General features: G+C 32.5%; 4 protein-coding genes across 8 annotated transcripts; 3 read left to right on the plus strand and 1 right to left on the minus strand.

Annotated features, from left to right (window-relative positions):
- Positions 1 to 10,119: 10,119 nt before the first annotated feature.
- LOC109809510 (DC1 domain-containing protein) lies at positions 10,120 to 13,164 on the plus strand. The gene is made up of 4 exons (XM_020372844.2): positions 10,120 to 10,277; positions 11,115 to 11,600; positions 11,725 to 12,204; positions 12,337 to 13,164. Exons 1-4 carry the CDS (start codon positions 10,188 to 10,190, stop codon positions 12,985 to 12,987), a joined length of 1,707 nt encoding a protein of 568 aa, XP_020228433.1. The 5' UTR covers positions 10,120 to 10,187; the 3' UTR covers positions 12,988 to 13,164.
- Positions 13,165 to 31,124: 17,960 nt separating this feature from the next.
- Positions 31,125 to 32,576, plus strand: LOC145957844 (uncharacterized). Its single transcript, XM_083074256.1, has 3 exons — positions 31,125 to 31,580; positions 32,366 to 32,454; positions 32,564 to 32,576. The coding sequence occupies exons 1-3, from the start codon at positions 31,125 to 31,127 to the stop codon at positions 32,574 to 32,576; spliced, it is 558 nt and encodes a 185-aa protein (XP_082930382.1).
- Positions 32,143 to 35,309, plus strand: LOC109808015 (uncharacterized). Of its 3 annotated transcripts, none has more exons than XM_020370812.3 (6): positions 32,143 to 32,291; positions 32,883 to 33,014; positions 33,107 to 33,241; positions 33,725 to 33,847; positions 34,082 to 34,225; positions 34,663 to 35,309. In XM_020370812.3, exons 2-6 carry the CDS (start codon positions 32,889 to 32,891, stop codon positions 35,113 to 35,115), a joined length of 981 nt encoding a protein of 326 aa, XP_020226401.1. In that variant the 5' UTR covers positions 32,143 to 32,291; positions 32,883 to 32,888; the 3' UTR covers positions 35,116 to 35,309. The 3 variants fall into 3 exon arrangements, with proteins under 3 accessions (XP_020226401.1, XP_020226399.1, XP_020226400.1); XM_020370810.3 differs by having other exon boundaries at positions 32,144 to 32,291; positions 33,089 to 33,241; XM_020370811.3 differs by lacking the exon at positions 32,143 to 32,291 and adding an exon at positions 32,306 to 32,454 and having other exon boundaries at positions 33,089 to 33,241.
- A 188-nt stretch (positions 35,310 to 35,497) lies between these two features.
- On the minus strand, positions 35,498 to 48,973 carry PANK1 (pantothenate kinase 1). Of its 3 annotated transcripts, XR_014433890.1 has the most exons (11): positions 48,672 to 48,973; positions 45,986 to 46,195; positions 45,343 to 45,389; positions 44,852 to 44,968; positions 43,015 to 43,134; positions 42,832 to 42,926; positions 42,654 to 42,747; positions 42,355 to 42,486; positions 40,447 to 40,559; positions 36,059 to 36,169; positions 35,812 to 35,977 (listed from the first exon to the last, which is right to left on the minus strand). XR_014433890.1 is itself a non-coding variant. In XM_020370809.3 (10 exons), the coding sequence occupies exons 1-10, from the start codon at positions 48,754 to 48,756 to the stop codon at positions 35,761 to 35,763; spliced, it is 1,230 nt and encodes a 409-aa protein (XP_020226398.1). In that variant the 5' UTR covers positions 48,757 to 48,966; the 3' UTR covers positions 35,498 to 35,760. The 3 variants fall into 3 exon arrangements, 1 of the variants encoding a protein (XP_020226398.1); XM_020370809.3 differs by lacking the exon at positions 36,059 to 36,169 and having other exon boundaries at positions 35,498 to 35,977; positions 48,672 to 48,966; XR_014433891.1 differs by lacking the exon at positions 36,059 to 36,169 and having other exon boundaries at positions 40,317 to 40,559; positions 48,672 to 48,971.
- Positions 48,974 to 64,489: the final 15,516 nt, after the last annotated feature.

Consider the following 64,489-nt stretch of genomic DNA (forward strand, 5'->3'; position numbering starts at 1 on the left):
ATTATTTACTATTATGTCAAAGTTTATATTTGTAATATAAACAAATATGTTTAAATAAAACAAAATCTAAAATTATTAAATACTAATAAAAAATTATAAAATAAATTATTTAATAAAATATTATTTTTTTAAAAATTTGCTATTTCACCCATGAGGAACTTGCTGAGGTGCTTCATGGTAGAAGTTGTAACACAATGCATGAGGAGAAAGCATGTTCTTTTGTGAAACTTGAAAGTGTGTGTGGTTCTTAATTAGAATACATTCATCTTCTTTTCCTTTTTCTTCTTTTAACTCTTCGAGAATCCTTGAGTGGTGGTGCTAGTGATTAGTTACTAGTACAAACCTTTGGAGATGAGAATTAGTAGTGTGAACTTGGAAACTTGGAAACACTCTCTTTTTCCTTCTTCCTCTTCTTTATTTTTGGCGGGCTTAGAATCGAGGTAAGAGAAACTAGGTTTAATTGTGAATGAGATGATTTAATTTCATGTTGTTGGTTCTGATTATGTATGAGCGTATGGTTGGTAATTTTCAAAATGGCATGACAGATGGATGGGTTTTGGTTGTTGTCAAGGTGGCTGAAATGGTTTTGATGATCTGGATTGTATATATTGTTGCATGTTAGGATTATTGTGCACAATGAATTTTTGAGAATGTAAATGTATGAATTGTGGAGTTGCATGCATGTATTGTGGTATGAGTTGATCAAATTTTCAATGGTTAAGATGGTTATTAGGTTGTTGTTTTTTAGCTTTGAATATGCAGGTTTCTAGCCTTACTCACGCAAAGCACCCATAGGAGTTGTTCAAAGCAAGAAAGTGCGACCATTTTAGGAAAAGTCTCTAACTTGGATTATTTTGAGCAAATTATGATTGCTCAAAGTGATTTCTTAAGGCTCAAAGCGTGAACCTACTCACTTAGAGCAAGTGAAGGTGGAAGTCCAAGGATAGTCCCCGACTTTGCTTACTTAGAGCAAATTGTTGAGCATTTTGAGTGAGTTTTGTTGCTTAGAGTAAGGATGACGTCGCTTCAGGTGACAAAACCAAGGCTTCTAGGGGTGCCCTCTGTCTTGGCTTGCTCCAAGTGAGTTTTCGTGATGCTCAGAGCAAATATGCATTGCTTAGAGCAAGACTTGTGGGTGTTTAAAGCACTTGGTTCCTTCTTTGTTGTACAAATTGGATGTGTTTTTGAAGATTGGAGGTTAATTTAATACTTGTATGGTGATTATACATTGATCTAAGATAATGCATGTTGATGATTTAATCATTGATGATTAAATGTTTATGGGGAACATGAATAGAAAAATGCTTGAGTCTACTTCATGTTGTATGATGTAGGATGAATTGTTAAGCATTGATATTCTATGTATGAAAAATATACTATAAATTGCATGGTTGGAGTGTTGAGTATGCATTTGTATGTTATTATTGAATAAGTTGTTGAGCATTGGTATGCTACTTTGAAAGAGTTGTTTGGTATTGGTATGATATGTATGATTGGTGTGATTTGATCTCTATATGCATTAACTTAGGGTAATGTATATAGAAAATACATGAGAATGTTGCAAGGATTAAAACATGTTGATTGACATAAGACTAGAAGAGAGAATGTTGTTTAGAAAGTTGAAGATCCAATTTAGGGAATCTTGTTTTGGCGCTCTAAGTGGCCAATTGTTGAAAACCCTTCTTGAGTAGGTCTGAAACTCTTTGAATGGATTTTGTTGAGTCTTTTCTAGATCCTTAATCAATGTGAAGTAAAATATGAAGTCGAGGGTTATCATTCTTAAGTGATTACTGGAATGGTTGTGTGGTTCCTTGTAGATAGTTAGTGGACTAACTTTATAAGTGACTTGGTAATGCATATTAAGGTTGTGATACACCTATATCCAGCTAAATCTTGACGGTGGAATCAGACTTTTCTAGTGTAAGTGACGATACTCAAGAAATCAAATGAGGGATTTGTATCTCATTTTAGTTGTGGATCCGGCAAGCGTGTATGACATGAAACCAATTAGGGTTGATTCGGTAGGGTTAAGCCACTTAAACTACTCAAGTGTATTAGGAGACTTACGTAGGTAAATGTGTGACGACACATTAGTTGATGTGTACACATATGATGTGTTATTGATTGATGTGTTCATATGCAGTGGATGATTGATTTATTGGATGATATGACTTGGTATGAGTTTGATTGCTTAGTGTGTAGCTTTCAAATAGGTTGATGTTTAGCATGGTCGTGGCTAAGGTAGCCTTTGAGGCCATTACCTTAGGCCTCCAGTCTTAGTTTTTTTTATTTATTTAATTTTTTAATTTTTTAAAAAATAAATAATTTTAATATAAATAATTAAATAATATGTTTTATTATATTATAATTAATTAGTTAATGTATAAGATCATATAATTATTTAAAATTGATATATGCACACATAAATATTATAATAAGATTATTAATTTGTGAAATTTTATCCCCTAAAAAAAATTTGTGAAATTTTATTATAATTTAAAAGTTATTTTACATTTATTTTAAATTTCAATAAAAAAAAATGGTATCGAAATGAATATAAGGTTTAATTTCTATAAAAATAGTATGACTTATATACATATAAAAAAAATTAACGAAAATGATAGTGATAAGATCGTAAGAACATTATGTTAATTTGGTTATTCTAATTTTTATAGTTTTAATTATTTTATTATATTCACTCTATATTATAAAAGATTTTAAAATATAAAATCAATTTAAGAAAATTATTTAAATTTCAATAATAAGATTTTTGAAAATAAAATATTGTCTTAATTTTATATTAGTGGTCATGAATTTTTTTCTCTAATTTGAAAATGTTAAAAATTACTAAAAAAAATAAATTAGTGTTCCATTAGAAGTATTGAATATATTAAAAAATTAATTTATTAAATTTTGCAATAAGTGTTTATAAAATATATTACAATGTAGTAATTGAATTAGTTACCGTTAGATGTTAAAATTTTTTAATTATTAATATTTACTTAACAATTTTATTAATTAAAAATAAAAGTAAAAATTATTTAATTAAATGAGAATAAAAAAAATAAAAAAATTTGTCTTAAGCCCAAAATTTGTTAGACACAGTCTTGATTGTTTAGTAAATGGTTGTATGAGGTGAATTATGAATGATTTATTTATTGATGAGTAGTATAGATTCATTTTTCTATACTTGTATATTTTTTAAATTTAGTAATTCTTGTATGTTTTTCATGACTTGAACTGCGATAATCATGATTTTTAAAAAAATAGCACAAAGTTAACTAGAGCAAACTTTTGAAAGATGTTGTAAGGTCATGTTAATGATGTAATCGATGACTACTCATTTTGTTGGTCTTAACATTTGACTAACAACTTAAATTTTATATTATATTTTACTAAATAACTATACATATTATATTATATATATATATATATATATATATATATATATATATATTTATTTATTTATTTTAAAGCTTGCAGAAGAAGGTATTTAGGAGACGAGAAAGAAAGTGGAAGAAAAGAAAATCAGAGTATGTATGTTTGATGAAAGTGACATAATTGGGTTTGGTAGGTGATAGATCATAAAAGTGGTGTTCCAGATTTTATTTTATTTCGTATATGATAGCGTCTTGTGTTTGGGGTGAAGCCTACGTAGTCCCAATAAGAAAGCCAAGTGAGAGAATTTTGTGACAGAATTTTTATTTATTTTTTAATTAACGAATGCGATATATCATCCATATGATGGTGGCAAATTAAATTCCATAGTTAAAATCCTGTCCACATCCAAATTATACTAATACTTTGGAATTTGGTTTAACTTTCTGTCAATTGAGTTTTGACTAACTAATAGGTATATAATAATGTTTGATTTGATGCTTTTTAATATATCATTAATTTTCTGTTAAGTAATTTTGGAGAAGTCATTTCATATTTATTATTTAAAAAAAAGGATAATAAACCTAACTACTCACATATTTGAATAGTTTTATTAATTAAAAGAGTTGCACATATACCATGAGTATAATATATTATAAGTTTAAGTATGTTTTAATTTTTTAAATTTAGGATAAATTTATTTTTAATTTTTCAAATTTAAGATTAATATTTTTAATTTTTATAATTTTTAAAAAAATGTATTTTGATCTCTAAAAAATTAGTAGATAAATTTTATATGACAATATTTAATAATTTTAAAAATAAAATTCATGTATAAGAATTAAAATATTTTTTAAAAATTATATAAACTAAATAAACTAATTTTAAATTAATATATTTAAGTATATTTATTTATAATATAATTTAAACATTGAAAATAGTTTTTTTTTTTTAATTTTATTAATATAAAAATAAATTTTTATCATTTTCAATGTATACTTGAAATACTAAATTATATATATATATATATATATATATATATTATTTCCACAGCCTAAATTTTTGGGATCATGAACTTATATAAAGTGTAACGTAGTTAGTAGATTGGAACGGGACGTTCCCAAATTGGAACAGGCCGTTTCAAACTACTAAAACAATGGTGATTTAGTAGTCCAAAACGGGTCATTCCCAAACTGGAACGGGTCGTTCCAAACTACTAAATAAGCCTATAAATCCTAGTTGAGAACGGGTCGTTCCAAACATGACCTTTATGGGTTAAAATGCAACCCTAGAACGGGCCGTTCTGGTTTGAGAACGGGTCATTCTGGATGTGAATTTTACACATGACAAATGAGTGCAGAACGAGCCATTCCAGATTCGAAAAGGGTCGTTCTGGCCACTCCAGACTTTTATAAATAGGTCACATGCATGCAGTTGAGGAGAAGAGAAAAAAGTGGACTTAGAGAGAAGTTTTAGAGAGAAGGAATCTAGGTCTGTGAGCTCCTTTCTCTCCCGAATTTCTTTGTATGATTCTTCTTCTCCTCTAGATCACTAATCTCTTCTGTCTTCTCTTGGAATTCAGGCTAGGAAGCTTGCTTTTGGAGGATTGAAGTTTTGGGTTGAGCTTCAGAAGGAAATTCTACTTCTTCTTCATTTTTGGCTATTTTGAGCCAATTTTCAGGTGAGGGAAGTTGCATGTGATTTTAGTGACTCAATTGATGCACGAAAGTCGAGGATCCATGGCTGGATCGAAGAATTCGCTCATTTTTCAGGGTTTTGGGAAAAATGGGGTTTTTGGGGATTTTGATGCATCGGATGGGTGCATGTTGAAATTGATATTGTTTTTGAGTTGTATGGAGTCCATGCATTGTATTTCTTGGTTTGCATATGGTTGGTTTTGCTGATTTTCAAGTGTTGGAAGAAATTTTCGAAGTGTTGGAGGCTGCTATTTGAGTTTGCGCTAGGCACAGTTCTTGGCACCGGGCGTGCTTTCATTAGAGGCACCCATTTCTCGATCATGCCGGGGGCGAGGTTATTCGCGCCGGGCATGATTGTAAATGGGGGGTGTCACGCTGGACGTGAGAAAAACCACGTCGGGTGCGATATTAGATAGTGAACCTATTTGTGTTTTTTTTACTGGCGTGGCGCCGGGCGCAAGGTTGATGCGCCTGGCACGGAGACCTCTGAAGGTCTCTATGTGGACGATGCTGGGCTCAGGTGAGCGCGCCGAGCGTGGAGAGACTCTTGATGGTCTTTATTTGGAGCACGTCGGGCGCATGGTGGGTGCGCCGGGCATGGAGACTCTTAGGAGTCTCTGTCTTAAGGACGTCGGGCGCGAGTTGAACGCGTCGGGCGTGGATGAGTTTTAGGACTCTCGGGTTGGGATTAGGTTGGGCGCGCTCAGGCTGCGCCGAGCGTGAACATGTTTATGAATGAAATGATGCTAATGCATGTTAAGTTGAAGTTTTGGATCATGTATGTATGATATATGATGTATGGTGAGGTGTGATTCATATGTATGCTTGGTAATGATATATGTGAATGTTTAAATATGATATGACATGAGTATATGTTCATATGAGTATGATTATTGATCCTGATGGTGGATTGACCATGTATGATGAATGATGTATTATTGCATGTGATGCCTTATGGCATGAGTATGATTATTAATCATGATGGTAGATTGATCATGTATGATGTATGATGCATTATTGCATGTGATGCCTTATGACATGAGTATGATTATTGATCATGATGGTGGATTGACCATGAATGATGTATGATGCATTATTACATGTGATGCCTTATGGCATGTGTCTAGCCTAGAACTTGAGGAGAGGGAAATATTTTTGAACTAGAAGAGCTCACATAGAGTCTCTTGAGAGTGGTGCTTTGATAGGCCACTGATTATGAGAGTGGTGCTCAGGTAGGGCACTAGTTTGAGTGAGTCTCCTCTAAGTCCTTAGCTAGTGTTGGAGCAGAGTATGAGGTCGAGGGTTATTCCCTTAACCAAGTATTGGGGAAGGTGCGTGGTTCCTTGCGGATAGTCGGTGGGCGAACTCCACAAGTGACTTGGTAATGCATGCCAATGTCGTGGTAAGCCTGTACCCAGCTGTGCTATACCTGACGGTGGAACCGGACTTCCAATTGTGTAAGTGATATCATCCGAGTAAACTCGAGGGAGGATTTATATCCTGTTTAGCTGTGATCAAGCAAACGCATTTGGTGTGAAAATGGTTGGGTTGGTTTCATTAGGATTGGGATGTCACTTACACTACTCTGTTGTTAGGGAGATCTCCTAGGTGTATGCGTGACGACGTATTAGATGATTGATATGCATTGATATCTGTCATGAGTTGCATGTATTGCATGATTGTTATGATGATGAAGTGTATGGTGTTTGACTTCATGTTTGATGAATGAATGATTGATTGAGATGGAAGTTTCTTTGGGACTTGATTTAGATATATGTGTAGTATAGATTTTATTCAGTACTTGTATGATTATTTTTTGAACTCTAACTTACCCTTCTGTTTCCATGTTGATGGACTGCGATGATCATACTTGGTATGGGAGCAGGTCAGGGATAGCTTGGAGTTGATGTGACCATTACGAGACGGAGAGTTCGGTCCTCATGTTAGAGTTACCATTTTGGGTAATAGTTTTATTTGTGCTTGACCGACACTAGGACGATATTATTTTTGGGATGATTGTACATATATGGTGTTCTATTTTGTATATAGAAACTTAGTTATCTTATTCTTATCTATACCTCTATGCATGAGTTATCTAACTTAATATTTCTCTTAGTTCACTAGTAGTAGTGTGATTTTACTAAGTGTAGAGATCAAGACGAGTCATAAAGTGGCACCGAAACTAACATAAAATCTCTTCTATGTGAATTAAAAAGTATATGGTATATTTCTTAATTAATAGTGTTAAAAGTTATCGAAATTCAAATAATTTATAATCAAACAATTAGATCATTACAAGAAATGTTAAATATAATAATATTTAAAATAATATTATTATAAATGTAATAAACATAGGTATAAATTTATTTGATATATATTTATACAAATTTAGTATTAACTTTGAATAAAATTCAATAATATATTTTAAATATATTTAACACTATAATTTATAGTTTTACACCTACACATTTTAACAATATATTAATATATATTATTATAACTATATAACAAGTAATTTTTTTTGTAGTAAAAATTATATTTATCTAAAAAATTAAATAACAACAAATAATAATAAATCTTCAAGTAGAACATTTCTTGTCAAATTTGATGTTTACACTATTGATATCAAAATTTATAATATTTATATTTATAGGTTGCATTTGCATTTGTATTTGTCTATCATTCTGTATAACTTTTCTTAAATCATTGAATAAATTATATTTTTAGTCCTTATTTAATTTGAGAATTCAATTTAGTTTCATTATTTTTAAAAAGTTAATTTAATTTAATCCATTAACTTTTAAAAAAATGTTTAATATTACTCTTACATTGAAATTGACATTCATGATTGACATTCATGATGTTAATGAAATAATATGAATGGATATCATTATATATTCTTTTTGAAAATTAGAAGACTAAATTAAACATTTATAAAAAAAATAGAATCAAATTGAATATTTTAAATTATTCAATTTGATCATCTAATTATCCTTTGATTGGATTTTATTAACATTATTAATGTCACTTTTGAATAAAAGATAACATTAAATATTTTTTAAAAATAAAAATAAATTAAATTAAATTTTAAAAATAAAAAAAAAAATTTCAAGATATTGATAAATAATTGAAAAACTTGTGAAAATTGAGAGGAAAAGTTAGGTGTATTCTTGTGAGGGAAGTTATTCGGATGGAAGGTGGGGGATAAGAGGGAGTGAAAGTTGGTCGTATTTTATTGGCACTTGCAGTGTGAATATGAAATCGTCGCTTGTCGTTTTCATGTTTTCCCTATTCTTTTCTCCTATTTTCCCACGCCTTGCTAGTTGCTTCCTTCTTCTCCTTCTCCATTAATGCTTTACCCCTCCAACGTTTTGCCTCCTCTCACCTTGCATTACCATTATCACATTACACTCACTCATACATTTTTAACCAATTCTTTATAGAATTAATCACCTATACACTATTAGCATAAAACTTTACACTAGTAATCAATTATATCTTTTAATTATGTTATACCACTGTAAACACATTTACTTTTAACAGTGACATAACACAATTTAAAAATATAATTGGTTGTTAGTGTAAAAAAAATTTAGACTGACAGTATATAAATGATTAACTCTTATTTATGAGTTTTTTTTTTATCATAAATAAAATATATTAAGAAAGTTTATTTCAGTTAGATAAACTTGCATTATTATAAACTTGATAATATCAATTTTGATTCCAATTCTCTCACCTCGAAACTCCAACACCCATTTTTCTCTGCCACTCACATCTTCCCCAATCTTCATCTCAAACCTAAAATTTGTACTTTTTCTTACTTTGCTTCATTTTTCCATGTTAAATTTCAACCTCCTCAATTTTCTTTGGTCTCGACCCTCATTTTTTTTAACCTCCCTCCTCTGTCCCAACTCCAATATTTTACTTTTAATTTAATTAAAATAACATGATGTGATGTGGGTGTAAATTACTAGTTTTAATCAACCTTGAGAATAAAATCCTGAATATAATTTATGACTCCCACAAATTGTTGAATTTGCTTGACAGTGAGATTTGCCTCATTCCATTTTCAATTTATAATGTAAGAGAATAGATTGTTTTATGGATTTTATTTTGATATATTATCAATTAATTATTATTTTTTACATTCTTAATCTATAGATATATTTTAATAATCATTCTTTTAATTTTTTCTTTTAGTAGATTATTATATTTTTTAAATATAAAAAGAAATTAATTTATATTTTTTTTAAATAACTTTCCATAACTTTAATATTTATTTATGTTTAATTATTAAAAATATGAAGTGGTTTGGTCTATCTAATAAATTATAACTCACTTTATATACCGTTATAATTTTAATGATTACAAAGTTAGTAATATTACTGTATATCATATTATATTTTATTACTGGGAAAGCATGTGAAGAATTTGTTTACAAATAAATTTTAATTAATTCATCGCATAAAATTTTGCAATACTTTGTTAAAGTCACGATCAGTCAAATGATATGGATAAATCGCGATGCAGAGTGCAATCATGAATAGTCAAGATGTGTTTTTGGTCAACGTGGATTTAATAAAGAGTAAAATTAGTTTGAAAGAAATGTATCTATTTAATTACTAGGAGAAAATAAAGTCCTCTGTTCAATAAAAAATAGGAATTGAAGTGAGGGTTAAAATTTCAGTTATAATATAAGAGTGCGATCAGTTACTTCATATAATAAAAGATCGTAAAAATGTCTTAAATGGGTGCTAAAAGAAATCCACAAGCTTCATATATCGTTCTAAATAACTATTTCTATATAAAAAAAAAATTGAATAAAGAAGGATAAAAAGAAAATAAAAAGGTATAAGAAAAAATATTAACGTTATTAAGAAAAATAAAAAAAATACTTACTACTGTAAAAATTTATCTTTAGCGTGCAGAACCTCATGTGAATATTCTTTTCTTAGTCCCCAAGCCAAGAAGATCGAGAAAGATTTTGCAAATTTTTAATTATTTATAAATATATTTGTTTTTGTCTGAGGCCTATAAATACTCCTGTCTAGTATTGGTATCGTCTACGTTATTTCTGTTGTGTCTTGTGACATTGTTTGTGTGCTTAGTATGGCAGATTTTGCTGATGTTACCCACGATGTTGTGTCCCTCCTCTCTTCTCCCCAAAGGGACTTTCTTCTCAGAAACAACGGCGATCAGGTACCACTTTCAAAACTCTTTTTCAAAATTTTTCCTTTTTGTTTTCTCAGCAAAGTGTCAGACATAAGGGGTCACTAACTTTTCTGTCTTTGTTTAAATGTTTCTGGTTTTATTATGGTATTTGGGAAACCCATTTTATCCAAAGTTTCACTAGATTCTGTTTTTATCGATCTTCCATGATCGATATGGCGTTTCTTTCTAGGTGGTGGTGATGAAGGGTAATGGATGTTTGATAGATTTTATGTGATATTTTGGCCTGAAATGGGTGACAGGTTTTGTAGTTTTTTGTTTTTGGGCATCTGTTGTTGACTCTACATGTTTTGTTTCTGCTGATACGAAAATTGTAATTGTTATGTATGATCAATTTATGTTCATGGCATGTGTGATGAAGAGCTAATGCTGAATCAAGCCAAAATGTGATTTTGGGTTAAGTTGAATTAAATCCTGTCTATTGTGTAGGGGTTGAAATGTGCTTATTTGATTAAAAAAAATATATATGAGGACTAATTTGAATGGAACTGTAATTGGTCATTCCATCCCTGATCAGAGGAAATATGATAAGGAATGGTGATTCCATTTTGTTTGAATTGGAGGTCATTCCAATGAACTCAGTGTGAGCTGAGTTTACCTATGGTTGGATGTAGTGTTTTATTGAAGGACAAAATTTAGCTATTATCTAATTAGAATCAGAGTTTTACTTCATTAATAAGTTGTCTTTTGTTGAATACTATAGCTCTAGTCAACTTTTTGAAGAGGTAGCTTTATTGATGAAGAAAAATCTTGTTCGTACAAACCGTTGGAAAATTGTGGTTTCATTTGTTATGTTGAAATTCACAGATTAAAATTGACAGCTTGAAGGGAAAGCAACTTGGTTTATATTTTTCGGCATCCTGGTGTGGTCCATGTCGAAGGTTCAGTCCAACTTTGGTGGAGGTGTACAATGAGGTTGCACCAAAAGGTGACTTTGAGGTCATTTTTGTCACAGCTGATGAAGATGATGAATCCTTTAGCAGTTACTTTTCCAAGATGCCATGGCTTGCAATCCCATTTTCTGATTCAGAGACTCGCAGTCGCCTTGAGGAATTGTTTCATGTGAGGGGGATTCCTCATCTTGCATTACTTGATGGCACTGGGAAAGTTGTCACTGAAGATGGAGTTGACATCATAAGCGAATTTGGTGTTGAAGGGTACCCCTTTACATCAACAAGGATCCAAGAGCTGAGAGATCAAGAAGAGGAATCTAGGAGGAACCAGTCTGTGAGAACTCTCTTGGTCTCTCGCTCTCCATCTCGTGACTTTGTTATATCACCCGATGGGAAAAAAGTAAGCTTGTAACTTCACTCTGTTTGTAGGAGATAGCAGTTTCCTTTAGTTAATGCTTGGTTTGTTTACCTCAAAATGTATTTCTTCGTATCTGAATTTGACTTTTCATTTCATTTACACACAGATACTTGTCTCTGAGCTTGAGGGCAAGACAGTTGGTCTGTATTTCTGTATGAATTTATACGGATCATGTAGTGACTTCACTCCACGGCTCGTGGAGGTTTATAACAAGCTTAAGGCCAAGGGGGAGAACTTTGAGGTTGTGTTGATTTCCCTAGAGGAAGATGAAGAATCATTCAAGGAAGGATTTGAAAGTGCACCTTGGTTATCCTTGCCTTTCAAGGACAAAATCTGTGGGAAGCTGGCTCGGTTCTTTGAGCTTTCAACCCTCCCCACATTGGTTATTATTGGTCCAGATGGGAAAACCCTTCATCCTAATGTTGCTGAAGCTATTGAGGATCATGGTATTGATGCATACCCATTCACTCCTGAAAAGTTTGCTGAGCTTGATGGAATAATGAAGGCCAAGGAGGCATCTCAAACCCTTGAGTCAATTTTGGTGTCTGGGGATCAAGATTATGTCATTGGGAAAGATGGGGTGAAGGTAAAAACTTTTATCAACCAAGTGCATTCACCATTTCCCTTCTTCATATGTAGCATTCCATCATCCATTTTTCTTTCATTCCTTTGTCTCTTTGTTGTGATATTAATAAGTTAGTACTCGTTCTCATTTCAGATTCCAGTGTCAGAATTGAAGGGGAAGGTCGTCCTCCTCTACTTCTCAGCTCACTGGTGTCCACCATGCCGCGCATTTCTTCCAAAACTTATTGATGCATACCATAAGATCAAGGCAAAGCAGAATGCATTAGAAGTGGTTTTCATCTCAAGCGACAAAGATCAAGCCTCCTTTGATGCATTCTTTGCAGGAATGCCATGGTTGGCACTTCCCTTCGGCGACTCGAGGAAGAAATTCCTGAGCCGCAAATTCAGGGTATCTGGCATCCCCATGCTTGTGGCCATTGGATCAAGTGGCCAGACTCTCACGAAAGAAGCTCGGGATCTGGTTTCGCTCTATGGCGCAGATGCTTATCCTTTCACTGAGGAGAGAATAAAAGAAATTGAGGCAGAACAAGAAGAGACTGTAAAAGGGTGGCCTGAGAAGGTGACAAATGAAACACATGAGCATGAGCTTGCGTTGACACGCCGCAGGATCTATTTCTGCGATGGTTGCAACAAAGAGGGGCATGCATGGTCGTACTACTGTGGAGAGTGTGACTTTGATCTGCATCCAAAATGTGCATTGGAGGACAAAGATGATGCCAAGGAAGAAGACAAGTCCAAAGATGGATGGGTTTGTGATGGAGAAGTATGCACTAAAAAAGCCTGAAAGCTGCATGTGATGGCAGTTACAAGTTGTTTTCTAATGTTGCATACTTGTGAATTGTGATGGCCCTTCCTAATGTATGTTTTGTGAGTTGTTCAGAATAATTTGAACATTTGGATGTTGTATTGTGTGATGTTAATTATGGTGGTATTTAATATATGGTATTATGGTTTACTCTTATTTCTTCTTTTGCTTTACACTTCCTCTACTTCCTGTCTTTTAAATGGATTTCCCTTTCTGATCTTGGCTTTTGCTTCTAAATGATTCAAACCTTCAATAAAGTGTTGTTGTGCATCAACAGCTTTAGGATATCATCATATAAACGCATTAACGGATGTATGGCTTTACTACAAATATTACGATGGAGGCAGTAGCCTAAATTGTGATATTGTTCATATCTGTTAACTCCCTGATTTGGAGAAATAATCAAAGACATTTCAATGCCACGAATTGCTTTGCCTTTGAATGGAAAAAGCTTCAGAGAGTATTTTCATTACTTTGATGTTGATCCTTTGAATGACCAAATCCTTGGTATAAATATCATGCCAAAAGCCTATGATATGTGTACATGATACATGTGTATAAAAATTTATCAAATGTAATAAATATGTAATATATAATTACAATCCTATAAATTAAAATTAAGAACCACATTATTAGAAAACTTTACCAATCATTGTCATCATAAATCACTTTCTATTTCCATAAAGGATGCATATGATTTATATAAAAAAATCGTAAAAAAAAACGTATAATTCTTATTCTTAAAATTACCTATTATTTTCTTAAAATTACTTATAAAGAAGAGAGTTTTCAATTTTTATTTATTACTAAATAATGCTTTTATGTTTTATATCATACATGTTTTTTTTTATCTCATCATATTTAATTGTCTTAAATTTTTATAATTTTTTTGTCCATTTGTCAAGTTTCTTTGTTTCTATTAGTTAGGAGTTGTGAATAAATTCAATTTTCATTGTGTTTTATATCTTTTTCTATCGACTTATATTAGTGATGGATAAATGATATGTAATTTTAACGAAAATTTTCATAGAAATTGGTGGTTGACTTGTATAAGATCATATTTTATATCCTTCTTCTCTTTTTCTTCTCAATCCTTTTCTAAGTGGTGGTGTTGTGATTCAAGTAGTGGAAACCATGAATCAACCCGTTAATTTCGTTGCGGAGTCGATCGTTCTTTTTCTACCTTAGAGCAAACTTACCTGAGGTAAGGGAAACTAGATTTTTGTCCTAGAATGGGGTTGCTGAATGATGAACAAAGTATGAGTTATTTGTTGTATGCATTATTGTGAAATTCGTGGCTATGTGTCCTACAAATTCAAGTGGGTTGGTGAAAGTTGGGGTTTTGGGTTCCTTGTGAAGAATGAGATTAATTGAGTTAATTTGTAGTTGTATGTTGTGTTTGTGTACATTTTTAAGTTGGTTGTGATGCATATGTTTTTTGTTTGGTGTTGCATGTGTTGGATTTTGGTTGCATTGCAGGTTTTGGGCTTAAAATCAGATTCTGCATATGCAACACTCTAATACCTTGTCGAGCGCACCTTCAATGCGTCGGGTGTTGTTCTAGTATAAGGCTTTCTATCTCAATCATGTCGAACATAAGATTGGTGATGTTGGGCGTGAGGAAAGAGACTCATCTCGAGTTGGAATTGTGCTGAGAGTAGTTAAGCAACACTAGGTGTGGGAGTCACAAGAGTTCTATGACTTGGTAACAATAGGTCCAAAGTTGTGAGGCATCCAACATGGCTAAACTAGAGCTCTCTATTTGGATTTTGTCGGGCGTCGAGGTGGTGACACCAGGTGAGACTCAGGTAGAGACTCTTTACATGAGATGAGGTTGGGTGTGGTGTTTTACCCCATAAAGCATGAGGTCCTAGGGGATTTTGTCTTAGCCACATTGGTTTGGGTTGTGTAATGCTAGGCATGGATGAGGTAGAGAACTCTTTGCCTGGATCACACTGAGCGTAAGGTGAGTAGCATTGGGTGTGAATTATTGAAGAAAAATGTGATGATATGGTTGATGAAAAGTTGTTTTCTTGATGATTTAAGTTGTTATATGATAATATGATGAATGAGTTGTAGTGATAATGTAGTAAATGATGATTTAGATGTGAATTGTTAGTTGAGAAGTAAATGAGTTATAGGGTCCTAAGGGTCTCTACCTTAGCCATGTTGAGCCTAGGTTGTGTAGTGTTAGACATGGGCGAGGTAGAGAACTCTCTACTTGGATCATACTAGGCATAAGGTGAGTAACACTGGATATGAATTATTGAAGAAAAATATGATAATATGGTTGATGAAAAGTTGTTTTCTTGATGATTTAAGTTGTTATATTATAACATGATGAATGAGTTATAGTGATAACGTAGTAAATGATGATTTATATGTGAATTGTTAGTTGAGAAGTAAATGAGTTGTAAGGTGTGTTGACCTTATTGTATGTTGACCAAGTTGTGTGTTGACCATGTAGTTATGTTGAAAGTAGGATGTGTTGTTGAAATGCATGTGATTAAAAAGTTGAAAATGAGTTGTGTGACACCCTTACTACCCCAACACATATATTGTAATAATGAAAACTTAATAATAATTTTTTTTTTCAATTTCGGTAAAAAGGGTTCACATGAGAATCTTCAAAATTATTCTTCAATAATCACAATAATAAAAATGAAACGCAAGAGTTTACAAATTGTTTTCAAAAATAATATTTACAATTCCAATTCCATATAAAAATCTATGTCCTAAAGAAAATCCTCTGCCCCGATGTCACAATATCAGAGCATACCCACAACTCAACCGTTGGCATTCTAGATGCCACTCATAGCCAAATCTTCCTCACCTAAAATATCCACAAATCGCACGGTGAGAAAAGAAAATATATATATATATATATATATATAGCACATAAGAAAACACAACATATTATCTCATTATAACTTAATATTCATAAATATTTCAACATATCGTATTTCAATCAATCATGCATCGTCATCACGTCATAATTCTCAATCACCCAAATCATCACAAATCTTGCACTTCACACTATGCCAAGGTCACGCTACCCATTTAACAATCTCAAGCCGTGCTCACCCCTGATATAACACTGTGCCAAGGTCACGTTATCCCTATCCCAGGGCCGTGCTCACCCCTGACATGTTAACCAAGGTCACGATACCCATGTAACAATCCAGAGTCGTGCTCACCCCTGATATAACATTGTGTCAAGGTCACGTTACCCCTAGCCTAGGGTCGTGCTCACCCCTGACATGTTAACCAAGGTCACGATACTCACGTAACAATCTCGGGCCGTGCTCACCCCTGGTCATAGGTGTGAAGAACCACAATCACATCTCATTCACATTCCACACAACATCTCATAATTCAATTCCATACGCACATCTCAAGCAATTCACATCTAAGTCATCAATTTTTATCAAGTAATATAGCAATAAGATTCATAAATTAATATAATAATCAATTTTAATACAATCTTAACATAAACGATAAAATTCCCAATTATTCTAAAACCTAACTCACAGACACTTTCTACAGTTTCGTTCTTCCTCTCAGGTCATCATTCTTACAAATTAAATATGTATTTCTAATCCTCAACACATACAGAATCTAATGGGATCATTAATTTCTCAAATAGAAATATTCTAATTTTTCCAAAACTTAGCTTACAGGCACTTTTCTATAATTTCGTTCTCTCTCCCAGATCATCATTCTTACAAATTATTGGCATATTTATAATCCTCATCACATACAGAATCTAATGGGATCATCCATTCCTCAAATAGAAAACATCCAACTTTTCACAACCTAACTTACAGGCAGTTTTCTATAATTTCGTTTTCTCTCCCAGAGCATCATTTTTACCAATTAATCATATATCCATGTTCCTAAATACATACATAATCAAATAAGACCAATAATTCTTCAAACAAAAATATTCCTCTACCCAATTTCCTCATGTAACTCTACATATAAATAATTTCCTTTTCCCCCGTACCTGGATATGAAGAAGCTGAATCTAGATATGTAGAAAGTTGAATCTACACTAGATCTGGTTGATCTCCCTCGCTGGGTTCCCCTCGGTCTGAAGTAGAAAGTAGAGGAAAGAAGAGAGAGAGCAGAAGAAAAGAAATCAGAAATGAGAGGTGTGCTTTTTGGGAGTGGCAAACAACTCTATATATAGGCATTCTGCGCTGGAACGGCCCGTTCCGGACCCTTAAACCATGGCTAAAAATCACATCCAGAACGGCCCGTTCCAAAACCAGAACGACCCGTTCTGGTGTGCATTAATTACACCCAACGGCCATAATTTTGGGAATGCCCCGTTCCAAGCCCGTTCCCATTTAGGGTTAATGGCATATTTAATAGTCCGAAACGGCCCGTTCCATCTTGAGAACGGCTCGTTCTGGGCTATTACCTCACATACAATTTGGTAGTTTGGAACGACCCGTTCCAATTCCGGAACAGTCCGTTCCAAGCTACTAAATCACATACAATTTGGTAGTTTGGAACGACCCGTTCCAATTCCGGAACAGCCCGTTCCAAGCTACTGAATCACCCCTATCACCTTTATAAAATTACCAAAATACCCTCAATTAAAATAAATAAATAAAAAGTGAAATAAAAATTGGGGTGTTACAATTCTCCTTTCCTTTAAGAAATTTTGTCCTCGAAATTACCTGATGCAAATAAAAATGGATATGAAGCTTTCATCTTCTCCTCTAACTCCCATGTAGCACTTTCAGGTGTAGCTCCTCCCCAAATAACTTTCACCAAAGGAATTTCCTTACCCCTAAGTTTCTTCACCATTCGATCCTCGACTCTCATCGGGGTAGCTTCCACAGTTAGGTTCTCCTTAACCTCAAGATGATCCGACTCAATCACATGCGAAGGATCATGGATGTATTTCCGAAGTTGGGAAATGTGGAGAACATCATGGAGATTTGACAGATTAGGAGGCAAAGCAATTTGGTAGGCAACACTACCGACTCGTTTTAGAATTTGGAAAGGACCAATAAATCGAGGAGTAAGTTTTCTGGATTTCAATGCCCTGCCAACCCCAGTCCATGGAGTGACTTTCAAGAACACATGGTCACCTTCTTGAAATTCCAAGTCCTTCCTTCTCCTGTCAGCATAACTTTTCTGTCTACTTTGAGCTGTTCTCATTCTCTCTTGTATCAATCTAACCTTATCAGTGGTTTGTTGCACAATCTCAGGTCCTAAAATAACATTATCACCAGGCTCACACCAACACAAAGGGGTCCTACATCTCCTACCATACAAGGCTTCATAAGGTGCCATACCTATACTAGAGTGGTAACTATTATTATAGGTAAACTCTATCAAAGGTAAAAGACTATCCCAACTACCCCCTTGGTCCAACACACAGGCTTTAAGCAAATCCTCTAAAGATTGAATAGTCCTCTCAGTCTGACCATCAGTTTGAAGGTGGTAAGCTGAACTAAGTCTAAGTTGGGTCCCCAAAGCTTGTTGTAGGTTCTCCCAAAACCTAGAGGTGAATCTAGGGTCTCTGTCTGACACTATACTAGATGGTATCCCATGCAATCTCACAATCTCATCAATATATAGTCCAGCCCATCTCTCAAGAGAATTCCTAATGTTAATAGGTAAGAAATGTGCACTCTTAGTCAACCTATCAACTATAACCCAAATGGAATCATGCCCTCTCCTAGTCCTAGGCAAAGCAACTACAAAATCCATAGAAATGCTATCCCACTTCCACTTGGGTATACTCAAAGGCTGAAGCAGTCCTGAAGGTTTCTGATGTTCTATCTTAGCCTTCTGACACACTAAACAGGCACTCACAAATTCAACTATATCTTTCTTCATCCTAGGCCACCAAAATATCTTTCTAAGGTCTTGATACATCTTATTTGCCCCTGGGTGAAAACTAAGCTTGCTCCTATGACCTTCCTCTAGGATCAAACGTCTAAGTGTAGGGTCACTAGGCATGCACACTCGGTCTTTAAATCTTAACACTCCATCTACACCCATGGTAAATTCTCCTCCAATACCTTGTCCTATAGCTTCACACCTAACCACTAGAAATGAATCCACTAACTGTGCTTCTCCAATTTCCTTCAACAACAACAACTCACTAGTAACCCGAGTCATACCTAGTCTCACACTACTAGGGGTCACCTCACAAGTCAAACTCAAGTTTCTAAATTGAGCCAAAAGGTCCATCTCCCTAATCATAAGAGAAGACAAATGCAAAGATTTCCTACTTAAAGCATCAGCCACCACATTGGCTTTGCCCGGATGATAACTAAGATCAAAATCATAATCCTTAAGGAACTCTAATCATCTCCTTTGCCTCATATTTAATTCCTTTTGGTCAAATAAATATCTAAGACTCTTATGATCACTAAACACCTCAAATTTTGAACCATACAAATAATGTCTCCAAATCTTAAGTGTGAATACCACAGCTGCTAATTCAAGATCATGGGTGGGGTAATTCTTCTCATGTACTTTCAATTGCCTAGATGCATAAGATACGACCTTTCCCTCTTGCATTAACACTCCACCCAAACCCATCTTAGAAGCGTCATAATAAACCACAAAAGTCTTACTAAGGTCAGGTAACACTAAAACAGGTGCACTAGTCAACTTCTCCTTAAGAGTTCGGAAACTATTCTCACATTTACTATCCCATACAAACACAACTCTTTTCCTAGTTAAATTTGTCAAAGGGTAATGCTAACTTAGAGAATCCCTCTATGAACCTTCTATACTATCCATCCAATCCAAGGAAGCTCCTAATCTCACTAACTGACTTAGGTGTCTCCCACTTAAGTACCGCCTCAATTTTAGATGGATCTACTGCTATAACCCCACTTGAAATCACATGTCCTAAGAAACTCACTTCCTCTAGCCAAAAGTCACACTTAGAAAACTTGGCATAAATTTGTCTCTCTCTGAGAGTTTGAAGTACTACCTTTAAGTGTTCCTCATGTTCCTCTTTAGTCTTGGAATAAACTAGTATGTCATCTATGAAGACAACTACAAATTTATCCAAGTACGGATGAAAAATTTGGTTCATGTAATCCATAAAAATTGCAGGAGCATTTGTTACACCAAAAGGCATTACTAGATACTCATAGTGTCCATAACGAGTCCTAAATGTTGTCTTAGGTACATCCTCATCCTTAACTCTAATCTGATGGTACCCCGATCTAAGATCAATTTTACTAAATACACATGCACCCACCAACTGGTCCATAAGATCATCTATCCTAGGCAATGGATATTTATTCTTAATGGTTACCTTGTTCAACTGGCGATAATCTACACACAACCTCATGCTACCATCCTTCTTCTTAACTAATAGTACGGGTGCTCCCCAAGGTGATACACTAGGCCTCACAAACCCCTTCTCCAACAAGTCTTCTATTTGTTTCTTAAGCTCCACTAACTCTACGGGTGACATCCTATAAGGTGCAATAGAAATAGGTCTTGTTCCTGGTACTAAGTCTATGGAAAGTTCTACTTCTCTTCTAGGTGGTAAGCTAGACATATCATTAGAGAAGACATTCGAAAAGTCACATACAACAGGCAGTTCATTCACCAAAATATTACTCTCAGAATTCAAAGAAGCTAACAACATGTACACTTGAGCATCCTCTTGTAAAGATACCTTAACTTGGTTGGCAGTCAAATAATCCTTACTCACTTTTTCAACAGGCTCACCAAAGACAATAGATTTATCATCACAATTCAAAAGGACATGATTGGAAGATAACCAGTCCATACCCATAATAACATCTAGCTGACTTAGAGGCAAACAAATTAAGTCAACTATAAAATCTCTACCATTAATAATCAAAGGACACTTTAAACAGACATCAGAAGTAGACACTGAACCACTAGTTGGTGTCTCTACTATTAATTCAAAAGACAAGGAAGAAACATGTAATTTTAATTTGGACACACACGCTTGTGATATAAAAGAGTGAGTCGCATCAGAGTCATACAAAACAATTAGAGGAGTTTCATTGATGAAACACATACCCTGGATTAAGTCTTTGGATTGTGAAGCTTCAGCACCACTCAAGGCAAACACCCTTCCTGTCGCTCGAGGTTTGCTAGCACTCCCTCCATCCTCTGTTGTCTTGTTCATGGGGCAATCACGAGTTCTGTGTCCCTTCTCTTGACATTTGAAGCACGTTATTTCTCTAGGCAACGGACATTCATATGCCTTATGACCTGGCTTCCCACAATTGTAGCAGTTGTTGTGTGAAACAGAACCCACACTTCCTCCTCTAGAAGTTTGGCTAGCCGTGGGAACTTGGCTTCTTTGTTGCACAGAACCTTGATTATTCACCTTAGAACTCGAGTCCCCAGCAGACTTGGTGTAAGGTTTACTCTTATTAGATGAACCAAACTTATTATTCCTCATGGGACCTCCACTATTATAATAAGTTACCCTAGCACGGTTGTCCTCATCATATACTCGGCACTTGTTTACCAATTCATGATAGTGAGTGATCCCTTGATAATTGAAAACTTGTTTAATCTCAAGGCGAAGACCACTCACAAACTTCACACATTTGTCCTCCTCATTGCCCACACCATCTTACATGGGACAAAATCTGACCAAGTCTTCAAACTTAGTCACATACTCAGCCACAGAATCATCTCCTTGCTTCAATTCAAGGAATTCCACCTGTTTCTTATGTCTCACATCTCGGGGAAAGTATTTCTCCAAGAATAGCCGCTTGAAATTCTCCCAGTTCACTTGGGTACCTGCAGCTATCATTCTTTGTAAAGTACCTTGCCACCAGATGCCAGCCTCACCAGAAAGCATGAAGGCAGCCAAAGTCACCTTCTGTATCAAAGGACATCCCATAGCTTGGAATATCTTTTCAACTTCAAAAATCCAGTCAGCAGCTCCATCAGGATTATAACCCCCACGGAAGCTTGGTGGATTATTTCGCTGGAATCTCTCCAGCCAATCTACCTCTGGTTGTTGGTTCATATTACCCAAAGCCTGAGCCATCGCTTGAAGAGCATCAGCGATTGCACGATCGTTCCTACCTCCTGCCATTACTTTTCTGATCACCAGAAAAGTTACCAATTATACTATAAGTAAACAACCAACTTAATCAATCATAGTACTAACATATCAACAAATTCTACAATCAATTCATTCCATCAATTATCTACCAAACAAGCATAGTAGACTCATAACTCACGGCCGATTGGATCGACCTGCTCTGATACCACTAAATGTGACACCCTTACTACCCCAACACATATATTGTAATAATGAAAACTTAATAATAAATTTTTATTTTCAATTTCGGTAAAAAGGGTTCACATGAGAATCTTCAAAATTATTCTTCAATAATCACAATAATAAAAATGAAACGCAAGAGTTTACAAATTGTTTTCAAAAATAATATTTACAATTCCAATTCCATATAAAAATCTATGTCCTAAATAAAATCCTCTGCCCCGATGTCACAATATCAGAGCATACCCACAACTCAACCGTTGCCATTCTAGATGTCACTCGTAGCCAGATCTTCCTCACCTAAAATATCCACAAATAGCAAGGTGAGAAAAGAAAATATCTATATATATAGCACATAAGAAAACACAACATATTATCTCATTATAACTTAATATTCATAATATTTCAATATATCGTATTTCAATCAATCATGCATCGTCATCACGTCATAATTCTCAATCACCCAAATCATCACAAATCTTGCACTTCACACTATGCCAAGGTCACGCTACCCATTTAACAATCTCAAGCCGTGCTCACCCCTGATATAACACTGTGCCAAGGTCACGTTATCCCTATCCCAAGGCCGTGCTCACCCCTGAGATGTTAACCAAGGTCACGATACTCACGTAACAATCCAGAGTCGTGCTCACCCCTGACATGTTAACCAAGGTAACGATACTCACGTAACAATCTCGGGCTGTGCTCACCCCTGGTCATAGGTGTGAAGAACCACAATCACATCTCATTCACATTCCACACAACATCTCATAATTCAATTCCATACGCACATCTCAAGCAATTCACATCTAAGTCATCAATTTTTATCAAGTAATATAGCAATAAGATTCATAAATTAATATAATAATCAATTTTAATACAATCTTAACATAAACGATAAAATTCCCAATTATTCCAAAACCTAACTCACAAGCACTTTTCTATAGTTTTGTTCTTCCTCTAAGGTCATCATTCTTACAAATTAAATATGTATTTCTAATCCTCAACACATACAGAATCTAATGGGATCATTAATTTCTCAAACAGAAATATTCTAATTTTTCCAAAACTTAGCTTACAGGCACTTTTCTATAATTTCGTTCTCTCTCCCAGATCATCATTCTTACAAATTATTGGCATATTTATAATCCTCATCACATACAGAATCTAATGGGATCATCCATTCCTCAAACAGAAATCATCCAACTTTTCACAACCTAACTTACAGACAGTTTTCTATAATTTTGTTTTCTCTCCCAGAGCATCATTTTTACCAATTAATCATATATCCATGTTCCTAAATACATACATAATCAAATAAGACCAATAATTCTTGAAACAAAAATAATTATAAAATTAGGGTTCTTCCTCTACCTAATTTCCTCATGTAACTCTACATATAAATAATTTCCTTTTCCCCCATACCTGGATATGAAGAAGCTGAATCTAGATATGTAGAAGTTGAATCTACACTAGATCTGGTTGATCTCCCTCGCTGGGTTCCCCTCGGTCTGAAGCAGAAAGTAGAGGAAAGAAGAGAGAGAGCAGAAGAAAAGAAATCAGAAATGAGAGGTGTGCTTTTTGGGAGTGGCAAACAACTCTATATATAGGCATTTTGTGTCGGAACGGCCCGTTCCAAATCCGGAACGGCCCGTTTCGGACCCTTAAACCATGGCTAAAAATCACATCCAGAATGACCCGTTCCAAACCAGAACGGCCCGTTCTGGTGTGCATTAATTACACCCAACGGCCATAATTTTGGGAACGCCCCGTTCCAAGCCCGTTCCCATTTAGGGTTAATGGCATATTTAATAGTCCGGAACGGCCCGTTCCATCTTGAGAACGGCCCGTTCTGGGCTATTACCTCACATACAATTTGGTAGTTTGGAACGACCCGTTCCAATTCCGGAACAGCCCGTTCCAAGCTACTAAATCACATACAATTTGGTAGTTTGGAACGGCCCATTCTAATTCCAGAACAGCCCGTTCCAAGCTACTGAATCACCCCTATCACCTTTATAAAATTACGAAAATACCATCAATTAAAATAAATAAATAAAAAGTGAAATAAAAACTGGGGTGTTACAAGTTGTAATGATTGAATTGTGAGATGTAAAGTTGTGTGTTGATTTTTGTTGTTGTGCTAGAATTATAATGAGTTGTTGTGTTATTAAGTTGTGTTGACCAATTAGAACTAGAGGAGATGTTTTTGAAAGTTATATATCTCATTGAGTGGATATTGTGTTGTGGTGTTCCGAGAGTCTAATTTGTTAAAAACCCTTCTTGGAAGTTGATCCTTGAAGTGAATGTGTGTTGTTCTCCTATTAGACTTTGTTGGTACCGTGTGTGGGCAAACTTGAGACACGTGTGTATGAAGTGACCACAATATAGGGGTTAGGTTGAGCTATACTGATTACAAGTGACTAACCAAATAAAGTATGAAGTTGGAAACTTAGTTCCTAACTGAGTATTAGAAGGTTGTAGTATTTTGGAAGGTAGTCGGTGAGCTAATCTCATAAGAGACTTGGTTAAGTTAGTTGATGCCATGATAGGCCCATACCCAGTTGTTCTATCCTAACATTAGTTATATACTTCTTGGTTTAAGTGACAACATCTGAGAAACTGAGTTGTTGTGTTGTGGATTTATATCCAATTTGTTTTTGGTCTAGCAAGCCTAAAAAGATCACCTTGTGTTGTTGGTCCGATAGAATCAGCCACTCAAGCTTCTCACCCTATGTTTTAGGAGATCTCCTTGTTGAAATGCGTGATAACATATATAGTTGTTGTTTTAAGCATATGATTTATTAAGTTGACTGCGTTGTTCATATGTTGTGTTAAACTAAGATGGTTTGTGATAATGTCTTGAATTGGAGTTGTATTGTGATTTGAGTTGCATGTTGTGTTGTTATGTTACTGCATTGTTAAAGATGGGTTGATGATGTAATGTTTTTTGTGATGTATTTACGTTGTTACTTTTTACTCTAACTTACCTTTACGTGTTTTCATGTGATGTAGATTACGATGATTATATGTGATATGAGAGCATGACAAGGATAAGACTAAAGAGTAGCTATGGAGGCCGCTCAGTGGCATTGGAATTGAAGGACACTTTGATGACTACCTATTGGTAATAGTTTTGTATAGACAGTGTAATTGCTTGATCAGTAACTTAGGGTGTACAATTTGCAGTACTGGATTATTGTATTTAAATTACATCTATTTATTCAGTTGATTTTATTTGAAATGCATGTAGTATAATACATGTTCTGGTATTTGTATATATATAGTCTTAAGTTACGTTAGATATTTTTCATTGCTAGTTATTGTGTCGTACAATGTAGGGATCAAGTTGGGTTGTTAAAATGAGAGAGAGTGAGGAAGAGAAAAAAAAAAGAGGGAGAGATGAAAAAAAAAGAAGATAAAAGAAGGAAAAAAAATAAAAAATAAAAAAGTTGGAGAGAGAAACAAGAAAAAAAAAGACAATAGAAAGAGAGAGAAAGGGAAAAGGACAGATAAAAGATAAAAGATATATAAGTGAGAAAAGAAAAAAAAAATGAAGAATTTTAAATTCTTATTTTTTTTACAAGTTTAAAATTCTACGATCAATCCCTATATATTAAACATAAACATTATTCTTGCATAACAATATCTTTAGAGGATTTTCTTCGATGAGAGAGTTTGTAAGGATTTTTTTTAATTTCTTATCTAATTCAATTTTTATTTATCATAATTATTTATAAATTAAATATTAATATTTTAAAATAAATTATATATAACTAAAAAAAGTTTTGTTACAATATAAATTATTTAGCATAAATCTAAAATATAATTTATATGGTTAAAAATATTTATATATACTAATTTTAAATAATATATATATATATATGCTCAAACATAATATTTATTTATATAATTTATTATACATTTTAATTATATAATATATAATAAACATGCATGTGCATTACACGTGCTAAAATACTAGTTTTAAAGAATTTCAAAAATGTTATAATTTTATATTCCTTATAAAATTTTCATCAAAATAAGAGATTTGATATATATTTAAACATAATATTTATTTACATATATAAGTTAGTATAAATTATAATTATATTATATATAATGAACATGTCTATACATTTTATAGACTAAAGTACTAGTTTTAAAGAATTTTACAAATGTTAGAATTTTAAATTTTTTTATAAATTTTTCATCCAAACGAAGTATTTCATTTCAAAGTAATTAAAATTTAAACGAAAATAAATTACTCTATTAAAAGAATTTCTAATAGTTAATATTACCTTATACTATCAATAGAAAATTCTAAAAAAGCAATGTAATTTTTTTCTATGACATGAAATTATCATAATAATTAACAAGTCATTTGTTATTATTTGATTCTAGATACTTAATGCTTCAGAATACTAGTTAAATATTGAACATTAAATATAAATAAATACTTGTAGGATCATTATTTAGGAGAGGAGGGGATCCATCAACTTTAATTAATGAGTTTGAGCTCTATAATAAAAAGATTTTGTCTTGAGTAATTGAATGAATGAAGAAGTGAGTTTTTCATGTCATGAAATAAATTTATTTATTAACTTCTTTAAATTTGACATGAACCTTGACTTTTACGAATATAAAAAAACTCAAGTTAGGAACGGATGTCTGTTATTTGGTTTCTGTCAAACTTTTGAGAGAGTTTGTCCAGTGTTTGATAAGGAATACTCCTTGTTAATAAAAAAATATATTCTAGAGTTAATCTAGAGCTATAAATAATGAAAGAAAAGTTTATATTATTCTTCTGTTAGTTCTTGAAAAGTAAAAATATTAGTTCATATTATATGAATATTGAGAAGTGTTGCTAGACGTCTACTTTGATTAATAAAATTAATTTGATTAATTTACTATTAATTTAGTATTGAACTTATGAGGTCATATAAATGAGTGTGTTAATCTTTACTAAAAAAATTATTTTATTTGATAAATCAACTCCTACATATTAATGTGAACCTCTATTTTGCAAAGAGTGTTTTTTTTAAAAACATTTCTTCAACGAGAGAGTTTTTAGATATTTTTTCAACTTCTTAACTAATTCAATTTTTATTTATCATAATTATTTATAACTTACATTTTAAAATGTTTAAATAGATTATCAATAAATAAAAATAATATTGTACTACAATATAAATTATTTTATCATAAATTTAAAATATAATTTATATATCTAAAAAATATTTATTTATACAAATTGTATATTAAAATATAATATTTATTTATATATAATTTATTATAAATTTTAGATTGTATAACTTAAAATACTAGTTAAATTAGAAATTTTAATAAATATTTTTTATGTGAAATATTATTATATTTTTTGTTAGCACCAAAAAATATATAATTAATACATATATAAAATATTTTCTTATTTAATGTAAAAATTGTCCACAAAATTTCTAGTCAAGAGAGATTCCAATAAAAATTAGGTACGTAATGAGTGCCAATTTTAATATTTTGCAACAATTAAATAAGAACAAAATTTTTATTATCAAAATGTTTATTTTTGGAAATTATTTGAAAAAAAAACTGATACACAATTGTTTCCTATTAAATATATATTTTAACTATGATTTGAAATAATTATAAAAAGATAATATTTTATTTATTAAAATCAATTTATTCCACTAAAAAAAGATCTCTATTGGTGATCAAATGAAATTTAAAAATTTTATCTTGTAACTATAAAATAACAATCTCAAATACTCTAACATACACATTTTTTTTTCTCTATAAGAGTCGTCATCATATTAAAGATATCCAGGTAGATGCTCATAACATTTTGTTTTCGGTCATTAATATGTTTTTCAATGAAAGATCCATTTTCTTAATTCTCCTGTAAACGTGTGCACAAGTTTTTCATTACAATACATTTATATATATTTTTATTTTTTAAAATAAATTTTTATATTAATTTTTTTATTAAATATTTCTTTGTTTATCTTTTATTTAGTTCTATTTAATTTCTTTGAATATTATTAATTTTTTATTTAACCTCTTATTTTAGAACAGTTACATGACAAAACGCAATATTTAGAAGAATTAACACAAAATAATTCAAAAAAGTATTCAACAAATAAATATGTGTTTTTGAGGGATTTTTTTTAAAAGATAACAATGAATCATGAAATTTATAATCAAAAAATTATAAAGAAATAAAAAAATAGCAATATTACATTTTTAATAAAATTCACATGAAAATGATTATTTAATAATAAAAGTATTAAATATGTATAAAAATTTATATTCTTTGTGTTGGTCAAATGTGCGACATTTTTTTTAATTATTTAAATAACTTGAATGCATTTATATTTACTTAAATAAACCATTTAGAAATTTAGGTGAGAAATCGGTTACTGGATAATCGATTTCTGAAAGGGATTTTTGAAAATTTTTGAAAAATTCCTTTGAGAAATCTGTTACGCAGTAACCGATTTCTCAATGGGCTTATTATTATTTTTTTTATTTTATGTTTTTTTTATTTTTGATTTTTTTTCCCCAGATTTCTAATTTTTTTGTTTTTTAGTTTATAATATTTAGATTTTAAAAAAATTATAATGGAAATTTTAAAAATTTATTAACCTTTTTTTGTTGTTTTATTTTATTGACCTTTTTTGTGTGTTTTTTTTTTTCAGATTTGCTAATTTCTTTCTTTTTTAGTTTTAAATATTCAGATTTTTTTAAAAAAATTATAATGAATTTTTAAAAATTTTATTTAGCTTTTGTTTTTATTTTAGATTATAAAAATGTATTTAAAATAAATTTTAAAGAATAAATTTAATAAAATTAATTTAAAATAGAATTTTTAAAAATGAAAATATTATGATAAATCACAACTTCAAATAAAAAAAAACATTAATTGAGATGAATAACTTGAAATAAAAACAAAATACAACAATAAAATAGGAGATTGAATAAAAAAGAACAATAATAGAATTACAATCCAGGAAATCACAATCCAACTTTAATGATGTCTATGCCCGCCCGTTACACACCTCGAAGGTTGTCGGTTCCTTGTTGGGTTTCGACGACCAACCTTCTTCCTATCACAACCAACCTTCTTCCTATGAAAACCAACCTTTTTGTCATGAAAACCAACCATCGTTAGACGATTTTCATACACATGGATCCTTTACCAACCTCCTTACATTTGGAGTCCAACAACAAGAACAACAGGAAGGAGTCCCTGAAGTTGGAGTTCCTGAAGAAGAAGTTGGTCCTTTCAGTGAGGGGGAAGATGATGCAAGACTCCAACAAGACGATAAACAAGATCATCTTGTACAACAATCTCAGCACGTAAGCACATTCAGTTTTCCTTCACACATGCATAATGTTGATTTGCAAACAGATTTCACTGACCCATAGTATAGACATGCACTTGACCATGTTGACGTCGAGTACTCTCTTGATAGCCTATTTCAAGGCATGAATTTCAACACAAAGGAGGAAGTCCAACATGTTCTAAATGCATACCATATAAAGAAAGGTTTGTATTACAGGGTGGAGAAATCGTCACCAACATTAATTGTTGCACGTTGTGTTAATAGTACATGTGATTGGAGGTGCAGAGCGGCTTTTATTACTAAAGCCAAAAATGGGAGCTTCGTAAGCTATCAGGTGAACATTCTTGTTCATCACCTATTATTACACAAGATCATGTTAACCTTGGCTATGTATATATTAGCAAAAGTATTCTTCCTTTGGTGGAGAGTGATCCATCCATTTCTATTCTAACAATAATAGCACACATAAAAGTGCTGAAGGGTACACAATCTCATACCACAAAGCTTGGATGGCAAAGTAAAAGGCAATTGAAGACTTACATGGCAACTGGGAACAATATTACCATGATTTACCCAAGTTGCTCAGTGCCATGAGTAGATTTCTTAATGGATTTGTTGTTGAGAAGCAAACAAGGCCACTATACAACCAACAAGGTGAGATGGTTCATCATTATGTTCAATTCCATAGAGTATTTTGGACATTTAAACCTTGTATCAATGGGTTCAAATACTGCAAGTCCATTGTTCAAGTTGATGGCACATTCTTGTATGGAAAATACAAAGGAACTCTCCTTGTGGTCGTGGCTCAAGACGGTAACAACAAAATCTTTCCAATTGCCTTTGCAATTGTTGAGGGTGAAACAGCAGAAGCATGTTTTTCTTTCTACATTATCTCAAAAGACATGTTTGCCCTCAAGATGGCCTTTGCTTAATTTCGGATAGGCATGAGTCTATCAAAAATGCCTACGCTAGACAAGGCAGTGGTTGGACACCCGAGAATTCAGTGCATGTGTTCTGTATTCGCCATATAACTCAAAACTTCATGAGGCATTTCAAGAATACAAAATGAAAAAAATTAATCATCAATATGGGTATGTACTTAGCATCATTAATTACTTTTATTTGTTTCACCATATTTCAACATTACTAAATTGTTCATTTTTTGCTAATTTGATTTCACAGCTTATGGGATGACTGAGCCAAGATTCAATTACTACTACAACACGCTAAGGAGTGAACCAGAAATCGAAGGTGTAATTGAACGGCTCAACACCATACCAAAAGAACAATGGACTCTTGCATGGGACGGTGGCCGACGATGAGGACACATGACTACCAACTTGGCTGAGACAATTAACTCCATTCTTAAAAAAATAAGAAATTTTCCAATTTCTGCAATCATCATGTCAACTTGTAAGAGATGTAATGCCTTATTCATCCAAAGGGGGAAGGAAGTGTATACTAAACTTAGGGCTGGCCAAGTTTATACGGAAATAATGAATAGGGCCATGAAAGATGCAGAATCAAAGGCTAATAGTCATCATGTCCTTGAATTTGATCGTCACAGTACATGTTTTCTGGTACAAGAGACCATTAACCCAAGGAAAACACGACCTACTGGAACTTTCACGGTTAGACTACATGACAAGTGGTGTGACTGTGAGAAATTCCAAAAGCTACACATGTCATGCTCCTATGTTGTTGCTGCATGTAAGCATGTTCACCACGATTATAAATCTTACATAGATCCAGTATACACATTACAATATGTTTCAAATGTGTATAATGAATTATTTGGTGAACTGCCCAATGAATCTTATTGGCCAGATTGTGAAGAACCGCAAATCATACCAAATCTGGAAAAGATTAGAAATAAAAAAGGTCGTCCAAAGTCATCCAGAATACGTACTGAAATGGATATGGTTGAACCAGGACAACCAAAAAGATGTTTTCTCTGTAGAAATGTAGGTCACTTAAAGAAGAAATGTCCTTATCGTCAAGGGAGTTCAAGTCACCAAACTTAAAATGTGATCAAACCTTCCAAATATTGTATTTTGTTTCCTATTATTTTATATAAATATTTTGTCTTTTTTTAAAAATTTTAATTAATATTTTAATTATTTATTTAGTTAATAATTATTTTATTATTTATTCTTATTCTAAAAACTTAACTAAATTATTTTATTTAAAAATACTAAAAATTTAAAAAGCTGAAAATTTAAAATAAAAATAAGAAAAATAAGAAAATAAAAAAAATGAAAAATGAAAAAAAAGACCTATTGAAAAATCGGTTACTAGGTAACCGATTTCTCAAACGGATTAAGTTTCTAAATAGATTATTTAGGTAAATATAAATGCATTCAGGTTATTTAAATAATTAATAAATGATATATTAAAAAAAAAAGTCCAAATGTGCATACTTTAACTTGGTGTTTGATGGGTCAACTACTCAAGTTGAACATGTGGTACACGTGTTGTGTTGCTCCTACTTATCCTTTTCTCCACCATTTCATGCCATACTTTTCTAAATAATAATAATATTAAAAAAGAAAGTATTTATTTAAAAAAAAAAAAAAAAAAAAAGTTAGAAGTTAGAACTATCCATTTTTACATTCTAAGATAAGATCTTGGCTTTGCTTAAAGGAATATACCGTAGTGATCGTAGTTTTTAACCTGTGAGTTCTCTTTGAATCTCTCCTCTACACAAAATTCGCTTTATTCAAATCATAACTTCACTACTCATTATTAGGTTTCAGGAACAATGGGAATTCCCTTCTGTTTCCTATTTCTTTGCAGTGGTTTTGTGTTGTTTTGCCTTTTCATTGTGTTTTCTGATGGGTAAAGCTTGTTCTGAATTTGGGTTGAGTTCAATTCGTTGTCTTGAGTTTTCTGCACAACTTGATAACATCTTTCTAGATTTTTGTTTTTTTTTTTATTGTGTTTTCAGTTGGGCAATATAATTCTGATTATGGCCAATTTGTGGTTCATTGCCTTAAATTTAATCAAAGATAAATGCGGCCACACATGGAAAATTTTCACCTTGTGTTGTCGGAACATTTTTTAGTTTTTTGAATTCAAAACTCCTGAACTAACTTATTATTATTCCATAAATAGATTCTGTAAAGGTCGTTAGTATAACCTCCATCAAGTTGGGAACTTAATGATAGAAGCTTGAATGTCTGAAGTGGCGTTAAATGGCCTTAAAGAAAATAATAGTTTTGAATATGTAATATGAATAATTTTAACTCTTTTAGAAAACATTGCAGGTTCTTATGATGAGTGAGTCAGAGGGGACAAAATTCAGCCTAAATGTCAGGAAGAATGAGAAAAATGGATTCCCAAGGAGACTAGATTCTAGAATATCTAAATTTTTTGTGCAGATTCAAAGTGTTGTTAAGGTCAATCTCTTATTTTGTGATTTGAAAATTTGAGGAACATGATTTGAACTTAACTAATTAGTTTCTGACTACAGTCACGATTAGCAAAACAGGATGGAATGAGATTGACGAGATCTGTCAAGAAAAATGAGAATAAGTCTTTCAGTTACTCAGAAGCTGAACTGAATGAACAACTGCAAGCATGGAGAGAAAATCCTTCTTGGGTTGATAAACCACCACTGATAAAGGTGAGGAGCGGTTAAATGAGAAGTTTGTTTTTACTTTGGAAAATGTTGGTTTCTTAATAAAACAAATGTTAAATTGATTTTATTTGCTTCAGATAATACTGTAGCCAAACCAGCTTGCCTTAGAGCCTGTATTTGAAACTTGATGATCTAAACTTTGTTGAGGCACTTTTAAAATTTTATAAATTAACTATTAAATTTTATTCAATTCTATTCAGATTTTAGAATACTTTATAGTTAACTTTTATACACCTTTTCTTTGTTTGTGGATGAATTGAAATGTAGTGGAGAATTCCAATATATAGAAGACAAACTGCTGAACCAAACAAGGCAATGGGTAACACATTTAGGCCAGCAGGATCCTAGTGAATATATAAATCCAGTCTGTCAAACATTAAGTAGCTAAAAATTTGAAATAATTAAGGAAATTTCTATATCTATGTCCTAGTGTACTGTATATGTGTAATATAATATTCTTTGTGGCAGGTCACTGTTCCCAAAGGTTCTCTTTGCAACCTCAATGTAGAAGTTGATGTTGGGCTGCCCCCGGATGCAGTTTATAATATTGTGACAGATCCTGACAATAGAAGAGTCTTCAAAAATATCAAAGTAGGTGATTTTAATCATCCATAATTCTGCTCAGTGTGTTTGATCACAACCTTCCTCAAAAATAGTACTTCAAAAAACATTGAAGATGACCATTGATGAAACATTGTTTCTTCTTGAGCCTGTATTTGTTTGCTCTTTTGGTTAAACTTCTAGCATGTACAATTTGTTAGCTACATTATTTTAGCAACCTCCCAATGTTCTGCAATTCAACATGGCGATGTCTTTTTTTGTCAGGAAGTGATATCCAGAAAAGTTTTGGTTGATGAGGGTCATAGGCAAGTGGTTGATCTTGATCAAGCAGCCATTTGGAAATTTCTTTGGTGGTCTGGGACTATTTCGATTAATGTTTTGGTAGATCAAAACAGAGAAGACCACTCAGTAAGGATCTATCCCTCTTTTAGATAATGGATGGATTCCATATTTGATGCACATACTTCAGCTATTATCTCCATTCCTAGACTCCCTTCTTTAAATGAAAAATTTATAGTTATTTATTTTCTTTGGTCTTGGGTTGAATTAGTTGAAAGTTGAATTTTAGTCAGAAGACTCTCTTTAGGGTTACTGAAAATGTTCCGCACTGATAGCATTTTGCTCTCTTGCTCCCTTCTATTTGAGACGCAAGCAATTGAAATTTTAATAAAAATATTATTCAAGTTCAACTATCTCCTGGAATTTTTATTAAATATCCTTTGTAGACATAAAGATTGCTAAGCAGCATCCTAAAAGAGTCATATGTGAATGAACTCTGACAAGCTCCTGCTTTTCATCCAATGACAGACATATGTCTTACATACTGCTATATAATTTTGTGTCAGATGAAGTTCAAGCAACCCAATACTGGATTCATGAAAAAATTTGAGGGCTGCTGGAGGGTAGAGCCTTTATTTGTTGATGAAGAAAAATGCTATCCCTTTAAGCCCGTGACAAAGGAAGACTATAATGCATGTACAAGAGGCAAAGGAAGAATTGGATCTAGAGTTAGCCTGGAACAAATACTTCAGCCAGCCATTGTTCCTCCCCCTCCCATATCATGGTATTTGAGGGGAATTACTGCCCGGACATCTGAGATGCTTATCAATGATCTGCTTGCAGAAACTGCAAGAATCAGAGGAGGATATGAGGCTGAAAAGTCTACGGGAGAGGACCTTCAGGGAAAACCAGGTGAAAATGTGGACCGGGTTGGTAACACAAGCGACATTAAAGAAAGATGGATGTTACATAGAAAAAATGCAAAGCAGAGTCATAGAAGACTGCTTACCGCTAAGTGATTTTCCTATGTTTTGTTTTTTAAGGAATCTATCTAGATTGTTCCATGTAGTTCAGTTTAAAGGATTCTAGAGTATGCATTTTATTACACAAAGTTAAAGTCACCAATTTCAGCTCATTGCATGGCATTTTAGTTGGATGATCTTTGTTGATGGATCCAATATTATAGCAATACTGAAAATAGCAGTTCTTTTCACTTTTTTCCTTTTCTTTTTAATTGAGGGTGGAGGGTTCTTGATTTTAGATTGCTAATTCATTTGAAATATGACTAGGAGACGCCTGATTTTAGATTCCAGAGCAACAAAAAACTCCGTGGATCAGTAAATGCATAGAATCAAATCCTCATTTAAGGTTATCTAACTAAAACATTATCCAAAACAACCGTAAAGAAATAGAAAAAGTATTTCATTAAATGAGTAACTAGACTAAGCCTTATTTATTCATACAAATTATTAGCTGTTATACAACACAATTCATTGGGTGAAACTGTGATACAATAGCAATCCCTTATGAGTTCTTATTCTAATTTACCCTTTTCCTTAAATTCTAAATCAATAATCACAGTTATAATAATTCTTTCTTTCAACATTTTACAGAATCAAACTACAGAAATTACAAGTCATGAAAGCAACGAAGAATTGCTTCATCTATGCTGCATAGACACTGCACTCTATACTTTCATCTCCATCTGGTTGACCATGTATTATTTTATCCACAGCAAATGATAACTTGCTGGGAGTTCTTTGCACCACTTGATTGGCCAATAATTCCTTAAGGCCATGTTTATCAGAACTCATGAAGGCACCCACAGCACCAAGAAACCCTTCATGCCGCAAAAACATTGCTTTAGCCTCACCTTTAGACCTGAAAAAAAAAGGCAGATTAAATACTTTTGTTTTTCTAATGATTATGCCAAAAGCAAGTAGGCTCAGAAGTCTTTCAAACCTTCCATGCATTATAGCTAAGGTGAGCACAACAGTCAATTTTAGGTCCCAACTCAATAATTATAACATCATGCAAATGCAAACCCACACTTCCTCACAACCAACACCCTTCCTGCCACCCGTAAGGAATCAGGACTTGTCATTATGCAAAGTTGAGCATTAATCATTGCATGTGAAGAAATTTGTGCCAACAAAAATAAATACTTGTTTTTGTTGACGAAATAACATAGAAAATGCTTATGTTTTGAAAAGCATCCAACCACTTTGATAAGCGTTCAACTATATTCCCTAGTATTATTTCTTTGATGTTGCACTCTAAACTAATATGATTGTTTGAAGAGATGGATTTTAGTCTAAGATAGCAGCAATTTCATCTAAGCTCTGTTATAAGTGTTGAAGAACAACTCCTACATTAATGGATTAGAGATGAATAAAAGAATACACACACATATATGCAAGAAAGCCACTGGTCTAAATAGCTGATAGAACACCAATTAATAAAAGTAATAAAAGATAATATTTTGAACACTGAAATCACACACAATAGAGCAATACACTTGCTGTCGCAGAGACCAAATATCTTCTATTACACAAATACAACAATATACTTACTGCCCTAGAGGCAGAAATCGCATCACAAACTGAAAATAACTTCACACTGCCTAATTACACAACTTACCATCAGATATAGACTCCTAATTCATAACTATCAGCAGTTATTTTTCACACATAACTGTCATCTTGTAGTTTTTAATACAAAACTAATTACTAGCAGTTATTTTCTACACATAACTGTCATCTTGAAGTTTCTAACACAGAACTGCTTTCCAAAGCAACTGTTATCTTTATCTACTTAATAGCAATTATTTCCCCATATTCGTTTAGAGCTTCATTATCTCCCAAATTTACCAATCTTAATTGTTTTTCTGCACATTGATGTAAGGGATAAAACTTTTCTCCACAGCTAAAATATGCTTTTCCTTTTCATCAATTATTGGTATGTTAAATGACGTAGACCTTTATTGCTCTGCTGAATTTCACTGTTCACCCTCTTTTCTTTTACCCCGAGTATGCCACATATGACGAAGTTCCTTTATTTTGGCCAAAATGATTGATATTTGAGTATGATTCTAGGCTAAAATGATTTTGGCTTCCATTTCACCTTGTAGTCACCTTACTAGTAGTAATTGATCCTGCATCACCTTGCGGACAATACAACTACTTTGATAGCCTTGAAACGCAGCTAAAGATCCCATTTTCACTCGCCAATCTGCACTTCTTGTTCCAAACACGGGCCGTTTCTATTTGCCTTTACATAGCGGGAATACTGGCACTGCTTGAATTCCTTTTTTGGGTTGAAAAGTATGCATCAAAGCTTAATTTTAGGTTGCAGACCATCCAAATATTGTTCTTCAGGTAAACGATTAACTTGTGATGAAAGAAATTCAAATGCTTTTAAAAACTCCTCCACCGAATCTTCTTGTTTCTACTCAACCAGTTCTTGAAAAGGATTTTCATATTGTTGCTCCCTAAACCTTCTCACCATTTCCCGCTTCAGCTTCTCCCATGCCAGTCCATCTATTCTTTCTCCTAATAGATTATGTCGATGGATATTAGAATCTTCCATGCTTAACTTTGCTACTTAATTGTCAACTTCACTAATATTATAAACTTCAAAATAAGTTTTTGCCCGAGTGATCCACCCAATAGGGTCATTTACAACGAAAGATGGAAGTTCCACCTTCTTAACTGCCATATATTACTCATCTATATCTTGAATGGTTGAATTTGAGCCTTCCCCTCTTCTCTATTTGATGAACTGACTTTATCCTGATTTGCACACTTGCCTATTAAGTTTATCATCTCCAACAAAATCTTCTCAAAATTTGCCAATTTCTTGTCTGAACTGGCTCCTACCCAAGCTTCAACTTTTACTATCCTTCCAATTCTTCTAACATCTTTATTACATGCGTCATGGTCTTACTCTCCAATGAGCATGAAAAATCCCTCCTTTTGATTTGGCAGGTTGTACCAAATTGATAACTCCAATTCATAAAAGTAATAAACGATACTGAAATCACACATAATATAGCAAGACACTTGTTGTCCCTGAGAGAAAAAGTCTCCTGTTATACAAATACAGCAATACACTTGTCCTAGAGTGAAAGAATTCAGGCATGAGCCTTTTATATTATTCAACAATTCTCCTAATCAATATAACCAAAGAGATTACAATGAGGTATTTGAGAGACCTCTACTTTGTTATAATTGTCTCCCCTTACTAACTCCCTTCCGTTCACTATTTAAAGACTATTTAGTTACTATTGTGCCCCCCCCCCCCCCCCCCCCCCTCTATGCCTTGTGTACACCCTCTTAACCATTGGCCTCCTATCAATGCTCCTCCCTAAAACTTTCAGCTTTTCCTCAAGGTGAAAATCTGGAAAGTGATGTTGCATATCTTCAATTGTTTCCCATGAATTGTCACAATCAGGGAGCTGAGCCCACATCCCAAACAATCTCCTCATTCTCTCCATCACCATCTTCCATAATCATGACCTTAAGCATTTTTTTTTTGCATCTATGTGTAGGCGAATACTTCTCATTACATGTAAAACAAAGATCTTTCCTCATCTTTTCATAATACTACTCATTAGGAAGTTGCCAACAGCCATTGGAAACTTTACTCCTCTCTTCTGCACTTGCTCTGTGATGTATTCCCTCCTTGTTCCATCCATCAACTGAATGAAGCCTACTAGTTCCGTTGTATGCAAGCAACCCGGAATTAATGTGAATTTCTATTGGCAGACTTGTTTTCTGACTTCCTCCACCTTGATTGTGGAATTGGGTATTGTGCTATAAATACCCACTCTTCTTATCGTTGATCCCATTCCTTTCATCAATCAGTAGTGCAATGTCCATCATCTCCTTCAATGAAGATGGCCTATGAATCCTCACCTCTGCTCGAATCTCCTCTTTGAGACTATTGACAAAAGTCCCACTCAAGTACTCTGACCGGTTGATCTTTGATGGGTCTGCCAATACCTCGAATTGCCTCCTATATTCTCTCACAGTGCCGTCTTACTTCAACCCTAGCAAAATTTCAAATGAATTCTCTAACATTGTTGGTTGAAATCTTTTCAAGATTGTTTCTTTAAACTCCCCCCGTGTAAGATTCTCGATGCAAGATTCCCACCATCATAACCAAGAAAGTGCCTCCCCTTCCATTGCTACCACAACAACTTCCACTTTTTCTTGTTCATTGATGTTTCTCAAGCGAAAGTACCCCTCAATTCATCCTATCCAACCTGGTGCATCTTCTCTGTCAAAAATAGGTAATTCCATTTTTCTGAATTTTTCTGCAATCTCTAAACTCGTTGCTATGTAATTGGAATTAATTGGAATTGCCGCTGCCTCCGTGGTTCAAGTTTCCCCGATGTACATTTCCTCCAAGATTAGCACTATTGTCGCCATTTGCCTCATTTGCCCCTGGACTAGGGTTACCCTTGCGATTACCCAACATCTCACAAATTCTTTGTAATAATTGATCTTCCATCTGTTGGAGCGAAGTTTATGTTCTTCCCTCCGATTCATGAAGTTCTCATTCCAATGCTTCAATTCTTGCATCCATCTTTTGGCAAACCATGAATTTTGTGGTTGCTCTAATACCGGTTGATAGATTCCAACTAATAGGATAGAAAGATTGAATAGAACGAAAGAATTAAAGCATAAGCCTTGTGTATTATTCAGCAATTCTCCCGATCAATATAACCAAAGAAATTAAAATGAGGTATTCGAGAGACCTCTACTCTCCTACAACTTCTGTTATGACTGTCTTCCCTTACTAACTCCCTTCTGTTCACTATTTAGAGACTATTCAGTTACAATTGTGTCCCCCCTCTATGCCTTGTGTACACTCTCTTAACCATCGGTCTCCTATCATATTCTTTATCTGTAAACTGAAATTAACTTCACATTGCCTAATTAAACAACCTATTATTAGATATATACTCCTAATACCTTTCTACCAGTAGTTATATTCTACACATAATTGCCATCCTACAGTTTCTAAAACAAAACAGACTGCTAACAGTTATTTTCTGCACATGATTGTCATCTTGGAGTTTCTAATACAGAATTGATTTCTAAAGTAGTTATTCTCTACACATAACCATCATAATTGTCCCTGACTATCAGTTCCTTTCAGGTGCAAGGTAATTTTATACAAACACACTACTCAAGCTGAAATTCTACTAACTTACCCTCACTCGTGGACATGGTCCACACATAAATTCTAATGATGAGAACAAGTTCATGTCCCTCAACATAGACCGTGGTTAGTTGTGAAGCACCAACTTGGCAGTAGGATGGACGAATGTCCTTCAAACTTACCAGAAATTAACAGCAACAGATAATGTGTCCATTGTAAAAGGATGCCTCCGAATAAAAAATCCACCAAAAAAAATCCTCTTCAGCCCAAAGCGAAGGGCATTTAAGTAAGAAATCTGAAAGCAAGCAACAACAGAAATAAATGATCCCAAATTCAGTTCACTGTTTAACATAAGATAAATATTACATGACCTATATTTAAGATTGGGAGCAATGAAAACAAAGGCATAATTAATACATACATAGATGTGTGTTAAGATCCATTGGCAGTGGTGAAAAAATCAAAATCAATGTTACATCCATGAGGACCATGACCAACTTTTCATAAAATGAAAATTCCACTATATCCACATTTGTATTGGAAATTAGCGTTATGCAGATATCAGGGTAGTTAATTGAATGCAGAGGGATTATTGCTGAATTGTGTTATAATGCAAGAACCGACACCTATTTATACTACTAACACAGGTGAAGTACACAAGCCTGGACCAACAAGACCTCCCTAATGTAATAAAACTGCTTATTCTAATATCTAACCATACCATTCCTTCCTTATATTATGAAAATCAATGTAAAATATGTTTTTCAAACAAAAAAATCAGCTAGTGATGAAACATTTATACTTTAGATCAGATGACAATTACATTTATATATACATGAGGGGGGGATTTATTGAATGTTCTAAGTTTTTACATACTTATCCCACCTATTAATGTTTTAGAATAGGTTTTCTTCGACCATTGAAAATATATAACAATGCAGATCTAGCTCCTCATAATCGAATTTAGAAAACAACGAGAATAAGAATTTAGTGAAATAATTCACATTTTCTAATATTTGTAAAGTATATCCTATATTAATCTTATAATATATCAATTAAATATAAACAAAATTCAGATTAGTAGGATCACAGCAACTTTTATAAATTTGTCCTTACAAAAATATATCATGCATATTCACTTCAAATTTGAGATACGACTTTTTTATACGGCATGAAGTTTATTAGCTACTTCCCCTCCACCCTCCAATCATTAAAAAAAATGATTCCATGCCAAGTGGCATTTTGGGCTGATATAAATATCTTATGATTTTTTCAACTTAATTATCTAGTTAATAAATGATTCCTTTGGTAAATCAAGGGTGAGTAAGCAATGCAGCATACAAAATTATTCAGTAGTCAAGATGGGTCCATATTTAAAGCATTCGCAAGGTAAAACAGTACTAGAAATGTGGACATTCTTAAAAGTACAAGGAAGTGGTACAAGAACATGAGTAGAAGATTTGGAGGAAGAATTTCCCATTTTTTTGCATCAGGTGCAAGTCTTTCTGCAGCATTGTAATATTTCGCTTCTAGTTGAATCAAGAAAACTAGCAAAAATGGGAGGGAAAAAATAATGAAAATAACAACCACATTAATCTCCGAACAGAGAATGTCAGTAGCTATGACCTTTTTTCCCCACAACTTTATTGCCCTCATTTGTTCAGTTTTGATAAAAAATAATCCAGCTTGGATACAATATTGCATTTGTATGAAAAGGGGAAATACTAAGACTCTTCAAAAATGATTTATGACTCATATTCATGAGATGCAGCTAGAATGTTCCAGTACTAATCACTTCTTTTCCCGGAAAATAAATTCTATTTAGAGAGAATACAAGAAAAAAGATGCAAGATAGAAGGGTGATCCAAGAAATCCTCCACTAATCAAATATTTTAAAGATAGAAACAGTGCATTGAAGATTATTGCAAAAATTGAAGACATAGCAGGTTTGGAGTTGTGTCATGAAGTTTATACTCCACTGGTTGTACCATATGCAGATCTATAATATTTTGCAGCATTACTTGAGTTAATATTATCATGTAGTGCACAGTGGTGTTCAATTAACTACAAATCTACATAGCACAACCGACCTGTCCAATATTATTTGAGATCATTCTTAGAAGAGATCGAGCAATATCTTCAGGTTTGTAATCTTCACGCTCCCTATTATCAGAAATTGCCTTTCCAAAACTAGAGGCTATTGCAGTGGATGAAAGACCTATCTGTTATGAATCAAAGAAAAAGATATTCCAACAAATAATCACTATACAATATTATTATCCAATTGAAACAATCATTTTTACAAAATCTATTCAAAGAATGGTAGCATAAGAATGACTGTCTTATAGTTTTAAACAGGAGAAAGGACATCAAATTTCTCCAGTCATACCTTTGAATAGTCCATTCCACCATAAATATCTCCAACAAGCATATCTACGGCTCTGTTGTTACCCCGATAACTTAAGTCCAGCAACTCATCAAAACTGAATCAGAAAGTACATTAATGGTAATCCTATGCATTTATATAGAAATCAATAGTGAATTTACCCCAGGAAAAATAAAACAACCTCTTGCAATCGGTTAAAAGCTTTCCTAAACCCCAGAAAGTGCCTCCACCTATACTTGTTCCACTAACTCGCTCAAACTTTCCCTCTCCTTCCACCTATATGAAAATATTAAGAGATTATTTGAAGTACTTAAGAAAGATCACGTATTTGGAAATTGGAAAAATATTGCAAGTAATGTAATACCTTAATCATGCCAACACCAGACCCAATATTAACAAGAAGATAGGGATACAGATCATTCTGGTCAATCTGTACAAATTGCTTTTGATCACCCATATAGGTAAATGCTTCCTGGTGGACCACCTATTGAAAGTAAATCAAGGCAGATTAGTTCTTCTGTTAAGAAATTCTCACGGTGTATGAGAATGAAGACTCAACACTTGATTTACAGCAAACTGAAGGAATAGTGTCTGAGCAAAGCCCCTCCACAAACCAAAAGGACAACAAAATGGAACTAATGTAGCATTTCCTTACAAGTACTCATAGTGAAAGGTATATTGAAATGCCACATGCCTTGAGCTTCTCATATGCCAACAGTAACAAGACAAATAATATAAATTTAAATTTAGAGAAAAATGTACTAAAATATAATTTTGGTTACAACAGTTCTCAATCGAAGATTTTGGCTTCATTTTTTGGAGGGGACATTCAAAGCAAACAATTATTTTACCCCACAATTTTTTTTATAACAATAAAAAGTTTTAAAATCCTATGAAAGCTTGTTTTGTTTGTCAATAACAAATAATCCATATTGTTTCTATATTACTAGCTCCAATTTTTATTTGCACTTTTGGAGTGTAAGCTCATTGACAATGAAAAATTAAAATGTAAATCAGTCATGGTGTAGCCCACTTTACAAAGGCAGCCATCAGGATAACTCAAAATCTAAAGGTCGTTACTTTGATTAGTTTGATATGATATGCTATCTTCTTCCAAAACGACAAAATAACAAAAGATATCTCTTAAGAAATAAGTCATGGGCTCAACTCAACCTTACAAAACTAACCGGTAAGATAAGGATTGCTCTCCACTTATATACACTAATTTGGCCTTCCCACTAGTTTATATGAGATCTCTAATACCCTCTCACATTGAGGACTATATATCTTGAGCATCAAAATTTGCAAGACTGAACATTTGCGGGTAGTTTGATGGTAGTATGATAGCAGGTAGCATGATAGGTCCAACAATAATCAATAATCACTAGGATATAGGTTCTAATACCATCATAAGAAAGTGGGAATGAGCTTAAGTCAACTTTATAAAATAAGTCCCAAGATCTTAAAAAGTGGATTAAAACCAGGGTTAAATACCATCTTAAGAAGTAGGTTATGAGCTTAATTCAACCTTACAACATCTTTCAAATCACAGCCATGTGCTTAGTTAGCTTCATATTCAGCCAATCACAATGACGCTAGCTAAATATAAACACTTAACACAAAGTGCTGTGAAATTCCAAAGTTTTGAGTTTAGTCAAACCATAAGCATTGCTACCACTGGTCACAAACTTAAGACATTCATTGAATACTAAGGTACATATGTTTTCAGTAAACTGAAATAATATTAGAGCTGCTTAATGGAAGATAAGTCTTCTGACTCATATTTACATTCAGATGGAATAAATGAAAGCCTTAATTTAAATCATCATATAGATGACCACTTCATCAATTCTCTAAACATCAGTAATTCATCAATAAACATAAAATATCTTCCAACACATTCCCTAACTAACAAAGATTTTTTTTTAAAATAAAAATTATACTTAACCTAAATGTGCAAAACAAGCATCTTGTGAACACATGCATAAGTAAGATTAGGGCTAAAACTAATGAAACCCTAAGTCCCTAACCATTATGTGTACTATCAAACCTTCACACACATAAGCCATAAGCTAATCTTTACACTATTTGTTGAATAATGAAGGAAAAATGAATCTGAATCTCATAATAATTTTAATTAGAAATTTAAAAATGAGAGAATGTTTGCTTTGTAACAATAATCTGGAAAATTAGTATCCTACCTCGAGAAGAAAATTTGCTCCTGCAACAAGACAGTCCATTTCATCTTCCTTGTCAAGAATGATTCCTAGTCTTTCCTTGAAGAGGTCTGCATATTTGTACGCACCACCACCTGTGGCCTTCTCACCAATAGTTTCTCATTATTAAGAAGTACACAACATAAATCCAAGTACCTCAAGACTAGGTAACATTATTTAGTATCAATTGATTTTTTTTTTCTTTTGAAATATTCTATGTAAACTTGAACTTGTGCATGTGTCTGCCTTCAGAACAATTAGTACTTTTTCAATTTTAAATCAGCTTCTAGGACTTACATGTCCGCCAACCATGGCAAAACAGAAGGTAAGGAAAAGAAACTTTCAAAAAATGGCATAGGCAAGCTTGAATTTGTTACTAACCTTGAATCTAGAAGACCTATCTATACAATCAAAGCCAACAATAGTAATAAATTCTTCAGAATAATATGACATGCTTAACTTTTCAATTTGATTACCTTAACAGCTATCGGCTGACTTCCAGGAATTGCTTGTCGCTGACTACCTGATTTCATTATGAAAGGCAAAAATTTCAGATAACTCAAAAATGGATTGGAAAATATAAAACATATGACTAGTATATATGTTTTTAGGCATTATATCAGTACATATTTTTTCAAGGATATATATTAGTTTGGATTTTGTGTACTTTGGCTTTGGATTCTAAGTAGTTTATTCGCTACCTAATTAGCAAACTAAGATCAAGCTTAGATTTCAAGGTCAAAGGATAACAAATATATATAGATCAATGTCTCACTAAGAAGCACTTGAGACTTCCATGACCAATAATATACAGAACAAGTAAAGCAAAAATTGAAAATGAAGAGGGAATAAAAGAGAGCAAAAAGAAGAATGAGAAATTCTATTCAGCCAGCTTGGGAATAAACAAATACAGGATCAATATGACAGCGACTGAAAGAGCTAAAATGGTTAGTCAATTTCAGTTCAGCATGCAGTCTGATCAAGTCTAAACGAACAAATGCTGCTAACTGCAAACACACTTTCATGCTGAACATGGTTGAATGCCTCAGAAAATTCAGTTAAACTGTGACAAACACTAAAAGTTGCAAAAAACATATCCGAATAACATTATGTACGCACCTCCAAAATGAAGTTTCATGGACTTGATAAATTCTACGCAATCATTTATCTTGCTTGTTTCAAACTTCTTAAAATTGAGCCTCCCATTAAGAACAGGATATTGCCTACTGCCATTGGATTTCTCCAAAGCCTTTCTATGAGATAACCCCTCCTCACCATCAACAAAATGATCATCATCTTTAGTGAAGTAAACTACTTTGGCTAGGGATCCTGTCAACAGATGGATAGTATTATTTTACGCAAGAGCCAACTGATGTGGAAGCAGAACATCTCTTGACAATTCACCAAAACTGGGAAGAAGTCTTACAGAATTAATAAAAGTTCCACACCAAGGTAATAATCACAATTATAAATTTTCTAAAAACTACAATTATGTTATCAACTATCAACAACAAGTAGCATCTGCATTCTCAATATGAAAGTTAGTTCAAAAAAAATGCTGCCAATATCAAAATCCACAGCCAATAACATGCATCCAATCAACGAACTTGAGAAATTTAACTCAAAACAGAATGGTGTGCTTAACTTGCGAGTAAAATGTCAACTGTCAAGAAACTGAAATAATTTCGTACCCATGAAAATGCTGGCAGAAAGTTTGCTGTGCATAACAATCATGCCATGAAAATTAATGGCCTTGCAAACTGTTTCCGGAAAGGTACTGGTTAAAAAACATTAAATATGCCGTATGTATTAAATGCTTTCGATTACCCGGAAAAGCATGCATTGAATGACTTTTGTATTTCTGAGACAAAATAAATGCTATCTTTTTCAATAAATTCTTGTGGTATTTGCTTCCATAATGAGTGCCCTTAAGGCACTGGTTAGCATTTGTCATAAATTAATAGTAATAAAAATATACGTAACATGACTAACATCTATTCAAGTTGAAGTTTTCAGTACTAACTATAATAACCCAGAAAAAATTGAGAAGCAAACATGTGAAGTTGAACACATACTATGAAAATGAATAAATAAACCAGCAACTATGAAGCAATAACAATAAAACATATACAACAATCAAGCCTTTGGCTACATATAGATTGATCAATGCCTTTTTGCTTTATCACAAACCAGAAATTCTTAATAAATAAAAATTAGCACATGGTCTTCTTTAATGATATTCTACTAATGTTTTCACCAAGTTTTAGAAAACGGTCCATAACCACAATTACAACTGCAATGTCAAGATTTTTTGGATTTCTGTGATTGCAGTTGTAGGCTTGTGGCTTCATTAGTCACATTTGTTTGCATTTTTCTACTATATCAAAGATCGCAACAAAAATGTAACTGTAACCACAATTTAAAACCCCAGTCTTCTCAACCCCTTTTGATCAAACTATCTACCATTTGATACACTTTTCTCTATAGAGCAGCAATTTGTTTTCTTCTCGCATACCAAACAACCTTGGGCATGATTCTGTCATCTTCTCAAGTAGTTTTTACACCAATTTCCCACCACAAATCCGTTCAGAATCTTTTCTTTTCTCATATGGCTACTCAACAACTTCAGCAATTACGTCTCTACTACACTAAATTTTTTTGTTCTTCTTGGTACTTCCCTATCCAACATTCATCCTTAAGCATTTTTGTCAATCGAGATTTTCCTTTGAGTTTGATAGACTATTTGAAAACATAAATTAAGCATTAAGCATTTTCTCTTTCAATTCACCCAGCAAACTTGAACACACACCCATCAGAAGAACAGATATTTTCAGGGATGTAAAGTGCCCTTTGGAGTCTTGAGACAGAATATTTTCAGTGCCTTGATTCATCACTAGAGGGAGACAATTGTCAAAAGGGGGTCCAAGCACAGATAAAGGAATAAGATCTTTTACTGATTAGAGATAAACATGAATTATTTTAGTTCGATATTAGAAATGTTAGAGACATAGGTAATCATGCTTGACTCATTGGTTTTTCGGTTTAAGTAGTATCCGATTCCCACAATCAAATTTTGGAAGCTTTACTGTTAATTTAATAACCTATATAGCATAGACCAGGGTATCAGAGGCATAACAATAGCAGTACATGGTGCTAAAACGCAGATTAAAAATCCCCCAATTAAGCAAATTTTTAAAGTTCATACATGATCTCCAGAATTTTTCTGACATGATTTGAACTCACACGGTTAAATAAAAAAAATATTCCAATTTTCTCAAAAGTACACGATTTCCAGAGTCTACCCCATGTTCAACAACCAAGTTAAATCAGCCAAACTGGTAGCAATGCAACTACACAAACTGATCCCTGCAGAAATTTCACATTATTATGAAAGCCAGCGTCATTCTCAGTCACTCCCAATGCTGAGAGTACTAACTCAGGTCCAACCAGAATTCGGGCTTCAGAAACTTAAACTCATGCAATTGAATTTGAACAGAAATCTGGATTACCAAGCAAAACTCCAAACTAATAGAAACACAGCTATTCTTCCACCGGTGTGATGCATGTGATAGAAAGTGAGAAACCAACCAGAGTTCAAAAAACTAACTATAGACAACTAACAAATCAACAACAATGCCATAAGCATTGCTATCAGCTACATAAAACGAGAAGTACCCGACCAAGACTGAAACTTGTCACCAAAACGAGTATTTCCCACAATATTCACAAAGCACAGATGTCAAATTCATACTAAACCCACCAAAAAAAAAAAATCAAAATGTTAGAAATGAAAAACCGAATTTACCTCCAATATCCAAAGCGAGATGATAGACATAATTTGATTGGTTAGGATCCAAAATTGGATCAGTTTGTGCCTTTTTGAGATCCATTGCTTTAGTTATTTCAGTCTACTATTCTAAACTCCTTCATAAGAGACCATCTGAGGAAAGCAAATTATACATTCGCTACTCGCATTAAAAAAAACACCCATATAATTAATTGATTAATTGATTAATTAATGATAATTACTAGGCTCTTAAATGGGTTGATTAGAGAGAGAGAAGTGGAAGAAGGTTAGGTAGTAGATGTGATAGGGTACGCAGTTTTCAAGAATGAAGGTTAGGCATTGACGTCACGCAAACCAAATTATTTTCTAACATTCATGTGGGAATTAAATGCAAGACTTGCACTATCACGCCACAACATATAATAATAATAATAATAATACTCCTCCGTTTTTTGACTTAAGAAAATAATTAATATTTTAATTTTTAAAAATACTTATTATTTACTTTTTTGTTATACTTTTTATTTATTTATTTTTCATTTAATTCATGAGACCGTTGATTTGTATACATGAATTAATGTATTATTATTAGTATACACATGTAAATTGTAACTTATTTCATTTAATCATATTTATTCATAAATTAATATATTAATTATTAAAATACATATGTGAACAGTAATTTATTCTATTTAACCATATAGGTGGTTGGAAAAAAAATAGGTAAATATTATAAATAAATAGATATATTGCTCAATAAATATACATTAATTATCAAAGATAAAAATAAAAAAAAAATAATAAATTATTGATTTTAATAAAATGACAATGAAAAAAAATAAAAATTCTGACAAAACACCTATGAAATAAAAACGGAGGAGTAATAATAATAATAATAATAATAATAATAATAATAATAATAATAATAATAATAATAATAAGATTACAATTGCGATATTAAGTAACCTAAATTTCCATAAATCTATTCCAATCTTATTATTACGTGGATTCTAATGATTTTAGCTAGTTTAAGGACATGTTTTTAGTTACAAAGATGGTAAGGATGGACAACATGTTTTTCGATAAAACTAATAATTTAGTGTATTTTTTTAACCATGTTATAATAATAATAATAATTTAATATATATACAACATAAAAATTAGTATTTACTTTATATTATTAGAATTTATAAAAATTATTATTAAATATATATTATAATTAAAATTCATAATAGATAGCTTTTTTAATAAAAATGTATAGCCGTAAAAAAACAAATTATATTTTAGATTTATAATAAAAAAATATATTATATTACAAGGTTATTTTTAATTATTAATAAATTTTTTAAATATTAAAATTTCATAGTATAAAATTAAAAATTAAAAAATATATATTGAAAGAGATGAAACATTCAGAAAAATATCTAATAATATTTTCCTTAAATAAGACTGGCTAAAAATTATTAATGTTTTTTAACTTATTTATCAAAATTAGAATAATCATAACAAAACTTAAACTTAGAATCACGTGTATATTATTTTAATTTTTATTACTAGACTGATATTAGTAGTTTAATTAATTATTTTAATTTATATTGAGAGAGAGAAATACATGTGATGTAAATTAACTCAAATGGGTTATCTTAATTATAGGGAATGATTTAAGACTAACTTTACCAAAATTAATTCTATTAAATTCCATTGTGAACAGACACTTATTTTACATTAGTCAAATGCTGATTTGCGTGTTTCGATAAGAAAATAATAATAATCCGACGAGAACGTGATACATCACTACACGAACGTGATAAGCATGATATATTTTGTATAGATAAAATATGTATAGTGCGCCAATAAAGACCACTCCTCGATGCCTATTTCTCACATAACTAATCACATTTTATATAATCTAAATACAATAATGATATTAAATTAGAGTATTTTAAACATTATTTTTCAACAAAACGTTTTAATTTTTCTTTAATAAAAATATTTTTAGAATCTTTTCAACAATCTCTCACTTGTAACACTATATATATATATATTCATCTATTAAAGAAACAATATTATTTTTATTTTTTAAAATTAAATTTAATATTATTTTAAAAGAAATTATAAGTAACATTTTGTTTTCTCTATATATCCTTTGCTATATATAAATTAGAATAACTCTTTTATCAAGATTAATTGGGATTTTGTGTCTCACTCTTTCAAACTTTGGTTTCCCTTCTAACATTGTTTAACTAATTATGAATTGTATCATAGCTACTAACTTATCTTTAAAATGGAATAACAAGATTCTTGATAACTTTGCCCCTCGAAGGAGGCTTCACCAGGTGACTCATTATCCCCTTATCTATTTTTTGTTTTGCTTTGTTTTGTATGGAAAAACTTGCTCTATTGATACAAGAAAATGGTTGTAGTAATGTTTGGTAGTTAATGAGAATATCCAAAGATTGTTTAGTTATCTCACATCTTTTCTTTGCATATGATTTCTTGTTGATCGTGAAGACTACAATCAAGTTAGATTGGTTAGGGATATCCTTAACCAATTTTGTTCTTCTTTAGGGATCAAAGTCAACATTCAAAAATCATGCTTCCTTGTCTCTAGGAAAATTTCAAGAAGGAAAATATTAAAATTTGAAGCCATCATCAACTTTAGTCCTATAACTAGTCTAGGAAAATATTGGGGTTCCCATTGCTAACAGGTTGTGTTACAAGGATAAGTTTCTCCTAGATTTTGGATAATATTAATGGTAAACTTAATGGATGGAAATCTAAATTACTCAACCATGCATAAAGAGTAAAACTTGTCAACTTAGTTATCGCAATTATTCCTATTTATACTATGCAAAATCTTTGGCTTCCAAAATGTATGTGTGAGATATTAATAATAATGTTAGGAGATTTATTTGGGGTAAGCCATCAACCCATTGGATGGGTTGGAATATCGTCTAAAAGCCATAATAGTGAGGGGGTAGGTGTGCGTTACACTTGTCTAGGTAATATTGTTGTATTAGGCAAGCACATGTGGTCCATGTGACACCTTTTACCTTGCATGTCAGTATCATATTAAAGTAATGTAGGTTCAAACAAATCTCAAGTAATCCTTATAAAACATAAAATAGTTGTTAGTTAAAGTCAAAGAAACTCAAGGAAATCCTTTGCAACATAATATGAATGCAAAGTAATTAACATAAATCCTAACATAAAAAAACTCAAAGAAATAATAGTTCTAATCTAAGCCTTCGGTGCACATCCTATCAAAGTACAACGTGATGTCCTATAAGGCTCATGCTTCACCATTTGCATCATCGTCATGATGATCATTACTTGCAAAATACTCAAAAACATACAAAAACAACAATAATAACAAAGAAGAGTGAGAAATATTTCACTATAACATGTATATAAATACATATATAATAGGAATATTAAATTACAAGTAAGGTACAAATGATAATTCAAGAAGTAACAACATCACCACATCGTTAAAATACAAATTTATATCTCGCATTACCAATGAAATGAAATCGACTCCTTTGATGCTATGTGCATATGGCACTAAGTGACTCATAACTCATTGTCTAGAGGCTTTACTCATGGCTTTTACTCATGGCTTGAAGGCAAATACTCATTAACTAAAGGCATATACTCTTGACCCAAAAACGCATGCTCATGACATATGTCTCATACATAATCTTTATGCATCTCTCAAATTGTATAAATCCCACCATAACTCTTATTATTCAATTATACATATCATTTTCTACACCCCAAGTTTTCTAGCACTATTAAAATAATATTTTAATTAATTAAATGAGTTTTAGAAAATATTTGGAGACTTTTAATAATTATGAGTGTTTTTTATTAAATATTATTTTTTTGCAAAATTGTTTTGTATAATAATTTATTGAAGAAATATATGTTTTATGTTATTTTGTTACAATAAGTATTTGGAGAAAAATATGAGATTTTATAATTGTTTTATGTATTTATTTTATTTATAATTATGTTGGAAAAAATATATATTTATATATTAATTATTTTTTATTTTAATATTTGTGGGAATGGAAGTGTGACTACAGATAAAGTGTGTAACGACCCGCCATGGCTGTCACACCACGAACAACATCACACACTACTGAAATATATATACTAAAATAGTATAATAAAATATTTACAACACAAGTTGCTAATTGAGCAACCAACGACAACCTATTATATACAACAATATATGCTACTATAAGGTAGCCTACCAAAAATTATCCCTCTCCAGGCACCTCCTGTGGCCTCTAGTAGCTATCTCACAGCCTATCCCTGCCCTGCTCCCCTACCAACGTATGATCATCGCAGTCCAAACCACATGGAAACACGCAAGGGTAAGCTAGAGACAATAAACAGCTCATAAATATCAAATAAGAAACACAACTATATAATCATCTTCACATCCGACACAAAAGATAAACAACACATATATTACACATCTTTCAACAACACATGTTTAAAACAGCTTACAACATAACAACACTATCATCATCCTTAACAGGATCAATACACAACACAATCACAGCTTAACAACATAACAACATAGATACAACTTTTATCAACAATAAATCAACTCATCAACAACTTATGCGTCGTCACGCATTTCAACTCGGAGATCTCCAACAACTGAAGTTGAGCAGTCTAGGTGGCATAAACCCTACCGAATCCAGTATTTGACCTATCTCAACCAGGTCAGGTATAGAACAACGTTAGGAACTCCGAAGAGAACTAGGTATAGACAATAATAGTTGATTGCTCAGGTATGCCACTTAGACTCGGAGGTCCAGTACTACTGTCAGGACAGAAGGGTTTGGGTATGAGCCTACCACGGCCTTGGCTAGCATCACCAATCCACATGTGGAGTTAGCCCACCCACTGTCCTCCAAGTACCACGCACCCTCCAGTACCTAGTCAAAGACTACATCTCTAACTAGATATCTTACTCAAATTGGTCATTCAACCATGACATGGATCGACTATTTCCATGTCGCCCACACAGTACTAAGGGATTCAACTTTAAAACAACTTTCAATTTATCTCCTTAGTACTATGTATCTCAACATAGGACATATATCTTCACCATATGTCCCCAACTTTTCAACTTTACAACAATAGACACCATAACAACTTTACAACAATAAACATCTGGCCGCTTGTAATCGGTATAGCTCGGCCTAGCCCTTATACCGTGGTCACTTTGTACATGTGTGCCTCGACCTTGCTCACACACGGGATCAACTAAGTCCTAGAGGAGAACAACATAACGTCCACTCCAAGGGACAACTTCCCAAGTAGGGTTTTTCAACAAATTAGGCTCTTAGAGCACCACAACTATCTCAATCCACACAATAGGATGAGCAACTTCGAAAACATCTCCCCTAGTCCTAGTGATCAACAACTCATCATCACAATTTTACAACAATAGGCATCTTAACAACTTTACAGCAATAGACATCTTAACAACTTTAGACAACTTACAACAATATAACAATAGACATTATATACCAGCTTGACAACTTCTTATGCAATTATACAACTGTGCAACTTTAATAATTTTAACAACATGGCACAAAATACAACTTTATAGCAACATACAACTCTTCTCTAACAACTTAACAATATTACCATCATGCACTTCACAACATATACATGTCCACACATAACATATAGCAACTTTATCAACTTAATTTCAACTAGCTTCAACAATATCATAGATCAACACAACTTGTAAACAACTTCACAACTTAACTACCACATGCATCTCCACAACATCATTAATAAATATTTAACCATATATTAACAACCCACAATATTTTATCACATAACACAACTCATACTAATCAACCTAAGTACCCAAAGGAGTTCCCAACTCACATACAACCAACAACTTTACAATCTAGCTTCCCTTACCTGAAGATTGGCTCAGAATAGCCAAGAAGCAGAATTCCCTTTCTGAAGCTCAACCCGGAACTTCAATCCACCCAAAGCAAGCTTCTTAGTCTAGAGTTCTTCTCTCTAAAACTTCTCTCTAAAAACCTCCATTTCTCTTCAACCACCCAACTCTATTTATAGACATTCAGGAGTGACCAGAACGGTCTGTTTTGAATCTGGAACGGCCCGTTCTGCACCCCTTCATCATGTGTAAAAATCACATGCAGAACGGCCCGTTCTAAAATTAGAACGGCCCGTTCTGGGACTCATCCAGAACGGCCCGTTCTCCATCCAGAACGGCCCGTACTCCCTCCAAAATGCCCCATACTCCATCCAGAACGGCCCGTACTCCATCTAGAACAGCCCGTTCTAGGGTTTGGAATGCCCTATTCTCAACTACAATTTATAGGTCAAATCAGTAGTTTGGAACGGCCCATTCTGGGCTACTGAATCACCCATACTGGGCTTTTGGGCCTTCTGAAACAACTTGCTACGTTACAAAGTGTTTTACCAAAAGGGTTAATGGTGAGTATAAATAAATTTTACATGATTAATTCATAATACATTTCACACACACACACACACATATATATATATATATAACAACTTTGTTGACTTTTATAACAATTATTTTGAAAACTATTCCTGACATAATTTAATATTTCATTGATCAACAATGTTAAGCTCGCATATTCTAAACTATTTGTAATAAGAGTTTGTTTGGATAAACTTCTTTAAAAACACAAACTTCTCAGAAAGAGAAATAAAATGAAATAAGTTTTTTCATAAGTTAATTTGTAAAATCTATTCTCATGTTAAGTCCCTACGTGTCAAGAATTGTTCATGCTAATAAATACTACTCTTTTTCTAACATCCCATTTTTTTTCAAAAATAAATTAATAGAGAATTTTTAATTAATTAATTAGGGTTATATTATATGATGAGTGTGGTATTTTTTAAATAATAAATAATTGTTATATTTCTTGATTATTTTAAATAGTGAGGAATAATTAATTGGGCTTTTGTCAACAAGCTACACACAATATAGAGTTAGTAATTTGATATAAATATTTTAGTAAGGTTAAGGTTGTCTCATATTACTCATTAACACATTATGATCTAAAGAGGAGGAATAACTAGAGGTAACGAGTGACGACCTTTGAGATTCCAATCAAGACTTTGACATCCATCAAAATCAGGGAGGAGTGAAAACCTCACTTCGAGTGTGAATTCTTTGTGAGATAGCGGGATTGATCCCTAATCCCATTATTTGTGTTTGAATTCATGAGGGATTAAATCAAAAATTTGTTTGTGATAATAATGTGTATTTGTTGTCCCCTTTCTTTCTAATTATATTACTCCCTCCGTTTTTTTCATAGTTGTTTAAGGTTTTTGCACGAGACTTAAGAAAATAATTTATATTTTAATTTTTAAAAATATTTATTACTTACTTTCCTGTTATACCCTTTATTTTTATTTTATTTTTATTTTTTTGTATTCAAGTCTTAAGATTGTTGATTTGTGTACACTTATTGTTGTTATGCGCTTTTTGAGAAGTCCATGAATTAATGCATTAATTATTAGAATACACATATGAACTGTAACCTACTCTATTTAATCACACTTTTAAGTAAATTGTGTTTTTTGGGTATCCTAATTCCTAAATGAATACTGTGGAAAGAAAAAAAAATTCATGGATGAATAATATTGTCGAAAATATGTTACCCTCATAAATGCAACATTAACTTCACGTGGGTGGTTGGAAAATAAATAGGTAGTACATTAGAAATAAATAGACACATTGTTCAGTAAACATACATTAATTATCAAGGGTAAAAATGAGAAAAAAAATTAATAAGTCATTGATTTTATAAATGTGACAATGAAAAAAAAAACAAAAAAATACTGTCAAAACGACTATGAAAAAAAATAGAGGGAGTATATTATAAGTGTGCTCTTAATCTATGATTTTATCTTTGATTATAAATATATGAGTGTCTATGAATTCTCTTAGGAACCTGTGATTTGGGATTAATCAATAATTAGATAAACACATGCATAGAGAACCATAGAATATGAAGGACTAATTATGTTGTAGACATTCCCCTAAAACCTAACAAATTTGCATGAACATGTTTTAGTGTTAGAATGAACATAACTCATAAATTATGCAGAAAAGTATTGTATTGAGACCTTTGGGTGCGAAAGCAACAGAGGGCTCTCTGTGACGATCACGTTGGGTGTGGGTGGTGCATGTCCAATTTGAGAGCCACAAAATGCTCATGGTGTTGTTAACGTCAGGCATGAGCTTGGCATGTTGGGAGCGGGGGCTCTAGGGGCTTCTTGTTGTAAAATCCATCGAGCGTTGGGAGAGTCATGCTGAGCATGATTCTTCTAGAGGCTCTTGGTCTCGATCCCGTCGGGTGTAAGGCATCCCACATTGAATGTTGTCCCTTGCTTATGACTAATATGTATGGAATTGAGTAATTATGAGAATAACCTTGGTGAGTAAACTTTGTGGACTACTACTTATTGTAATAAGTGAAAAGTGTGTTTAAGGGCATATTGTGGAATAATGACAATGCGTGTGATGTTAATGTGAATCTTTTAAATTTTTAGACATGTGGTATGTGATTAAAGTGTAACTAATTGTGTGACTAAGTCTAAGTTTAACTTAGTAGTGTGAAAGTCTAGGTGAATTGCCTAGCAATGAATATGACTAATGTGATGTGAAATTGGGTATATGTGGATTATGAATGTGAATTATGTAACGTAGTGAGTTATTGTTTAGAGTTTAGTTAACTCTAGAAAGAAAGGTATATAATTTTTTCTTTGAGAATGAAACTTTATAAGTTCATTCTCAAAGAAATCTAGAGAGAAGTTTTAGAGAGAAGGACTCTAAGTCCGTGAGCTCCTTTTCCTCCTAAATTTTTCTGTTTGATTCTTCTTTTCTTCTAAATTACTAATCTCTTATGTCTTTTCTTGGAATTCAGGCTAGGAAGCTTGTTTTGGAGGATTGAAGTCTGCGGGTCAAGCTTCGGGGGGAGATTCTTCTTCTTCTCATTTCTTGGGTTTTCTGAGCCAATTTTCAGGTAAGGGAAGCTAGAACTCGAATTGTTGTATGTTTTGGGTTGCATGTAGTTAGATTATCAATTGGGACGTGATTTGGGACTAAGTAGTCGAATTGGGTAGGTTGCATGTTGTTTGGGATGTGGGGTTCTTGGATGAATTGGGGAAAAATGAGTGATTCATGGAGTTTAATCCATGCATGTTGAAATTTGTATGGTTTTTGGGCTGCTTGAATGAATATAGTAGTAATCATGGGCATAAAACATGTTTAGAGGGAAGATTGGTGAAGAAAAGGTGAAGATCGAAGGTGATAGCCATGGAAATGCAAAAAAATTTGCACCCACCGCTTGAACCATGGTTCATGGCTCTAGCCATGGGGTAAAACAGAGAATGCCAGAAATCCACCATTGTAGCCGTGATTCATGGCTGCAGCTGTGGGAATGAAACTGAGCTGGCAGAAATCCAATGCTAAAGCGTTGATTTGAGAGTTGTAGCGGTGAGGGTAGATGACCGAATTTGGTCTTGCGGTCTTCATGAAAGTTATAGCCTTAGATGTTATCTTTACAATGGCGTTGGAATAATCTAAAAAAGAAGGTCTAGAACTCTACTTATGGCTATTTTAGTGAACAGGGGTCAAGTTATCAGTATTGATCATATCTGTTGCGGTTTTTGAAATTTTTAGCCAAGTATATGATTTATTTATAATTTCATGTCTTCATAAGAGTTGTATATTGTCCCTTTATCTTTCTTTTGAGATAAGTTTGAGCTTATTTGGATGAGTATAACTCTCTATGTGTTGTCTTCTTGGACAATTGTCAAAGGGAGACACATGTTGTTTTGAGGTGTTAAGGTGTTATCATGTGGATTAAAAAGTTGTATAATACTATGTTGTACAGTTGGTTCAATTATGTATGATATATGATGTAAATTGGTGCTTGATTCATATGTATGCTTGGTAATGATATATATGAATGTTTAAACATGATATGATATGTATGTATGTTTATATAAGGATGATATTGATCATGATGATAGATTAACCATGTATAATGTATGATGCATGTTGTTGCATGTGATGCCTTATGGCATGTGTCTAGCCTAGGACTTGAGGAGAGGAAAAATGTTTTCGAACTGGAAGAGCTCACATAGAGTCTCTTGAGAGTGGTGCTTGGATAAGTCACTGGTTTGGATGAGAGTGGTGATTGGATAGGCCACTAATTTTGGGTGAGAGTGGTGTTGGATAGGCCACTGATTTTGGTGAGTTTCCTCTAAGTTCTTAGCAAGTGTTGGAGCGGGGTATGAGGTCGAGGGTTATTCCCTTAACCAAATATTGGGGAAGGTACGTGGTTCCTTGCGGATAGTCAGTGGACAAACTCCACAAGTGACTTGTTAATGCATGTTAAGGTCGTGGCAAGCCTGTACCTAGCTGTACTATACCTGACGGTGGAACCGAACTTCCAAGTGTGTAAGTGACATCATCCGAGTAAACTTGAGTAGGTATTTATATCCCGGTTGGCTGCGACTGAGCGGGGGCATTGAGGGTGAAAATGATTGGGGTGGTTTCGGTAGGATGGGATGTCACTTATATTGCTCTGTTATTAGGGAGATCTCTTAGGTGAATGCGTGATGACGCATTAGATGATTGATATGCATTGATATCTGTCATGAATTGTTGTTATTGCATGATTTCTATTATGATGAAGTATATGGTGTTTGACTTCATGTTTGGCGAGTTGATGATTGAGTGGGATGGAAGTCCCTTGGGAAATGATTGAATGAATATGTAGTATAGATTTTTATCCTATACTTGTATAGTTGTTTATTGAACTCTAGCTTACCCTTTTGTTTCCATGTGGATGGACTGCGATGATCATACTATGTATGAGAGCAGGTCAGGGTTCGGTTGGAACTAGTAGCTGTGACCGCTGCGAGATGTAGATTTTTGTTCTAGTGTCAGAGTTACCATTTTGGGTAACTGTTTGATTGTATTTGACCAGCACTAGGAGAGTATGGATATTTTGGATGATTGTATATATATAGTATAGTATTATGTTTTGTACATAGAAATGTAGTTCATTATTACTTATATATATATATGTATATATTTGGTTATCCAGTTAACATCTTTTCTTAGTTCACTAGTGTATTTAGTGTGATTCCATTAAGTGTGGGGACCATGGCAGATCGTTACAAATTATATGACCATGCATAGAGTCTATATGATATGCATCATTTGCATTGTGTTTGTGATAGATATGATGTGAAATCGCTACCAAGAAAGGTACCTCTTGTGTAAAACCTTGGGGATTCATGACCTTAGGGATAACTAGGTTTAGGAGCCCACCATATTGTGTACATGGGGTGAAACTTGGCCAACATAGCTATCTTGATGTGTCATTGGTGTATTTCCTCTTACTGTAGAGTGTTGTGATGGTTGTGACCTGACATGTTCTCCTAATCTACCCACGCCTTCGAGTTGAGATAACATGATTTTACTAATACCACATGCATATAGTTTAGGAGAGTATTGTCCATTGCATGAATGTAACATACCCATTGAATTTGAATTATGGAATTGATATATGTTGAAATGTGTTGAATGATATTGCTATAAAATGTGGTTTGATGTATATTGCCTTAACTATTATAATCTATGGACAGAATGATTGTGGATGAATTATATGCATGTATATTATTGTATTTGTTGTGTGTGCGACTATTCGATCATTTCCTACATTGGTAGCCAGAGTGAGATATTTCTCACTTTCATTTTCTTTTGGTGTTTTGTTTTTGTTGTGCATGTGAATTTGATTATGATAATGGAAAGGTGTAACTCTTTTGCTGAAAATGCTCTGATAAGATGTGATGTGAGGACATTAGTTAGGAAGTTGTTCTTTTATTATTAATTGCATTAGGGATTTAAATTCTTTCCTTAGAGTTATTTTAACATTAGCTTAATATTCATTGTGATCGTTTTTTGATTTAGTTTTGTTATTTTGGAGATTCGAATTTAATATGATATTTCTACCTTAAGTTTTATTTTATTCAAAAAACTTAGTGTTATATTATTGGTACGATGCATGAGGGGTAAAGGGTGTTACACTCTTCTTTCCATATATATAAGTTACTTTACACTAACCTAGAAACTAATACATAAATGAAAAAGGATGGTAATTTTAATCTTATGATTAATCTTTTTTCCTAGAAACAATGCAACACAATAAGTCAATAACCACTTGCTAAAGGATATTACGAGGAGTATAAATAAAAACAAAGTAATTAATACTACATTAGAAAGCTAACATGACACTTATTTTAAAATTTGTATTTTCTTCAAACATGGGACATTTATTATGAACAAGGTGGTTCCGAGAGCATCTTCAACGAAAAAAGTTTATGAGTTACTTAACATTATTTTGGTACGTCACATGATTTTGTGTTACTTTAAATTAAAAAGAGTTATTTATATACATAATTATTCCTTGCAAGTTGCTTAAGATTTATGTATGTATGTACAAGAGGGAAACTTATTAGATGGTCTCAATCACATAGTTTTTAACTAGTATTTACATGATATGTAATTAAATTTTTTCTAAACTAAAAAACTTAAATACATATCATGTAATAATTAACACTTGATAGTTTAAGACCACATAATACTTTTTTTTTTAAAGATAGAATATGAGATATTAAAATATATATATATATATATATATATATATTTGTGAGTAACAATTTGTTATAAGAACTTAATTATATTAGAGTGAAAATTAAATAAATTACTTGAAATTAAATTAGTAATATACATAGATTCATTTAAAGAGATAGAGTATGTGTTTGTTTTTTTGTTTGCAACAGACAAGCGTAAATTTATTTTAATGTATCAAGATTCATACTTTTCTGTTTAATATTTTAAAATGCACTCCATGGGATATATAAACACATAGAAAGTAGATAAGTTACTTAAATAAATAATAAATGCAGTGAGTAGGGGTCATATACCATCAGCCATGGAAGACATCTGAATGGCTGAATGCACTATTCCTTGGTTGCATTTGTCAATGAGTGTAGAGTTCCAAAGTGTGCATGCAATGCAATGCAACTTTCAAATATGTCAGGCTAGCTTCACATGGTTCAAGTGCCAAACAAGCACACTAGTACTGACTATGGCCAACCATGGTTCAACATAGGGATTTCAATCAGGAAAAAGCAGTAATATCTCCTTATGGTGTTTAATGTGAGGATATTTATATATATATTTTTATATATCAGTCATTATTTTTAAGATTTGTACATATTTGTTCAAATGTAAAGTTTTAAATAGTTAAAAAAAATAAAAAATAAAATAAATAATTTTGAAAAAAATATTTATTTTAAGAATATTTTTTAATATAGATTTGTATTAAAATAAACAACTATGATATGTATTTATAATAAAAGTTAGTTAAATCAAATTATTTTATAAATAACTAATAATATTTTTAAAGTGTAAATATCTGTAATCTATTTCTATCCCATTAATAATATTTTTTTTCCATCCCTAATTGAACATACGCTTGCCTACAAGACTTCCATTTCCTTGTATCCTAGTTATGCAATGCAATGGCAACATTTGTTATTAAATATAGGTTTAATTCATTTGTTTTTCTTAGAAATTTCTAGTTAGTTTCTTAAATTTTAAAAAATTATAATTAGATCCTTATTTTTATTTTTAATTATGCCTATGTAATTAATTTGTAGATTACCACAATTTCAAACTGTCAATTTTTTTTGATGATTTTATTAATTATTTATTTTTAAAAATGCAACATAACAATAAATAAACATCTAACTTTGAATTTATATTTAAAATGAGATGAAAGGATAAATTTATGGTGACAATTTACAATCATTTATAAACTCACTTAGGACAAACAAATAAATTATAAAAAATAAAAAAATAAAAATAAAAAAAAACTCACATCATAAATGAGAAAGAAAACTTGTTAATTTTATTAAGTTTGAGTTTTGACTGGATGTCCAAAAATTTGGGCTAAGTAATTAAACTCAACAACATAAAAAGAACTTCTTTTATTGACAATCACATCATTAAAAAAATGTTAATTTTATTTACAATTGGAAAAAATTAGAAGGTCCAAAATCAAGTGTCAAGCATGACCCAGCATAATCTATAATATATATATATATATATATATATATATATATATATATATATATATATATATATAAATACTTCTTTCGGTGTTTAGTTTTTCAAAATTTAAAATATATTCTTGTATTGTATTTTGAGTGTCTTTTTTCACATAATTTAAAAAGTTGAATTTAGATAAAGATATGCTCGTAGCCTCGTGCCACGTTAGGAATCACTTGGATTGCTGACTCACCCTACTCCCTTGAACTGCGTTTTCATCTTTGGAGTCAAATATTATTATCATGATTTATCATATTTATACATATTATTCTTTGGTTGATTATTCACTCCTTGAGTTTCGAACTTACTTAACTTTATTTTTTTTTGTAAAGGCAATTTTTAGTAATTGCAACCACGTGGCATTAAACTTATTAGAAATAAATTTATTTGAAATGGTAGTGGATAGCAAACTGAACTCTGGTTGAGTGGTTCCACTCGTGGTACCAGGTCCTGCTTCATCAAGTGGTCTTGAGTTCAAATCCAGTCCCAAGCACATGGTTAACCAGGCTCTGATACCATGATGTTTAAATAAACTCAACAGTTGGTTCAGTGTGTTTTTTTTTTTCTTCTCACTGCTAATTTAAATATAAAAAAATTATATTTTGTCAATTCTGTTTTTTTGTTATGAACAACAACAAAATAATATCTTCTTTCTTAGCGTTGTTTTTCCTTTCACTAATAATGTTAATGAAATCACATGAAAAGATAATATTGAACAACTTTTTAAAATTAAAAAATGAAATTAAATTATTTAAAAATAATACGATTAAATCGAAATTAAAAATTACTAGATGGACAAAATTGAATAATAATTGATGAAATAATCTTTAACTATGTTTAATATTACAAAATAAGTATTTTTATTTATCTTAAAATTATTTTAGATTAAGTTAAAATTATAAGTAAATAAAGATGAATACTTTTTTTGAAATAGTAAGTGGATAAATAATACATTCTTCAAGCAATCACTGATCTTTAAGAAGTTAAATAACATGTAACATGACACATTCCACTATGTATACCACATGAAATGAATAGATGATAACAATTAAAAACACCCACCAAATAACATCTACACCGTAGTACATTATTTTACATGCATGAGTGATATATTATTTTAAAGTGAACAACATCAAGCACATTTGATTTCGAGTGTAAGCACTGTCTCAAGTAATTATGTTAGACTTATTGACGAGAAAGATACAGCCATTATTAAAATCTAAGTTGTAAAATGGACAATTCTATTAATGTCAAAGTATGAAACTATTTATTAAGGCCTTTCCCTAAAGCGTGAAATAGACATTAAAGCTAGCTAACAAGTCTAGGCCATGGGTGAAAATCTGGTTCGTGCAACAACGGGAAACAGCACTCTGCACTCTTTTTACTATTTCAAGGGATTAGACGACGCTGTAATATCAACCAGTGGAGCAGCAAAGGATGCATTGCCTAGATGCAAATCATATGACGGCATCATCCAATACTACAAATATTTAAACATATAGGTTTGTGCGTAAACTTTTCCCTATTCTTAAAAAAAAAAAAAAAAAAAAACCTATTCTGCAAAAGACTTATAGAAAAAAAAATATGAATTTTCCCG

This window comes from Cajanus cajan, chromosome 5 (genome assembly GCF_000230855.2).
Source record: "Cajanus cajan strain Asha chromosome 5, NIPB_CcT2T_4, whole genome shotgun sequence".
In the NCBI taxonomy this organism is placed as follows: domain Eukaryota; kingdom Viridiplantae; phylum Streptophyta; class Magnoliopsida; order Fabales; family Fabaceae; genus Cajanus; species Cajanus cajan.

Coding starts and splice junctions, on each gene's coding strand:
- LOC109809510 (XM_020372844.2), top strand. CDS start 10,188: ATGGCAGATTTTGCTGATGTTACCCACGATGTTGTGTCCCTCCTCTCT. Junction 10,278..11,114: donor TCAGAAACAACGGCGATCAG/GTACCACTTTCA, acceptor TGAAATTCACAG/ATTAAAATTGACAGCTTGAA. Junction 11,601..11,724: donor TATCACCCGATGGGAAAAAA/GTAAGCTTGTAA, acceptor ATTTACACACAG/ATACTTGTCTCTGAGCTTGA.
- LOC145957844 (XM_083074256.1), top strand. CDS start 31,125: ATGAAAGATGCAGAATCAAAGGCTAATAGTCATCATGTCCTTGAATTT. Junction 31,581..32,365: donor GATGTTTTCTCTGTAGAAAT/GTAGGTCACTTA, acceptor ACTCATTATTAG/GTTTCAGGAACAATGGGAAT.
- LOC109808015 (XM_020370810.3), top strand. CDS start 32,889: ATGATGAGTGAGTCAGAGGGGACAAAATTCAGCCTAAATGTCAGGAAG. Junction 33,242..33,724: donor ATAAACCACCACTGATAAAG/GTGAGGAGCGGT, acceptor TCTTTGTGGCAG/GTCACTGTTCCCAAAGGTTC. Junction 34,226..34,662: donor AAAACAGAGAAGACCACTCA/GTAAGGATCTAT, acceptor ATTTTGTGTCAG/ATGAAGTTCAAGCAACCCAA.
- PANK1 (XM_020370809.3), bottom strand. CDS start 48,756: ATGGATCTCAAAAAGGCACAAACTGATCCAATTTTGGATCCTAACCAA. Junction 42,927..43,014: donor CTGGTGTTGGCATGATTAAG/GTATTACATTAC, acceptor ATTTTCATATAG/GTGGAAGGAGAGGGAAAGTT. Junction 35,978..40,446: donor TCTGTTGCTGTTAATTTCTG/GTAAGTTTGAAG, acceptor TTTTTTTTTCAG/GTCTAAAGGTGAGGCTAAAG.